This window comes from Arvicola amphibius, chromosome 14, assembly GCF_903992535.2.
Source record: "Arvicola amphibius chromosome 14, mArvAmp1.2, whole genome shotgun sequence".
Classification (NCBI taxonomy): Eukaryota; Metazoa; Chordata; class Mammalia; order Rodentia; family Cricetidae; genus Arvicola; species Arvicola amphibius.
Window position 1 is genome coordinate 29,386,117 of NC_052060.1, and position 72,089 is coordinate 29,458,205.

The 72,089-nt window shown below is 38.4% G+C and overlaps 1 pseudogene; it reads left to right on the forward strand.

The window, feature by feature from the left end:
- Positions 1–17,830: 17,830 nt before the first annotated feature.
- On the forward strand, positions 17,831–19,114 carry LOC119801226 (annotated as a pseudogene).
- Positions 19,115–72,089: the final 52,975 nt, after the last annotated feature.

Consider the following 72,089-nt stretch of genomic DNA (forward strand, 5'->3'; position numbering starts at 1 on the left):
GATTTTAGAATTTCTGGGTTTGTAGAATTTGAAAAGCAGTTTTCTTCTATTTAAAGCCACACAGTCAATGGTATTTTGTTACAGAGAGACAAAGGAAATAGTACTCAAAAATTGTCATACTACACTGTCCAGTTCCTTCAAATATCCTTTTTTCTTTTGTGTAGAACACTGCCACAAGCAATGAGTACATTCTAAACACTTTTGTTAAGTTCTGCTTTATTCAAATCCTCTTAACTAGTGTTTCTTTCATGTTGTAGGATCTCTCACCTAATAAACTACATTGTGGTCCCCAATGATTTTTATAGTTGGAAAAGCATTCAAACTTTATTTGATGATCTTAGCAATGTCCCAGTGAATTTGGTCAATTGACTTTAGGAATCCTCTCTATAATTTTTAAAAATATTCTACTCTTTCATTGATAATTTTGTGCATAAATTTTATGCATCAAAGAAAATCCTTCTACTGCTTCCTCCTGCATCTCTTCTAGGATTCTTCCATGGCCCTTCTAACTTTATGTCCCCTCTGCTTCCTTCCTTGATAAACAACTGAGTGTAATTTGCGCTTTGCATGTGTGCATGAGTATAGGGCATCGTCCACTGGAGCATGCGAACTGACTAAGTGTCACGTAACAGAATAAAAGGGACTGTCTCTCCCCAGGAACCATCAGATGCCAGTAGTTCCTAAGCTAGAGGTGGGGCTTCATGAAATCATTCCCTTTCTCTATTACAGTATTGGCTATTTTTTAATTATAATTTTCTTTATTTTTGATAATTCATATTTCTAGAAACTAAAATATGATCATATTCACCACCCTCATTGCCCTCTGTAACTCTTCCCATCTCCTAACTTGTTCCAATCTTAACTTCATGTCTATTTTTTCTTGAAAACCTCAAGGACAATTAACACTCCCCATGTATATATAAGTGTAAAGTTACCCACTGGTGCACAGAAAGAGTATTAGTGGGCACACCCTCAAAAAAGAATGCTTATCATCTCCCACAGTTATCAAGTGTCAATAGTTTATACTAAATGGAGAAAAAAACTCAATATCCCTACTAAGATGTGAAACTGGACAAGGTTGTCCACTCTCTCTACTTCTATTCAATTGAGTACTTGAAATCTTAGCTAAAGCCATGTGACAAGGGGAGGAAATAAAAATAGATACAACCTGAAATGAAAGTACAAGTCTTTTGAAGATGATAAAAACTTTTTATGTAAAACAGCCTTAAGACTATAACCTAAAAACTCTTAGAACTGCCCAGCAAGATATCAGGGTTGAAAATTAGCACATAAAATGAGTATCCTTTCCATATACCAATGACAAACATGTCAACAAAGAAAATATGGAAACAATATCATTCACAATAGCCACAAAAAATAAACAAAATATGTGGGAATAAATTTAACCAAGGAAATAAAATATCTCTATAATGAAAGTGTTAAGACTCCGAAGAAAGAAATTAAGGAAGGCATTAAAAAATGGCTTGATCTTGCGTGTGCCTTCTGCCATCAAACACAGCTGATGCGAGTTCACGAGGGCAATGGCCCTGCCATGCCTAAAAACTTTATTTCCCTACAATCTTCCCCAATCTCTGGCCTTCATAATCCTTAACATTCTCTTGCATGATATTCCCAGAGCCTGGAAAGAGAGGGATAGGATATAGATGTCCTAGTTAGGGCATCTCCATAGTCACGTCTTTGCACTATATCAACCATCATCTGTTGCATAAAGACGTTGCTCCAGTGAGGAGTGAGAGTTGCACTAGTTCATGGGTATAACGAAGGCAGTTTAAAACTATGTCTCTATAGAACATGCATAGCAGTAAGGTTTACAACCTTGCAACACTGTGGACTCTTGGCCAAGTTTCTAGTACCTGGAATGTGTTCCTTCTTGGAAGTGGGTCTTAAATCCAATAAGAATGAGGTTGGTGACTCCAGTTACATTTCTGCAATAGTGGTTGCACCAACCAATGGGCCCATCTTTCCAGAGTAGTCATTATTGTAGCTCACAGAGTTCATAGCTTGGTACAGCCATTGATGGCTTTTCTCCTTAGAACCCTACAAAGCATCCTTGAGCACTATGGGGCCTAATCCTCTGGTTCTTCTCATATAGTGAAGTGTAGGCTATGGATCTGGCGAAGAGGGCATAGGTAAAATCTGCCACTCTCATTGCATCATAAGAGGGCACATGGTATCAACATCATATGACGATTAAGGCAGAACTTGCCTTGTTTCTTCTCTGTGAAGTCACTAGGTTTCCTTCCCTTTCCACCAAATCCTCTGCAAAGATTCTGCATTCACCATATGCAGCTCAAAGTCTAATTACATTATAACTCCTCTGGACATCTTTATGAAGGGAATATTTGCATATCAACTATATTTGTTTATATCCAATCGCTGCATCATATCATTAAGGACTGTTTTGCTTGAATTCCAATATTAATTTATTTTGTTGCTCAGGTTATTTTAGTTTTACCCATGATCTTTTTGCTAGTTTATTTGTAGATGCTTCATTCTTTAAAATTTAACATTATAGTGCTCATTGGTATTTCATGGTCTCATTACTTTCTATAATTTTAACAAAATTCTGCTCAATTTTATCTCCTAGATATATAATATTCTGCCAATTTATATATAAATAAATGAAATAAAATTATTTACTTCTGCTTGAGTGTGTGTATGTGTGTGTATGTGTGTGTGTGTGTGTGTGTGTGTGTGTGTGTGTGAGAGAGAGAGAGAGAGAGAGAGAGAGAGAGAGAGGAGGAAAATGCAGGTACAAATTAACTTCTTTTCATAAGCAATCAGAAAATGGAGCAGGTGTATGATATCATGTTTTGTAGGTCAAGAGACATTAGTATCACATAACAGGATCTAATTTTATTTTTTTGGTATCTGTACAATTTCCCTGTAATTTATTTAATAAACTATCCTTTTAAAAGTTATCACCATAGACATATTTTTTTTAATTATTGTACATGTCTGGGAACTTTTGTTTAGTCATAATGTTTTTTATTTATTAAAATTGCATTGTTTTGGTCTTTATTTTTCTCTTACAATAAGGCTGCCAAATTTCACAACACTCTTGGTTTGGAGAAAGTTAACAAGAATCTCTAACTTCGTGCTACTCCTCAGCTTCTTCTTCCCCTGCTCCTCTACCTCTGTACTAAATGTCTATCTGTATTGGCCATCTTCAAGTTGCTTCTGATCAGTGTTTTACATTTCTCAGTCTGAGAAAAACGTAGGCATTATTTCATCAACTATTCCTTCTGTTTCTGTCTCCTATCTCTTTTAGACTGCTATGGTGATCTCTGAAATTTATCTCTTTTACAAATGTATTTTAATTAAGGTTTTGAGAATTTCACAGTGCCGGTAATATGTTTTCATCACACCCATCCTCTAGATCCCAGCTCCTCCAGTTCTGCTCTTTACTGTTTGCATATTTTTCTAGAAAAACTGTCAGGTATTTTACACACAGTTTTCGGCTCTGTGTATTTCCCTCCCGTCTCACACTGGCTCTGTTGACCTCCTGGAATGTTGATCTCCATCTTGACATTTTGGTGAGGACTCTGCACTCCATGTGAACTCTGATTTACAGTGCCCTGGACCAGAAACACCATCTCCATAAAGACCCGAGTGATCACAGGCTCATCTTCTTTCCTTTCCTTTCCTTTCCTTTCCTTTCCTTTCCTTTCCTTTCCTTTCCTTTCCTTTCCTTTCCTTTCCTTTCCTTTCCTTTCCTTTCCTTTCCTTTCCTTTCCTTTCCTTTCCTTTCTTCTCTTGGCATCATGTGTATGATACCAACTTCCTATGACTACAAAGTATGATTTCCTATATGTGTTTTATTTTCAAATTGCTGATGAAGAAAGGTTAACTTTTAAGCACTTCCTCTTGACACGAAATTGAACTAATTTTCAGAGATTGTATTTATGTTGCTTTCATAGGCAGCTTAAAAATAGCCTCCTTACCTCAGGGGTCATCTAGATGGTGACACTAGACATTAGTTTCAGCTAGAAAGTCCAAACATATTAGTATCAAAATATGTATTTTCTGGGTGGATTTGGGATTAAGTTTAAGAAAGCTAAATTGTGTTTATAGGTGGCATAATTTAGCTGATTAATATGCTACCCTTTAGATGGAATCTCCATTTACTGTCCCATAGTAGTTTTTTCTTGTTATTTTCATTTTTAGAATAAGACAGAATAAATTGTGATACTGTTTCAATTGACCCTTCATTAAATTCTTCTATAGTTATGAAAAAATGTCATTACGATGTTGCAGCACCCATTGGAATATCTTCAGTATCTAAGGAGAGCTGCCATTTCTGCTATGCATGTAAATGTGTAAATTTTCTCTACTTTGCTCAATGTTGATTAAAAAAAAAACTTCTGGAGCTTCAATCTTTCCCTAGTTAAAAAAAAAAAAAAAAAACAACTCTAATCTAGTGTGACTATTCCAAATAAACATCCTTGAAGACAAAATAATCTCTTTTAAACCAAAGACAGCATCCTGAAGCATAATCTCCTGCTAGTACAATTTTAGTGACTATTATCCTTCACAGACAGGGTTTGTCTTAAAATTCTATTTATAAAGTAGTTCAGGAAGCATTGTAAACATTAAGGACACTCTGCTATTTTCTTTGGCATTTGGACAGTGCTGCTTTTTGAAAGCTACTTTTTGGGGGGGGCTTGAGATAATTTTAAGAAATGTACAAAATTTTGCTTTCAAATGCCGTGAGCAGTTATAAATATAACCCTTTTTAGTACATACTTCATCATCTTCCTCCAAGGCTGGGAAGTAAAGCACATCTAAAAAAATTGCAAATAGATGCTCATTTCCCAGAGTGGTAAAAGAAACATAAAATGTAGAAAAGAAATTTATAGTGTTCAGAAGAAAAGCGGGAAAGCTGTCTTCTTGTTGGAGGATGAGGTCAAGTTGACTGCCTTTTGAACTCAATACCTTAATTCTGCTTTCATTAAGGAGCCAAAAATTCTGTTGCATTAGGCTCTCGGGTTTCTTGTCTAGAAAGATCTCAATCAAAGCATCATTGTGTTATTACCACAACACTTCCATCATCACCATCACTATCATCATCAAATCTCTCACCCAAAACATGGAACTCAACAATAATAATAATAAGCCCAAGATGACCACAGAAATCCCACTGAAAAATAAGCCATCCTAAACCTAGAAATAATTTCCTATATTAAAATAATATATTTCCTTTGTTTGCTATGATAATTGTTAAAGTCTCATCGTCATGGTGATTATTAATGATCTATATGTAGCATAATCTTGATCTTGGATGATGATAGCGAGTGAGAGAAGCACTCAGAACAAGTAGACGTTCATATCTGTGAATACCCAAAAGTGCATTTTTGATGGAAGGCCCCTAATTCAGAGGAGCATAAAGAATTTGACGATAGCTTCAAAGGGTATTCAGAACCACACACTTGAAATCCATGATAATAAAATCGGTATTTTCTTAAGAGCCAAGTTTTCGGGGAAACTTTTCACGACTTGGATTTTTACCGAGACCCATTTTGAAACTTGATGACAGGAAATGTGCAGACTAGAGATATGCGAGCTCTCCGGCCCCTCCGTATTGGGAGACTAAAGGTAGTATGGGCTGCTTTCATATTTGGTTGAAATGCTTGGAGAAAGCAAACATTTTTTAAGAGAGCCGCTTATCTCCTACTTCTTTCAACCGTCCTGACTCTCCTGTAATAGTCTGGCTTTTAATCTCTTCCAGCTGACACTCACTACCTCAATCCTCTCTCACCAGCCCCTACTAATCCCCCCAGTCCTGGATGGCTCCGCAGCTCATGCATCAACTCTGTGTGAGGCCCCACTCACTGTGTAATTAAAATGATTGCCACTGTGATTGTGTTGTGTTCTTCGGAGGATCAGGAAGAGTTGATCGGCTGTGTTATTGTGTAGCTAAGAGCTCTGGAATTGTACCTCAGTCAGCCCCAAGACAAGGTCAATTATTTTAAGAGCTGTGGCTTGTTGTTTTTTTTTTTTTTTGTTTTTTTTTTTTCTAAAATAGGGCACGTGTAATCAGTGCATGAACTAAAGAAAATATGAAACGTTAGGGTCACCTCTTCGTGGCCCAGGTAACCAACTTTTTCCAGTTAACTCTGATAGTATTACTGGCTCCTGAGATATTATCTCTCTTGGGCTATTTTAACTGTAGGGAATCTCTCTATATAATATTCTTTTTTTTTTTGAAAACATGACAATACGTATTTTTATTAACATCAAACTGTCATACATATATTCCAACAAATATATTCTAGTAAATATCAGGCTGCATGGAGAGACAATTTAGTTCCAAGTGTAGTCCCCAAAAGAAATTATTTTTCAATTTCCAATTTAAAAAATATAGTCACAGAACCAATGACTACCTTGTCTAGAGAGAATCATTAGCTTTGCAAAGTTTTCTTTTTTTTTCTTTTTTTTATTTTTTATTTTTTTTCCAGTTTATTTATTTTTTATTAAAAATTGCCATCTCCTCCCCTCCTCCTCCCCCTTCCCTCCCCTCCCCTCCACCCACACCCCCACTCCCTCCCTCCTGAGGCCAAACAGCCATCAGGGTTCTCCACAAGGACACGGCAATGAATGTGAACTCTACAGCATGGACGGGCTCACTGTGAGTCTTAACCTTCACCTGGCGATGGATGGAGATAGAGACAGAGCCCCACATTGGAGCACCGGACTGAGCTCCCAAAGTTCTGATGAGGAGCGGATGGAGAGAGATCATGAGAAAGAAAGTCAGAACCATGAGGGACGCGTTCACCCACTGAGACGGCAGGACAGAACTAATGGGAGACCACCAAGTCCACTTGGAATGGGACTGATGGAACATGCGACCAAATCGGACTCTCTGAAAGTGGCTGATGGTGGAGGCTGACCGAGGAGCCAAAGACAATGGCGATGGGCTTGGTCTCTACGACATGGACGGGCTCTGTGTGAGCCTTGTCAGTTCGGTTGCTCACCTTCCTGGACCTGTGGGGAGCTGGGAGGACCTTGGACTCTATATAATATTCTTAACAGATCCAAAAGAACTCAGAGCTTCAGATTTACACAACCTGGAAGCTCATTTGTAGGCACCAAAAAGACAGATCACACTCCTACAGATGCCAAAACGTCTGTTTATCCAGGCTTCTTGAGGGTAGACAGCCATTGAACATACAGTTTTCCAGGATTTGATGATTGAAATTTCCTAGGATATACTGGCTTCTACTTTTAATTGTGTTGCTATCAAATTTGACTGTGAACTCTGTGGTCAGAGCAAAGAATCTCCCAAATGTAACTCTGCTACAAATTAATGCGAAGTATGGAGGGCAGCTTTTTTTGTCCCTTTGACGACAGCAGCAATGGGTCTCTCTCTTGCGCACACTCTCTCTTATTTTATTTTACTTTTGCAGAAAGGTTTAAATTAGAAAAAAAAACAAAAACTCTAAACTAACAAAGTAAAATCCATCTGATTAAGGAGTGCAGTAATGAAGTGAGCATCATCAACCAGATGATGTTTCTATAACTACCCAAATTCCACTTTCTAGAAAATCTCACCAGCATGGGAATGTCATAGGGATGTCAGCTCTTTAGATTTTCTGGTAAGGAGAGAAATAAAAGCAATTTCTAAATTTGAAAGTCCTTGCAGAGGCTCTCCTCTCAATCTGTGCTAATACCTGGGGCTACAATGGGTCTATCCCTTTTCTCATCATGGTGTGTCTGCGGATCGATAGCAGCCAGCACTCAAATAGGTATAAAGCCATAATTATGGTAAATATAATAAAGTATATAAGTGCAAGCACAAACAGTTTAACTCAGGCAATTTTAAACAACTGGTGACGGGAAGAGAGGGGCCTGCGCATGATCAGCAGTTTTGAATGTTTCTAATGTGTCAGGCATGCTCGAAGCAGGTCCTCCTGCCATCTCTAACTTAAGGCGTGGAAACTGAGGCACGACTACCCAACTGGCCTACGTTTCACAGCTTACAAGTGAAGTAACTGTGGGCTTGAATGCAGCCAGTCGGGTTATAGGATTCACATTCCTAGCTACTGAATGGAACTCGGTTTTCATAAACTCCATTTTATTACAGTCTTATTCCATTGCACCTCTTTACCTCTTTCTGCAGTAGACTGGTGTATTTTGGGAACCGGTAGAAACATAATTTGTGAAACCTAAGAAAGCCGTTCCTTGAAAGTGACTTTTCCAGTGATGACACATGAAGGAAGAGGTGTAATTTAAGTTCCTGTGAGAAGATAGGAAGGTAGAGAACAATGAACCCTCTTGTGGCTTTATATGTACTCAAAGTTTTATTATTATTATTATTATTATTATTATTACATTGAGAAGAAGATAGAGATGGAGAAGGAGGGAAGGAGAAAGACAGAGAAAGAAGGAGGGACAGAGGGAGAGAGAGGATGTGAATGAATGTGTGTGTGCGTGTGTGTGTGTATACCATGACATGTGTGTGTATACCATGACCTGTGTGTGTAGACCAGAGGGCAGCTCAGTGGAGTGGGTTCCTTCTACACACTTTCCCATGACTTCAAAGACACAACTCGGGTCTTCATGCTTCTGTGGCTAGGATTTTCCTTGCTCAGCTATCTTGACGGACCCTTTTAAATGCATTTGAATTACTATTAAGGTCAATGTGAAAGCTTTTTCACATTTAATTTGTTATTAATAAAATAAGTAAATGCCCCCAAGAATAGAAAATGTGGTATGTTCCTGGGCATATCTATTCCAAAGGCAATTTGTTTAAGAGAGCACTTATTTGTTTGCTTGGTTAAAAATGCAGGTAAATATACATTATAAATACTCCATAACCTTGTAGGCTTTACTCACTTTGAAAATAGAACTAAAGATTAAGAAATATTGGAAATACAAAAAAGACACAACACTTTCCAATAAGAATTTAATTTAATTTAATTTGACTCTAATGGGGATTATTGATATGAAGGAAATGGAAATGGATTACCAAATTCCCCAGTATTATGGACAATCCTGGAAAAGGCAATCATTTCTACAGATCTGGAATGAAAACACCTCTTTATAATAAGCCCTCCTTTAGTAGCCTCCAATTTTTCAGACCCTTTCCAGGGCCCAACTTACTTGTCAACTCCAGGAAGCAAGACAGTAATGTTTTATAAAAGCAACTGGGATGTCTCACCACAGTAGGAAACCACTTTTAAGCGGACATCAACAAGCCTTGTTTGTGGGAGACCTTACAGAAATGACTGTTTTTCCTACAAGAGATGGGTTGCCTACTGTGGCGATGTCAAGGTCAAAAGTGTGGACCAGGGACTTGAGGTCAGGCTTTGGGAGAACAGCCACAGAGTGTGTTCTCTTTGCTTTTTCCCTGTGCAGAGAACAAAGTGAAGTCATTAAGCAAAACCCTGGAAGGTGAGACGTAGATCAGATGTATCAGCTCTTATAGCTCTTATCTGTATTTTATTTATTAAGGACTATAAACCATGATGATGCAATGAAGGACTCCAGCAAGGAATTCCAATTGTCTGCTCAGTGCTGTTGCAGGGAGGGGCAAGTCTAACTGCTATGGACTGAGAACCTAATGGTTTCAGTATGTCTCTCTATCCCTGGGAAGCTGAGGGAGACTAACAAGTGAGTATCTATCATAAATCCAGATATACATACAAGCAAAAAGCAGCTTTTAAGTAAGGGCAGAACCTTAGGCCAGTAAAAAGGTTGGTCTTATTATTTGGTGGTAATATTAATTAAGTAGTAAAAGTTGTTAAAATTATTTTTGTAAAAAAAATGAAGGTGATCAAATACCTTCTTTTGTGCTTATTTAGATTTGCATGAATATAAAATGTCATTGGTTATTCATCTTTAATACCTAGGGGATTTATAAGCATATTGCTTTAATAAAATTTGGTTCATCTGTATAGTACTCGGCTCAGATATGCATATTTAATTACTCTGAAAGTAATTTACTTGTGCAGATGGTGGTATTAGAGGGTCTTACTTCAATTTAAATTACTTTCAATAGAAAAAAAAGTCCTCCTTGGCTATGATTGCTAAGTAAAAATTTAAGTTTTATAATATGTGGAATACAGCTACCTGTAGCCATCACACTCAATAATGCCACATATTCAAAATAAATATTATTGTAAAATTCTGAAGCTATTCACTGAGAACAGAATTGTAACAAGATAATTCATGATTCTCCCATGCAAACTTCAGGGTGTTTAAAGCTCAGCCTACAGCCAGAGTACAAAATTAAGCTTAGCAAAAGCACGGGGATCTCCTTTGGAGTTAAAGGCAGTGATCAGCACCTCGTAGACCATCAGGGCTTAGCTTACACATATCCAGTCACTTTATCAAAACCACATCTCCCAACCTGGAAGGTTCCGGAAAGAAATGAGGCGATTTCTGAGCCATCTACCCAGGCAGACCTCAGAGAACCCCTAGTCGGCGGGTTCCCTACACAGAGGCTTCAGTTATTTCGTCCTTCTCGTTCTACAAAAGGGCAAAGCTGTCCCTTCCCCCCAGTGAAATTTGGTAGCGTCTAAAATACAGCATTCATCCTGTGGAAAACAAGCCCCCAAATAAACATCATCCTTTTCAAAGGTAAGCCCGTCACAAAGGGAGACAAATAGCTCATAGCATTGTGTATTGATCATCAGAGGGTAGCTGGGTATTAAAAATGGGGGAAATATAAATGCTTTTGAAAAAGATATTGTTTTCTATTATGAGATTGCAAGAAAGTGCCTGTGTCTTTGCTCATTCTTCACTGTGAGTATTTCTTTATTAAAGCACTGTATCTCAGGCAGCACGTGTGGTGTTCTCCACTCTGGTTGCTATGGTAAGTAGTCATGTTTTATTGAAAAGTAAATGGTCGCCACCCACATGAATGGCTCCCAAATGGTCCTTAGCACAAACTCCCTTTCTCTGCCCCTCACTTTTTATGACTAACCCAATTTTTAAAATAAATATGAATTTTAGTCTTCGATTAAGGTGAAAATCTGCCTTCTCTCAAATCTGTCTTTGGAAATGTCTAGGCTCAATGGATTCTTGAATAGGGAGTGCATATTGATAACAGAGATTAAAGGGAAAAAACACACAAATGCATGTCTCCTGGGAAAGTTTAAAATGTCTTGTAAAGACCGTCCATTGTTTGTATATTTTAGTTTATAATTTAATCACAGAGACTGATTTGATAAATCACCTTTACTTTATCAAGTCCCATAACCCCTTAATCTTTGTGATCATACATCTATATTTATATATAAAATAAACATATATAGTAATATTGCAGGGAGCACTGCATTGCAGGATTCATTTTAAATAATGGAATCTGGAGTCTGAATAGAAGGTATGTTAGTGGTGTATGCATATTTAAGAGTTTCTCATAAGTAACCTTTACCATATGAAGCTGTATTCCTGGAACAATATTTCAAGCCAGCTGCACTGTGCATGTATGTATGTGTATATGTATGCATGGATGCATATAACTATCTATCTACCTACCTTTCATGTGTCTTTATATCTATCTAGTCTATCATCTCCCTGTCATCTATCCATATATCTCCAGCCATTTACCTATGATTGTAGTACTTGTCATATGGCATTGGTGACTTAAAGGGAAGTGAGTTAGCATGAGATCATTTTTCATTTTGAGTCATCACTGGTGTGTGTGTGTGTGTTTTCCTTTAAAATACTTTACAGAAACCTGGTATACAAAGACCAAACCACAGCAATAATGTTGGACCAGAAATCCTCCAGCTGGTAAACAGCATCTAGTTTATCTGTCAGACTCAGAAATTTCTGACCCATGTCTTCTTTCTACTCTTTGCCGTCTTCAAATTTGTCTTGAAAATTACTAGGCTCGGTTGTTCACTTGGCCATGTACCCGTGACTTGGGGCACCGAGTGTCCTATCATTTGGTGGTAGCTGAATTGCTATTTTCTCACCAAGACTGAAAACTACTACCATTTCATGAAGGAGAAAAACACAGGGCTGACTGATAAGAAAGATAATGGAGGGTATGAGCAGAGTGGGGACTCTCTTAATTACGCCATTCACAGTCACGCTCCAGTGGATCCTTCTCTCGTCCCACACTGTGAAAACTCCCTGTGACATGGTGGCCACTATAGATGGAGCGGCAGGCGACGCACAGGTGAGGGGCTTGTAGCTTGGACACACACAAGAGGCAACTCTTTTTTATTTTTAAGAAGGAAGGTAAAATAAAGAGTTTGACCAAATGTGACGGAAGTTTTTCCTTCATTTCATCCTTAGTCTTGTTCATTACACAATATTCGGTTGTGAGGCAACTCCCCCTCTTCCATAATTCATTTTATTGATTTTTTATATTAAAGCGATCGAAAGCAATGTGGTATCATTTTCAGGCATAATAGAGCCATAGAAACATGACAGCCAACACCTCACTTGGGGAAATAACATGTAAACACTCTACAAATTAGCCTCTTCTAATGCAGTTAATAAACTAAAATGAACACTTGCAGATGGAATAGAATTAAACAATACATTAAATCTCAGAGCATGAGTTTGCTGTGGCCTTTTCTTTTTATTATAAATGACCATCACTAACATGATTCTAAGTACTCCATTAAGGAAAACTTAGTTGCTAATAGGTGGGGACTAATGAGGCAGTGGAAAGTACAGCTGAAGAGCTTGCTACCTCAACCACAGAAAATCATAGTCTATGCACAACTAAGTACTAGGGTTTGAAAAAAGTAGTTAACCCTTAAACGTGAATAAAGCATATGTTTTGGGGGCAAGTATAGCAGTGATCAACAGAGTTACAATACCGTGGGGAATAAAGGTCCCCTATATTCTGGAGGAGAGGGCTTTAAGACCAACAAAGACAAGAGATACCCTAGACTTTCGATGGAAAATTCTAGAGTTATGAAATGGATCAATGGAAAAAGTGCTAGCTGCATAAGTGTGAAGACCCAAGTTTGGATCTTCAGCACCCAAATAAAAGCAGGCATAATAGTGCTTGCACACCTATGCACGCAAGCACACACAGACACACAGACACACACACATACACACACACACACACACACACACACACACACACACGAAGGGTATTTAAGATGATTGAAAGTACATCTTTGAAAATAAGTCTGAGCAGAACAGGGGAACATTGCCATCACTTCCACGTCTGCCTCTTTATTAGCTGCCTCCAACTGCAGACTTCTATTTCCCCACGGACTTTGATTCTCACACATACCCTATATGGATTTAATGTTTCTTGTTCCATTAGTCACATCTTTAACCCCCACTTCCACGAAAGACACATGGATGCAGTTTTGAATTTTGATAATAAAACTCTCCAGTATCCAATTCCTGACCCTCCGCTGATTTTCAGCTTCATTACCCTCACATTTGCTGACAGGTGGTAGTGGTTTGCCCTGAAATGCCATCAAGGCAAAATAAATGAAAACAAATGCAATTCAAGACACAATGTGATACGTGCCATTAGAGCTATACAAACAGGATGCTATGGGGTCTCCAGCTGTAAAATGCTTTTCTCAGGGACACCGTGGAAGACTGGATCCAACAGACATAATATCAGAACTTAAGTCTAGGAAACCCAAACAGTGTTAATAAGAAGCTGCCTCTGGATATTTAACAGAGAAGCCTACACAAACCAAATGGAATGATCTGAGTCAGAACTCTTTGACTGCTTGAGAATTACACACATTTGTGTGTGTGTGTGTGTGTGTGTGTGTGTGTGTATTTGTGCGTTGTGTGTGTGTGTGTGTATGCTATGAGACTATACTGGGAAATATATCCAGAAGCTTAATACATTTTGTTTGGAAGGATTCATGAAAGTGGAGACAGGTTTTATGCAGAAGCAAGTCAATTATTTTGGTTTGCCTGCTACCTTACTTGCATGTTAAAATACCTAATCAGATTGAAATTAACTACTTCAAGATCTGTGAGTTTTGGGAACATTTTTTCCTTTTTCTATCTACATTTATCAGGAAAAGAAACAGTTTAAACGAAGAAGACACAGCAGCCTATTCTTCTGGACTTCTGGATTTATGCACAGTCCTCAAGTTTTCTAGTCATATGCTGGAATTGAGTGTCTTCATGTTTTTTGTTTTTGTTTGTTTGTTTGTTTTTTGGATTTTCACAGAAGATTCAAATTAAGAAATGATCTTCAGTGCCTCTATTTCTCTGACTCAGCGATGAGACCAGAAGGGTGCAGGGTGTGGAAGAGAGGACCGCTCAGACTTGCTTGATTTGGGTGGATATAAAGAAGAAATGCTCTACTAATAGGAGGGAATTTATACCAGCATTAAAACAGAATGGCCTTACCGTTCAAAGAAGTGGATGGCTGTACAAGGAGCATGAGTTTTATAGGTAGTAGACAACAAATGCAGTGGAAAGTCCGAGCAGGCTAGGTTGGTGCTGCTTGAGTAAAGGTGGGGAGCAGCTGAGGGAAAGCTGGTCCTTATGTAACAGCCCCCTCCCTGTCTAAGACATCCAAAGACAGAGTGGAACTAGGACCGGGGAGTCTAAGTCCCTTCGAAGTGTATGTGAGTAGGAATGGAGATGCTGGGTTCCTTTTGTAATATTTGGTTAGCTTATCACAGACCTAAATCAACTATGGCAGTGATTGAAACTGAATAAACCAAGTGATATTGTACCCCAGCCACATCTGATTGGATGACTGATGGATGCTGTTAGTTGCCACCCACTGGTCCAGTGTGCTCCCTTCATGTTGTGGGCATCCTGGTAGACTGTTGACACACAGAGAGGGAGAGATTTTCTATGAACATATTTTTGGCTGAAGTCTACCTTGTCCTGATTTGTTATTGCGTATAAAACTTGACTGTGTGTAATAAGATGCTCCATTTTAGACTCACATTATCTTGCCCAAGTATTGTTAAATTACCAATGAGTACTATAATTCACCATTAATTACAGAATGGTTCAATCATCAATTAACTTGGAAGAAGTAGGTACCATAGGTTGTTAGTAACCATAGATATTCTTCAGATTGCTCTTTTTCTTGTCTCCCCAATTGAATTTCTAAAACTGAATAAGTAATAACAATGTGGCATTGAAGAATTTTATTCTATACCATTCACAAAAAATAATAAATACAAAAGTGTGATATGAAAAAACTCCAAATTCATGCTGTGAGATTTTTTTTTTCAATTTGACACAAGCCAGGATCATTTGAGAGGAGGGAACTTCAGTTGAGAAAATGCCTCTATTAGTTTGGTCCATTGGCATGTCTGTAGCAAGAAGGTAGCTTCTTGATTAATGATTGCTGTGAGAGATTGTTTTGCCACTCCTAGGCAGGTGATCCTTCATTATATAAGCAAACAAAAAGGCTGAGCAAGCTGTGAGGAGTAAGCAGTATTCCTCCATGACCTCTGCTTCACTTCCTGCTTACAGGCTCCTGCCTTGAGTTTCTGCCCTAACTTCTGTTGATGGTGTGCTGTTGTAGGAGGGCCTCTTATTAGTTCTGGCTTCACAGAATTGAAATAATCACACAGAAACTATATTAATTTCACTTAATTAAATCACTGCTTGGCTCATTAGCTCTAGCTTCTTATTGGCTAACTCTTACATCTTAATTTAACCCATTTCTATTAATCTGTGTATCACCACACGGCTATGGCTTGCCAGCAAGGTAATTTGACCAATTTCTATTAATACCTAAGTTCTGCCCTATCAACAGGCCAAGATTTTTGATGTTATTCTTGAGCCCTCTCTTTTTTGCATTTCCTCAATATTGCTAACACCACTGTCTGGGTCAGCCATGCCAGTTGCTTATTGACTTAAGGGCTCAGTGAAATGTCAGGTCCTAACTCCCTCTTATAGGGGAGGGAGTCATGATGTGGGAGCCCCCTCTGTGTGCTGTGATTACCATTAATGAATAGAGAAACTGCCTTGGCCTGTTGATAGGGCAGAACTTAGGTCGGCAGGGAAAACTGGACTGAATGCTGGGAGGAAGAAGGCAGAGTCAGAGAGACACCATGGAACCACTAGAGTCAGACATGCCGAATATTTGCCAGTAAGCCACTGCCATGTGGCGATATGCAGATTAATAGAAACGGGTTAAATTAATATAAGAGTTAGCCAATAAGAAGCTAGAGCTAACGGTCTGAGCAGTGTTTTAATTAATATAGTTTCTGTGTGGTTATTTTGGTTCTGGGCAGCCAGGAGGAATATGCAGCCTCCATACAACAGAGTTAGGTAGCTTTGATTTGCAGAGTAACTGGTATCAGTTCTTAGAGATTATTACAGGATATCTGTCATCCATTCAGTTCTTTAACTAGGGCCTTAAAAATCAAGTCTTTGGGGTAACAAATAGAAGATGAAGTTCAATAGAAGCTGTCACCAACTAAGGAAAAAGTACATAGCTTCAAAAGCAACTTTAAGAGCCAGTATGTGTATTCGAGATTCTTTTCTCCTATTTTGTTCCTGAATATTCTGGGTCTTCAGCTCCATAAATATTCCACAGTTTGAACAGTTCAGTATCAGAGCTGTCAGAGAATGACACTGGAAAATCAGCACAGCCTGCAGCCAAGCTGGGCTTAGTTCCTGATCAACGAGATAGTGCCCTTAGCAAATGGAACTGACAAGAGGAAATCCTGAAAACATGCTAGGGGTCATATTAAAAATAATTCATTGCTGGGCAGTGGTGACACACACCTTTAATCCCATCACTTGGAAGGCAGAGGCAGGCAGATCTCTGTGAGTTCAAGGCCAGCCTGGTATACAAGAACAAGTTCCAGTACAGACTCTAAAGCTATAGAGAAACCCTGTCTTGAAAAACCAAAACCAAACAAACAAACAGCAAACAACAACAACAACAACAACAACAACAACAACAAATGAGTCAGCCCAACAGCTGTCCAGCAGGACTGATAGAGACATCACGGCATCACTGCATCTTCAGTGCATTTTGTCAACCACTAGATAAGTGAGATGTGTATTTTATAGCTTTGCTAAAGGGGTGGAGAAATTATGTATAGATGTCAGGTAGCCCTCAGCAGACACCAGCAGAAGCGTTTGACTAATATGTGCTTCAGTGGTGGACACGCCCACTGCATTTGATTACTACAAAGACAAAGATGGATCCAGAACTCTTGAATCGGTGTTTTTACAATGGTCATTGCCCAAAGAAGCACATGGTTCAAGAAGTCAAATACAGACAAGTCTAGAGAGGTTTTAACACCAAGGAATTTTCTAAAGATCTAACAAAATAAATAAAAAAATCTTTTTTTTTTCTTTTTGTGGGAGAGGGTAAGTTAAAAAAAATCAGAGGTTTGAGGTTTGGGCTTTTAATGTGACATTTGGTAATATTTCACCAAGATGTGGCATTTCTTTTTATGTTGACACAACTCTGTTCTAATTTCTTCTTTTTTGTGTCATTTTTTTCTTTACCCCTTTTCCTGATTTTATCTTCCCACCCCCTTCCTCCTTCTCCCTTCCCTTCCTCCTTACGCTCACCTTTTCTCTCTCCCATCCCCCTTTCTCCTTTTCTTTCCCTCTTTCTCTCTCCTGTCTTCCTTCCTCTTTTCTTCTACATCTTTCCTTATCATCTTGCTTTTTTTGTTTTCTGATTTTTTGTCATAAGTGCCTTATCTACAGTATGTATCAGATTTCTCAAAAATTCCAATTTTATTAAATGACATCTTAAGTATTAATTTCTTCATGAACTTCATAGTGTCCCTACATATATACTGTGTATGCCCCATACTTATAAGAGGGATTCTGGATATGAACAACAAGGCATGGTTCCTGCAAATTTCTTCCTAGTGTGTATATCTGGCCTCTGGCTTCTAGCCACTTCCCTTGTGCCATGCCCCTGAAACGGCAGTCTGCACTCCTGCCTCAGGCCAAAAAACTCAAATTGGCTCCTGTCCCAAAACTGGAAGACAAGTCGGCCTCTCCCAGTCTGCAGAAGGGAGAAAAAAACAGCAAGAAGCTATTGGACACTTTGATGAAGTACAAAATGAAGCAGAGACTTAATGAACAAGCTAGTGAGGAAAATTTGAAAGTGGAACAAAAATATAACAAACTCTGCCAATGATTTTTTTCAGAAGAGGTCAGAATTGGTGGCCAAAATCCCAAATTTTGGGATAACAACTTGTGTCAACCACCCACCTCACCAGAGTGCTGCTCTGGGAGGAAGACAGAGAGGCTCTGTGTTACTTGACCAGAGTAAAAGTGACAGAATTTGAAGACATTAAATCAGGTTACAGGATAGATTTTTTTCCAGTTTATTTATTTTTTATTAAAAATTGTCTTCTCCTCCCCTCCTCCTCCCCCTTCCCTCCCCTCCCCTCCACCCATACCCCCACTCCCTCCCTCTCCAGGCCAAACAGCCATCAGGGTTCTCTACACTATGTTGAGTCCAAGGTCCTCCCAACTCCCTCCAGGTCCCGGAAGGTGAGCAACCAGACTGACAAGGCTCACACAGAGCCCGTCCATGTCGTAGAGACCAAGCCCATCGCCATTGTCCTTGGCTCCTCGGTCAGCCTCCACCATCAGCCACTTTCAGAGAGTCCGATTTGGTCGCATGTTCCATCAGTCCCATTCCAAGTGGACTTGGTGGTCTCCCATTAGTTCTGTCCTGCCGTCTCAGTGGTTGAACGCATCCCTCATGGTTCTGACTTTCTTCTCATGATCTCTCTCCTTCTTCTCCTCATCAGAACTTTGGATAGATTTTTATTTTGATGAAAATCCTTACTTTGAAAATAAAGTCCTCTCCAAAGAATTTCATCTGCAAGAGAGTGGTGACCCATCTTCAAAGTTCACTGAAATCAAATGGAAATCTGGAAAGGATCTGACAAAACGCTGGAGTCAAATGCAGAAAAAGACCATCAGGGAAGAGCCAGAGAGCCGCTTTACCTGGTATCCTGATCATTCTGATGCAGGTGCAGATGAGTTAAGAGAGGCCATCAAAGATGATATTTGGCCAAACTTACTGCAGTACTATTTGGTTCCTGATATGGACGATGAAGAGGGAGAAGCAGAAGAAGATGATGATGATGAAGGCTTGGAAGATATTGATGAAAGAGATGAAGGTGAAGAAGATGATGATGAAGGGGAAGGAGAGGAGGATGAAGGCAAGGATGACTAGCACAGAAGACTGCTGTATTCCAACCTCTTTTATTATTTTCTTTTTCTTTTTTAATTTTCTCCAGTCCCTGGGAGCAAGTTTCAGTCATTTCCCTCCCCCCTCCAATCCCCCTTTGCTCAGTTTTTGAAGTCTCTCTTCTCAACACCATGGCTTTCAGCTTACTTGTGGGGAAATACCTTGAGCAAAATACGACGGGAAAAGAGTCCCCTCTAGTCCGTTATAAATTAGTTTACATCCATTCTTGTCTCAAATTGTGGATTTATCACCATCACCACTGTAGTCTGCGGGAAAAACAGAAACCTTCCATCCCTTTTGGTTCTGCAGGAGGCTGGGAGGTGCTCGGCCCCTGTGTAGTAGTGCATAGAATTCTAGCTTTTTTCCTTTCTCTGTATATTGAGCTCACAGATTACACTGTGTCTCTAAGTGAATACAGACAGTTAGCATTTACCAACATGTATCTCTCTACTTTCTCCTGTTTAATAAAAAGAAAAAGGGCAGGGGGTATAGAAGGTCAGCAAGGGTGGGTTTGAGGTGTCTGGGAGGGTAAGTGGGCACTGTGACAACATGGCTTCTCCTTTGGCATGTGCAATTGTGATGTTTAACAGACATCCTTGCAGTTTAGGATGACACTTTTAAAATAAAATTCTCTCCTAACAATGACTTGAGCACTGCCAGTCTATGGGAGAATCAGCAGAACCCTTAGAGTTTATTTGGAGTTCACATTCTCTGTTGTAACTCTATTTTTAATTATTTTTAGTTTTAGTGTTTTTGGTTTTCACTGGAAGGAAAAAGATGATCATTGTAAACGTACACTGTAAGTGTACAAGTTGCTTTGTTACGTTAAAACCAATGTGTACACACACACACACACACACACACACACACACACACACACACACACACACACGAACGAGGAATAATCTCCATACAATTGTGGTGGGAAAAATTAGTCTCTACAAAATAACCTGTCTCACTGATTTTTAAACCCAACATATCTTAAGAGCCCCACTCAGACATGTATTCCTAAACTGTTCCCCATTGTCTCATCATGAGAAAACTGACCAAAGCACTCGCTACACGGCTCTAGCTTCTGTGAGCTTCATTAATTCTCATCTCTAAATGTGTGTGCTTCAGGCCTTGCTATTTCTCCAACTCTTCAAATGAACTCTCTGGCTATATGACTGCATTACAATCTATGCTCCTGTGAGTTTAGTTCCACATAGAACTCATCATACTGTCTCACAATGTAGTACATGCAGAGATATTGAAAGGATGCAAGAAACAGGAAAGAAAATGAGGAATTATAAGGTGAGATACACATGAACATGAAGATTTAGGTGGTACACAGATGACTTAGTGGTCAAGAACACATGTTGCTCTTGATGTGAACCAAGCTTTAGTTCACAGCACCCCTATGGTGGCTCATAATTGTCTGTAATTCTGGTTCCATGGGTTCTGTGACCCTCTTCTGGCCTTTCTAGGTGCCATGCACATGTGGTACACAAACATACATGCAGGCAAACTATGCGACAAAACTATATATAAAATAAAAATAAATGTTTTTCTTTCAAAATTAAAGCATCCATTCATTTTTGTCTTCAAACTGATATCTCTTCTTTATTTTATTTTTCTTCATAGTGCTTGTCAGCATCTGATAGTCCATATATTTGTTTATAATATATATTTGTATGTATATTTACTATATGTCTTATTTGCTTCTTAGGATGTCTGAGTCTATCTAGAAAGGCTCCTTGAAGATAGGTGTGGTGCATGTATACACACACAAATACAAGTTTTTAAAGTTATCAAACATTGCTGTTAATATCTAGGATTGTATCTCATAAGTAGTCACTGAATAAATGCTTAGTGAATAAATCTCATTTTGAGGAGATTTATGGTTGGTGTGATATGTAAAATATACTTACGGAGCTAGCCATTATATATATGATTAAGTGAAGATAGTTTATAGATACTAGAAGAAAGTGATTTTGGCTATATGGCTACATCACAACCTATATTCCTGTAATTCTAGTTTCATATAGACGAAATCCAAATAAAGCAAAAATCACTTTCAAATATTTCAAAGATTATTTTTTGAGGGAAGACACTTACTAAAATGTCATTTAGTATGCCAAATAAATGCATTATTTGTTTTAAAAAGTGTAGTATGTGTGTATGTTAGATTAAAAACAAATATAGTAACTGTATTGCAAGTCTTTTTAATATTAATTTTACTTTACTAAAATATATTTATTGTAGAAAATAATGACTTTGTTATGATATTTTCATACACGGACATGATATACTATAACCAAACATTCTACAATTCAGACATTGCTCAATTCAGACTGACGTTTTTGAGAATTTGCAATATTGTTAAACTCCTTAACATTCATAGCATTATACTACCAGGTGATAATAATATAGTCAATGATTTCTGAATGTCTGCTGGGTACAAGGGCCTTTCATACTATAGAGAATAAAAGTCAAAGCTATATATTCCACAGAAGGAGCACAGGTTGCAAAGGAAAGCAATAATGGATAAAAAGGCAATAATACAATGACACCACTGTTCTTTGAGCTGTCACAATGGGGTAGATCTTAGCAGATATAAAGTCAAGGCATGCAGTGACAGAAAGACAAACATGGACCAAAGCATGGCTTGCAGAATGTACACAGAAATATTTGAGCCAAGAACAGTTTGAGATGTATGAGATATAGGCATAGTGGAAAGATGGATCTCTGAAATATGAATAGTTAGGGTGTCTCTGGTACATGTTTGAATTTACTGTGCTCTCTTGTCAATTTTGAGATGTGTACTGTTCCTGCACATTGTTATCATGATTGCTATTGAAAAAGAAGAAAAGTAGAAAGAAGTATTGAGAAGAAGCCAGAGAAAGGAATACCGCAGCTCTCAGGAAATTAGACAAGAGAGTTATTTGGTAAAAATGGTGCCATTCAGATGGAATTTGCAGGGCATCTAAGAAGAAATTAGATAGTAACCAGTTTCAGGGATACAGATGAGTTGAAAGTTCTCTTTTCTGGCATTTAGACTCTGGGATGCTGTGATGACTTTTGGTATAGAGAGATCAAATGCATTCCAAAATCATCAGAAAATTCAAGTTGAGAGACTTGGGGTTCCTATCTGCTGAGGCAGTTCATAGTTGACCAGATAACAGATTATTAAGACAATGACCTGAGAGGCTATCAAGAGATCTGCCTATTGGACACAATGGGAGCTAGACCTTCTTCCCCAGTGGGATGAAAAAGTCTGAGCACCACTGAGATTTACTGCTCACCAGGTCTTGAATGTAAATTAAATTAATGAATACACAATGAAGATGAGTCATTACCATGCTGGAATCAACAATGTTATTTTTCTTTGGCTAAATTAAGTTGCTCTTTTTATAAGGACTCACAACGTGCAGCATGAGTCATGGAATTCTCGTCCTAGGGCCATCCTTCTTGTCAAATTTACCCAGAGCAACGGTACACCTTCCTCTGGCTTCTTCTTAAATATCTCATTACTTTGTCTTATTTCACTACTTGATTCTGATAGCAATACACAATAAGGACGTATGTCTTAAAAATGACAGGGGCAATGAGTTCGAAAAGACCTGTGATAGCAAAGCTGCTAATAGTTCATTGTGCCATCTTCCCAGGGTTTTGATCCCACTCATGATGAGCAGTATAAAACAATAACTCAAACAAATGTACACCAAGCATTGCAAACTGAAACAATAACATAAATATCTTTGTTTAAAATATATTCTAAATATTTTCATAATAATTAAGGTTGCTTTGGGTCATAATCTTTAATTATTGCATAGAATTTTAGTACACAGATAAGTCACCATTTATTTAATCAACCTGCCATCTTCGGCCATTTAAGTTTTATTTGCTTTTCTCATATTGAAATGTAGTGACATGTTGCACATAAATGTGTAATGTATCCGTTATCACTTCCTTGTGATAGCATTGCAGACTAAATGGTTTTAAATCTTTCAGGGGTTTTGAAACAGGTTGTTAAGTTACAGTTCAGCCAAGCATGAAGAGCTTTTTTCCCCCAGAATACATTCCAGCATTAAAAACGCACTTGTTTATGCAAAGAAATAAATACATATGAGACAAAGCAAAGGCACTCTGAAAACTATGGCACAGCATCTTATGTTACCATAATTTACATCTTCATTACTATTAAAGGTGAACATTCAAGACATAAGTCCTGATTTGTGTAATGCAAGTGCCTGTTTGGAATTCCATATTTTATTAATCTCTATGTATTGTTCTTCAAGCAGTAGAGATGGCAAGGCTTTATTTTTTTGTAGATGAATTCTTACTTAGAATTACAAAACAGTGCTGGTGGTATAGCCCAGTATGCTTGATACCCTGGGTTCAATCTCCAGTACCACAAACAAAAACAAACAAATGAAATCACAAAAGTGGATGTCTACCAAGCATGGATGTATTAGAATGTGGATGCTTTTAGACACTTGCTAGCTTGAAATACACAGTGAGTACCTAAACTATGTAGCAAGACTTTGGGTCAAATAAATGAATAAATAAGCAAATGATTAATTGAGTACAAAGACATTGGAAAAACAATTTGAAGGTAAAATAAGCTTTGCAATTTTTATGATCAAACAGGTCTTAATTATTATACTGCAGAGTTTACTGTAAGTTTTTGAAGACACAAATAGCAAATAAAGGATGGTACACTTCATGAGAACGCAAACCAGACGAGCCGGTTCATAATTGCAAAAGCAGAGACTAGGTGTTTAGTGACCATAGCAAATTTCAAAAAGAATTGAGGAAATATGTCTGACACTACACCAAACATGTGCACAGTGGAGACAACAGGATTGGGATAAATGGAATTAATTTTGTTTTTCCTTTGACTTCTGGTCAAGATTATATTTTCATAGGGACTCATGTTTTTAAAATAGTCTAATAGTAGTCTCAATATATATATATATATATATATGTATATTATCAATTTCTATATATAGAATAGTTATATATATAGTATCATGAACTACCAAGTTCTTTAAAGTAAATCTAGCATTAGTACCTCAATCTCATTCTTGCTTAGTCCTTCTAGTCTACTGGTTTATCAACAAAGTTGTTTGGATGTTGGTACTCATGTAGATTTTGACTTCTAGGACTAGGGTATGCAATCAGAACATCAGAACGTAATCCATCCTGCCATAAATTCCTTTTCTGTAATATTTATTTTGCTTCACCCCCAAATGATATTAACCATGCTTAAGTTTTCTTTTCCTTTTACCAATCAGCCCACACACATAGAGCAGAGGAAACAAATATGTGCTGCATAGATAAGATTCTTCTCCATGGTTACTTCTGCATGTTGATGCAACGCAGGTTACATGGTGGAATGCTACTGTCTCATAGGTATAGAGCTCCACTACCATGGTAGCTCTCCCGCAACCAGAGAGGAAGCTATCTCACGTTGCAGCAAGACGGCTTCTTTACATTCTAGAATCTATCTCACTCCCTTAGGGGTCATTTAGATTACTAGTCACCACTAGCTCATTACATTACTAGATCCTGGTTGTAGGAGCTTGATATGGCCCTGGTCCAACAGATAACACAGATCACCGGACTATTTGTTCATCACTTCCAGTTTTCATCTTCCTAGAGGAAAGAACAGGTTTTTCATCTTCCTAGAGGAAAGAACAGGTTTTTCATCTTTTCCATTGGAAAGACAATCCTGCGTGCTTAACATTTCTGGTTTCTCTGGAGATCTGTGGATGCAACGACCTTCTTGTTATGCTCCGAACATTAACATGCCTTTTGCTTAGTCCTTCTGGGTAGATGTTTTTAGCTAGGGCTCTGAACTGGATGCATTATCTCTGTCCTGGAATAACTCTGTAGACCAGGCTGTCCTTGAACTCACAGAGATCCACTTGCCTAAGCCTTGGATTAAAGGTGTGTGCTACCACACCTTGAACTCACAGAGATCTGTCTGTCTCTGCCTCCCAGGCATTGGGATTAAAGGTGTGTGCTGCCACACCTTGAAGTCACAGAGGTCAATCTACCTCTGCCTCCCAAGTGTTGGGATTAAATGTGTGTACCACCACAACAAACTACTTCCTTTTTCTTTCTTTCTCTTTTTTTTAACTGTAAGAACTTTAACTTTTAGCCTGCATGTATTTTTAACTCACTGTAAACCATTTAGAGGTTTTCTTTGTCTTTGAATCTCTCTTTACTGTATATCTCTCTTTATCTGACCACACAAGTCTTTAATTTACTGAGCAATATGGGTAGGATTCAAGCCATGGCTTTGCCAGTTAGATCCATCCCATTCCTTAGCTTTCCAGCCTCATGGCAGAGGTACTTGCTAGAGCCATTTTTATTACCACAACTCTGTGGCGTTTCAAGGTCCCTGCCAGTAAGCAAGCTGCAACAGTGTTAAACAACAATCAAAATCTCCATAGTCAGGACCGCCTGCTTGAAAGAGTCAGAGTTTGCCCTGGCAGAACAACCCAGAAAGCTGGCATTTTAAAATGACACAGCTTTTTTCCTGCTACGACTGAAAACCAAAAAGCATGCAGTTAATTTTCATCAACAGCATTTAAGTGTTTCATAGCCGAACCTCTTAAAAGAGCTGCAGTGTTTTGCAGCTGAAGCTGAGTAAGGAAGCCTCTCTTAGATGAGAGTGCTTGCTTGCCAGACCCAAAAAATAGAGCTTTACTCTATTCTTTCCCAAGCTTTCTCAAGCTTTCTGCAGATTCGGTTATCCACGTGGGCGCCATTCTGTAGTAATGAGCTGCGGGCTGCGTTCCTGCCGCCCGGCTCCTGGCCACCCGGCTAGCTTTACCCGAAATAATTACACAGAAACTGTATTCTTTTAAATACTGTCTGGCCCATTATTTTCAGCCTCTTACTCATATCTTGACTAATGCATATCGAATAATCTGTGTAACACCACAAAGTGGTGTCTTACCAGGAAAGATTCAGCATGTCTGACCTGATAGCTGGCTTCATCGCATCTGGCATCTCTGAGGAGAGGCGTGGCATCTCTGAGCCATCTACCTCACTTCCTTCTTCCTGTTCTGTCTACTCCTCCCACCTCAGGGCTGGCCAATCAAATGGGCCAGGCAGTTTCTTTATTAGCCAATGGGAGTCCTCCATTAATTGGGGAATGGCAGATACCCAAACTCTCTTATACTGTGTACCATCATGTGATTCTAAAATTATTTCAAAATGGAAAGTGTTTAGAAACTGTCTCAAATACAGACCTGGACCAAACAAAGCCTTTCTGGAGGGGAAGTGGTGGGAGAACTATTGGCAGTCTACAAGTTAACACTGCTTTTAAAAATAACTATGCTTTAAAAATGAATCAAACAGTACGCCACACACAGGATGCACTGAGTGCCCCTTCAGAAATCTTTGTTCTTGCTCATTTCTTAGATTAAGGGGAATAAAGTTAGTTTATTAGCAATATTATAATATATACTTTATTGTAATAATATAGCTGATTGGTAAAGTAGATATTTTATTCATGACAGATATTTTTATTTTTTATATATTATAGACTTTACTGGTAAATAAATAATATATCCACTTTGTAATTTAGAGTATTTGGTGATAGACTCTGGCTTTGCAGCAGAGTCTGGATTTGAACTCATAACCTTCCTACCTAAACTTTCCAAATGCTAAATATAGGCATAGATAATATTTGTGTTCTTATTGTGTATAGTATGTTCATCCTTAGCGAATTTATCAATCTTCAGAAAATTTTTTTCAGGTAACAATGAAAGTACTTAAAAATTCCAATAGTAAGCCTGGTGCAATGGCCGATATAGGTAATCCTAGCACTCAGAAGGCTGAGGCAGGAAGAATACCAAAAGTTTAAGATTTATCTGAGTTCCATACATAGAGTGACATCTTGTCAAAGCAAAAAACAAACAATTTCAAAAAATGCTCCCTCAAATTTCAAAACAAATCAACAACCTCAACATATGAATTAAATTATACAAACCTGAGATTTTGACTTGAAGATGAAGTTGGGTATGCTCGTTAGCTTCTAGGTAAACTCCATTTAAATCATTTCAAAACTGTATGTAAGCCTGCAGATTAGTATGATGGCTTTTAAAAAATAAACAGAACGTGATAGGCATGAATTCCTGGTGTAGAAATTCAGTTAACGGTGCCAGTGGCTTTTGTGGGAATATTTGTGTTTAATTTACATAATATGGTCAATTATATAATTTGCATATTTAATAAGTGGATGACTTGGGGCCAGTATCTCTAAGCTTTCTACATTTCTGGAATTATGTAGATGACGTCTACAATGTAAAACCCTAAATAAAGGTCAACATTGTTACCAGTTAAAATATCTGCATCAGGGATGTTTCATCCCATTTTGGAGTGTGATCTGACTGTGATGTCTCTCTTACCTCTGAAGAGGATTTGAAAGAGGCACAACCACGTTTCTCTTATAGATCCAAGTAAATAGCATCAAACAGAACCCCTAAACAAATATTGAGACAGGGCACACACGCAAAACATATTCTGTAAAAAAAAAAAAAATGTGTGGACTTGCCTGTTACTTCTTTTTCTTCTTTTCTTTTTGACACCCAAGTTATCCTTATTTATTTGAAAACTCTTTATTGACTCTAGTCTTTGAAAATACAGTTACTGAGAATAGAAAAAGGGAAAAATAAAAGTATTTGACAAGTAGAAAATGAACAGAAGATGAAGAGTCTGTTGCAGCTGTGCATGAAGAACTTCTGGAAGCTCAGAAATAAGAGAAAACAAGATATGCATACTAATATTTCAAGTATAAAACTGTGGTTTACAAAATTAGAGTGATACTCCTTAGTACTAACTGGGTTTTCCTTAGTACAGATACAGATTTATTTTCTTCCTTTCTGTCAATTAGTCTAAAAATTGTTAGTTGTAAATGTGTATTACCTGTCTCGTTAAAAAACAAAACTTTATCAAGACTACCAATTGCAGACAGGCTCTGAGATGACTTCCAATGACTGTTCACCATCTTCCGGGGTCAGATAAACTGAGCAACTGGTTTATAATGAACAGAGACAATGGCAAGAATGATTAGGTTTTAGCCTCGTGGTTAGGTCAGGAAATTAGTACTCTGTCTTGGGAAATCCACTTCCACTATCCTCTCTGATGATATTTAGCTGCTGACATCTCAGAAGCTGTCTTCTGGGGAGAACACAAGACAAGGAGCTGATGTCACAGTGTAGTGGTCATCAAGGACCCAGCCTCTGACAGTGACCACATGAATGAGTCTGAAAGTCCTCCTCTGATTGAGTCCATAGGTCCTGCCCTCTTGATTAGCACCCTGATTTTATCCTGGTGAGAGACCCTGAACTAAAAAGCAAACAGCTGGGTTGTTCCTGGGATCCTGACTCAAGGAAACTGTGAAATAATTAAATGTGTATCAATGTAAACCATTAAAGTTTGAAATGAGATACACAGAGAGAGACAGAGAGAGGGAAAGAGGGAGAGAGATACGGGAGAGAGCATTGTATGTGCAAATATGTGTGCATGGGAGTCCGGAGACTGCCTCAGGTGCAATCTTCAATAAAGTCATCTACATCCTTTGACAAGACAGTATCTTTCATTGGTCTAGAGCTCACCAATTAGAGTGGATAGGCTGCCAAATGAACCTCAGTAATTTTATCTTTACCTTACTAGTACTTAGATGATACACAATGCCAACATTCCTTGCACTTAGCATGGGTACTAGGGATTGAAAACAGATCTTCGTGCCTATAAGGCTAACACTTTACTGAGTTACCTACCCTGCCCCTGGAGATATTTGCTAAGAACCCATGTTTAGTCTAAACAGTAATTACTAACACTGAACTCTAAGGTCTATGAAAGTCTGAGAAAGCCTACAGATTTCTTCTTTTCAATGTTTATTTGGTTTTCATTTCTAGAGAGTTGATTCAACATCAAATTCTACTTTTAGCTTTCCAGCATATCATAGTTTTGCATTCATAAATTCAATAGTTAAATGTGAAAGAGGCCCATACTTTCCATTAAAGGTCTGGTAGTCTAGCAGAGACAAGTACATAGCAATATAGGCAAAAGTTGGTGATATCTGGCATAAAATCGAAGAACATGAATAATGCCATAAAGTACCATAGGAAGTGTAGAGGAAAGACAAGCTTCCCAGGGTAAATCAGAAAATATCTCCAAAGGGTTAATATAATTGAGCCAGTTCCTGCTAGAGGACACCAGCCTGAAGAGGGAGGGATAGGTCTTGGGGTGATATTGCCTTCAGATAGCATTTAGCAAATATAAAGCCAGAACTGCTATTGATTTCTGCATAGGGATTTCCTCTGAATGGAAACGCTCCCTCCTGGGTGGCAGAGAGCAGTGAGACACGAGGCTTGAGAAGCTTGGGAAACTCACAAGGGTATGGAAAGCCAGTAAATTTCAAGACTCGCCAGACCCATCCCCATCCCCAAGAATGTGAGAGCAGCAGATAACTGAGAAGATTCTCTGCCTTGTGCTGCCTGCTAATTGTTCTGAAGGCAGCAGAGATGCAGCTTTAGGGTAGGATTTCCGTGGATACAGTTGCATCTGAATCATCCAGACCCCTCCACCTAACCTCACACTTATTCTTCTGTGTAATCGCAGTAAACTCATTGGTTCAGAGAGCTAGACTTAAGTCGAGCTGTGTCTTTCTTCTGTGGTCAGTGCTGTATCTGAGATAGACAGATGTTTGTTTGTTTCCCTCAGAAAGTTAGACAATATGAGCCATGCAAGAATTTGGAATATGCAGAAATGATGGGAAATGTTTCTACTTGAGCAAGCCAAATAAGGGAAAGAATTAAAAGTCAAATAAAGGAATTAAGATATTCTATTGTTGGTATTAAAACACCATTACATCTTTTAACTGTGGGAGTAAACTAATTTATGCCATAGAAAGATAACTCTGGCACCGAGTGGAGAATTGGTTTTGGTACCAAATGAGACTAGTTAGGAGGCAATTAAAATAATCCACCATGATAATAGCTCCTCTTGTTTTAAAACCCTCTGTAGAAACTAGTATATTCATTTAATCTTAACAATTATCTCTCTTAATAGAGATAATTTTATCTCACTTATGAGGAAACGGAGGTTCAGATAAATTCAATGACCTTTCATATATTACAGCAACTAAACAGAGTCAATTTGGAGGGCTAAAAAGTGGAAAAGATCAAATGTAAATCCCCGAACTGCAAAATAGAGCAAAACGTCCCAGATGTCAACAACAGTGGTGGGGGCAGATGGATGGCAACAGAAGAAACGCAGCCAGTGAACTTAGAGATAAGATAGTAAAACCTACTGTTTTCCAAACTGAGTTCTCAGAGACTAAAAGTCAATTAAAATATCTTCAAAGATGTGAGGAAATTTCATAAGATAAAATGTGTAACTGGAGCTCCAAAGAGTGATAAGAAAGAAAATGAATTTAAAAAAAAATAGAGCAGAAAGGACATGGCCTAAACTTACCCAAATTTTGTGACAGTTATAAATTTGAGATGTAAAAGTTCAAAGGCTATGGGGCAGAAAACCTCATATGGATGCATTACAATAAAATGGATGAGAAGACAATATAAAATGGAGAGCCATGACAATGGAATGTGTACAGAGAGAAATATTACCCATGAATTACCAACAATAGTCCAGGCAGCACATAGTGATGTGACATTTGTTACAAGTTGATAAAAGTCCTGGGAATGAACTCCCTTATCCTTCATTGTATCTGGGAGGATGTAGACTCAATGTCATGCTGGCTGGCCATCTTACTATGAGGGTGGGAGACCTTGCTACCTGGGAATGAAACACCATAAAGGAAGAGCAGAGAGATAACACTCAATTTCTTGACATGAGGCTTGTGTGCTTAATTTACAGGACTCATTTTTCAAGATTGCATATTTTCAATTTAGTATAAATCACTTTGAGTTGGCTTTCTGTGGACTACAACAAAATGAGCCTTATTCCAAAGAAACCTATCCTTCTATCTTGGAATTTCTCAGAGAGAATTAGCTGCCTGTCTTCTTCTTCTATACTCCTTTAGGAATTCTTCTTGGCACTAATCACATTGTATTTTCTTTTTTAAAACTATCTAATTGGAGAGTAGAGTTCAGCAAAGTTTCTTAACATTCAAAGAACATTGACTGTCACATAGTGAGTCATACAGTACCTAGTCTATGGTGCTACTGGAGCTGATGAAATCTTTTGATCCTTGTGGATAAATCTTCTAGTCACAGGAAATATGCCCCTGAAGGTGATATTGGTAGGCCTGCCCCTTTCTATACCTTATTTTGTTTTGAGACTTCTGAGGAATGAATGGCCCTCTTCCACCACAGACTTACATCATGGCATAGACTGCACAGGCTCAAAGCAACAGAGTCAACCAGTCAATGGCTGGAAAGTCCAAAACTCAGAGCCAAAATAAACTCTCCCCCCTCAGCAGTTGATTTGTACCAGCTATTTATGACTGTAGCAGAAGCTTGGTTAGTACACTATGTTCTTTCAGCTAGACCATTTGAGGAAACTAAATCACCAGGGCTTAGTCACCGATTAGACCAATTAAAATGACTTCAATTGAAAGCAACAAAAATCTCAACTAGAATGAGCTTGCAGGTTGTAGAAAATTTATTGGCTTAGGTCATTAAAAAAAAAGATCTCCATTGGGAGGGTGCTTCAGCATCTTCTGCAGAAAAAGAAGTACTGAAGAACTTGTGAGGTCTCCTCTTAACAGTGAAAGAATATCAGTATAATTACATATAGAGTCTGCACACTGCATGAAACCGCGAGGACAAGAATCCTATACCTATATTATTTCCCAGAGTCCATTGCACACGTAAAGTTACAAAGTCCTAACTATTACTTCAAGGAAAAAATATACAATGGCATCTGATAAAGAAATAATGTTTTCTGTGCTCATGAGTCATAGAACTTTGAGGATCCTAAAGAGCATTGTATTTCCAGTACAAATTATAAAGAGCTTAGTCATCATTTAAAGCGATAAAAGAATAGGTAGTTACTGAAATTGATAAAACCTGTCATGATAGGCAAATATATCAGCATGATAGAGATTAAAGCAAGATCCGAAGGTAGGGGTTACAGGGAGTTGCTTTCAGATGTAGACTTACTATTGAGGGTGATAAAAGGGCATCTTCTCTGCCAAATTAAGTTCTCTATTACTGGGATGTCTTGCCATGCTTGTATAGTGATTTGAGAAAAATGAAGGTAAACATTAACTCAACGCAAAGCTAGACATTTGGGAGTTTTAGTGAAGCCTAAATCATACCTCAAAGCTTTGGTTTTGATATGGTCCTGATCTCATAGGCTTCTTAGGATGTACACAGCTCCTGCTTGCTTAAAATGTGTCCACATACTTCTTATGGTGTTTTCTTCTTGCTTGCTAGTGACTCTGTTCTGTTGTGGGGAATGGCTAAGCTGAAAAATATGAAACAGGGTCAGTTTCCTTCTGTGAGATCTTCCTTGTAAAAAATTACCCAAACACAATAATGCCACGTTATTGACTTAAGCACACTTCCCGGTGACATGCCATAGCTGACCTGTAATTTTTATCCTCTATGATGCTAGCCCTAATAAAATGACACTTGTGAATGTAAATTAAGCTTGCAAAGGGGACAGATTGCGTGATTCTGGTTTCTCTCAGATGCCTGTAGGCTATCACAGGTTCCATATGTGAAGTAATTATGTTCACTGAAGGAAAGAATAAATGCTGTCAAATTGTGTACTGAGAGAGAAAGCAGCTATTATATTTCAGCAGTTGCTAGAGCATTGCCCCCAGACAGTAGCAAGATGCATAAAAAAATAAAAATGATGCCAGTCATATATTACACATCTGCCTTTACATTTGTACCTCCCGTCAAATGTGTATTATACAAAGGCAATAACTCACCAATGAGTGTTTCCACTGTCTTCTTTGGCATGTTGTCCGTGAAGCCATTTTGGAATGGGTGGCATGATAGTTTTTGAAGGAATGATAAATATAGATGCTTCTTTGTTCTGCTCCCTCCGCTGAACATGGAGGTAAACTCTGGGAGATATGCGATATTCAGTCTTGGCTTCTTCCTTGAATTATCACCCCTATGCAAGCCTAGCCATGCCCACAGCTACTTTCTTTATACCTGATGTGAGAAGGTGGAGAGCATTCCTCCATTCTCAAAGCTGGTTTACCACTGAGAACCTGTTCTTTATTTTTGTCTAATGTGAACTTACAGGTAGGACAATAGGCGATAATAATATGGTGTTTGCTGGGCACTATGTAATAGATCAGTTCTCACTCTTAAACTTGGGATCTTACAAAAGAGAACAATAAAGACTGTTTTAAATCTGTGGTGTCAGCCTAGAGCTCACGGGACTTCTCGTGGACATTCTGTCCTTGCTTACTGAAAGTAGTTTTGAGGCACCTGAAGCATCTATTAGGACTTTGATGATGAACTGGAGGGATGTTCTGTCCCTTTCTTGACGTTTATCCCTATCCGAGAAAGGAAGGTCACCTTTGAGGTTAGGGTTGGCCTCTCATCCTTCTGCTGAGTGCTCCTCGAGGAACCTGCTGCACCTTATTGACAAAACAAGCTCCCAAAAGGCTCTGAAATCAAACTAAAGTGCCTCACACTCCACTCCTCTTGGCTGAAGACAAACTAAGACAAAACCTCACAAGCTATTTAGAATTTGAAGTCAGATATTAGGATAAAATACCAAAAATATAGCCAGCCCACATACACCTAACGGTATTAGGTGAGAAGTAGATAGGATTGTTTTCCCTTTACAAAGGAATCCTCATTAAATGAAATAAACATTTCTGAGTGGATGACAAAATGAAATGTGGGGTCTCAAACTGAAAACAAAGTCGATTTTTGATGTAGAATCATTTTTTAAGAAAAATTGACTTTATTATTTTAGATGTTATTATATTAAACTAGTTCCAAGTGACTTATTGTCATGTCCATAAACTAATGAATTTCTTAACCCTCATCATATAAACTTCCATTTGCAGTAGATTGTGATTAACACAGACATACAAATGGCCAAGGTACCGAGATATGAGCTTGTGGAAAGTACGGCCTTAAATGGAACATCTGTGCCTTAGAGGGGGTGGAAACGTTGTAAAAGCCAGAGTGAAGAAATAGAAGGAAGCTATCCTCTGGATACAATTTGTCACACAATTCATAGACACAACTCTGGGTTTATGACAGCAGCACAAATCGGACATGGTAGGTGAAAAAAGAAAGGACATAGAGTTGGGTAAACAGGCAAGGAACATGGATCTGGGAGGAGTTGGTGGAAGGGTAAATATGTTCAAACATGCTGTCAAGTATTCTCAAAGAACTAATAAAATGGAGCTTACCATTTTCAGTGTGACAGTTCTGTTCACTGAGAACAGGATCTACACTCAGCATCCACTGCCAGGAGTCCTTTATAAAGGCAATTCAAAATGAGCACCGGAAATGTCTATCCCATGATAACAGATTTTCCATATTTTAGAGATGGAGAGAGAGAGAGGGGAGAGGGGTGTGAAAGAGACAAAGAGAGAGACAGAGAAACAGAAACACACACACAGAGAGAGAGAGAGAGAGAGAGAGAGAGAAAGAGAGAGAGAGAGAGAGAGAGAGAGAGAGAGAGAGAGAGAGAGAGAGAGAGAAGGAATAAAATTCCTCAGCTTTCTAAAGTTTCAAAGTCTGAGTACAATAAGTGCTCCTACTCTTTCAACTCCTTTTCTCCAGGGCTTTCTCCACCCTTCAAGGCTTCATCTTACAAGATTGTCAAGAAGTCTTTCCAGGTCCCAAATATATTCAGGAAACTCAGGAAATAAATATTTGGAAAATGTTGTAATATTTAAACCATGTACTGTGTTAGTGACCCATAGCATAATAATAAAATACTATCATTTAGGGATTTGTTGTTCTCTGGGTATTATTAATAAATTCTGAAGCCTGTGGGAGGGCTTTGAAAAAAATCTGAACTACTATTTAAACATCTATTCATCGACTCCTGGGTTCGCTGAGAATCGGACTAGACAGTGCTATCATGATGCCGTGTGTGAAGAAACAACTGGGAGGCCCTCTGCTCTCTGAATGTCAAAAGAAACTACCCAGGAAAATCTGCTCTGTCTGAGGACTAAGTAGAAGATGGAATTAAAGCAGAATGTGTGTCTCAGCCCATCAGATACATATTTTACTTCCTGAAGCTCAAAGGGATTCCACAAGCCCCCTGCCATTTGTGTCCAGTGGGTTTCTAAATGTGTCTCCTATTGCTCTGGCAGGCTCAAATAAATAAATGAGGGTCTAGTTGACATATATCTGGTTGTATAATGTTACATACACATGTTACATATATACTATCTCACATAAAGTGATTTCCTGATCTTTAAAGTTTGTAAAGTAGTTATGGAACATAGATACCCTATTCTCTGTATGTGTTACTGGTTGTTAGATTAATTTATTTTAACTTATTATTTTTTTTCTTAGATAGAATCTTACCCTGTAACCCAGGCTAGCCTAATCTTCCAAGGCTTAGTTTTATTGATAGTTGATGAGGTATTCTTCAGTGTATCCATATTTCAAGATTTGATATCATTTGTGATAAAGTTATAAAAATGTTTGTCCACCAATTAAGGCAAAGCAGAATAAAATAACAGAGGGAAGGAGATTGACTCGTTGACATAAAATAGGCTTTACCTCAATGTAACTTTCTCTATACTATTATTCAAGAAAGTTCAGCTTTAATTCAGAGAGAAATCACTGGCTAAGGCTAATAGAAGGGTTGTTATGTGTTTGGTTGTTTCCTTGACTACTTGTGTATTATTATTGTTATTTGTCTGTTGTTGCTTTTTATTGTTTGTTTTTAAAAATCTTTTGCAGGGAGTTTACTCATAAAAAGAAAATAATTTGGGAACATAAGTCTCTTCTTAATATCTGTGCTTCTTTTAATAGCATCATTAATAGAGAATTCATACACTGTACAGCTCACTCATGTAAGATGCACTCAGTGAACTGGAGAGAGACAGCCACTGGCTAAGTGCCTGCCACGATAACTATGATGCGCAGAGCCTACATAGGAAGCTGGCTGTTATGATCAATACTTGTTATCCTGGGACTTGGAAGGCAGAGATAGGTAGACCCTCGGGGATGCCTACATAGACAACTTGGTTAACTACAGACCAATGGATAGTGTGCCTCAATGGAAAAGGTGGATGATAATAATGTGGGATTTCCCTCTGTATGCTGTAATTACCATTAATGAATAAAGAACTGCTTTGAGCCTATAGCAGAGCAGGGTGGGGCAGAGCAGAGATAGGCGGGGAGGATTGGACTGAATGCTGGGAGAATGAAGGGCGGAGTCGGAGATAAGCCATGAAGCCTTCACTGGAGACAGACACACTACAACTTTGCTGGTAGACCATGACCTCGTGGTGATGCACAGATAATGGAGATGGGTTAAATTTAGATATAAGAGTTAGCCAATAAGAAGCTAACGCTAATGGGCCAAGCAGTGATTTAAATTATATAGTTTCTGCGTGGTTATTTCAGGACTGGATGTCTGGGAAACAAACAGGCAGCCTCTTTCAACATCATAATTAACGTGAAATAACACAGCTTGACCTCTGACCCCCCACGAACACCTGGACCCTCAGATATGCACATATATGTAAGAACACAAACAATGTGAAAAGTCCATAGGAAATGAGCTTACTTTGAGTTGCATAACCAATACCACAGTCTATTGTAGAACACTTTCATCATGCTAAAACTATACCCTATCTTCATTAAGCTAATTCTTTTCTTGCCCTCAGTTTCTGGAAGCTGGTAATCAACTTCTTATCACAGTGGATTTAGATCTGCCAGTTCCGTCTATCTCACAATCAGTGGACTCAAATGTGATTCCCTGTGACAGAACTCCTACAATGTATTACTGTTTGATTTGCTTCTTTCAGCTTAGTATGCAAGTGTAGGGGATTTGCATGTTTGCCATTGTACCGGTTCTTCACTTTCTTATAAAATGTCATCTCATTATAAAGATGCCACATTTTATTTGTCCATTTTTCAATTTACAGATACTTAGCTCTTCGCACTTTTGTCTATTTTGAATAACGCTACCAGAAATATTTGGGTACCACTTTTTACTGGGATGACCATTTTAAATTCTCTTCAAATTGCTAAGTCATATGACTGCTGTGACATTTGAAACAACTGCTAAACTAGGTCCTTTATTACTGAAAAACTACCCATCCCACCCCTAGCAATGACTAAGGTTTATGAATTGACACAATCAACACAGCACTTGGTTTATTTTATTTTAATTAAAGAATCCGAATGCTTTCAAAGCGATATCCATTTCCATCTGAGGTACATTTTATCAGCTACCAATTACACTAAGCATTTTGGTGTTTTTTTTTATATTTTTATTGTCCATTTTTATATAATCTTTCGAGACATGTCTATTCAAATCTTAGTAATAATTTCAGTTATTTACGTTTGTATCTTTGGGTTATAAACAGAGTTTACATATCCTGGGTACTACTTTGTGAGTGTATGTCTGAGTATGGTTTGAAAATGATTTCTCAAGTTAAATCAGACCTTGGTTGGCCATTTCCACAAGTTCTGCACCACCATTGCCAAAGCACATTTTTCAGGCGAGACAGATCATAGGTGAAGGATTCTGTGGCTGGCTCAGCATCCATGACTTTGTGTTGAAGCTGACTTTTGGTAGATGACATCAAAATATGTTTATCTTTGTTGTTAGCATTTTCTTCCCTCAGAATTTGTACTTAGGCACATAGCTGTATTAGCCACATTCACCTTACCTGCCATCCAGATCAGCTGCAACTGTAAATAATGGCTTCACATCCTAAGTTTGCTACATAAATTCTTACCAGTTTGTCGAGGTCACCACAACCACATGTTAACTCATCTAGTCAACTGAAAATTCTCCTTTGCCCATTTAACCAAAGTGATTTATACTGCACAACACTTGAATCTATTTAAGTGATACTCTTCATTGGGATAATGAATCCATACAGATCAAAAGCAGAGGGACTAAGGTAATATTCCATCCCTTGATTGTGCATCTTCTGTAGAACACCAATACTTCCATCCATCGACTATATATTGTCAGCACCAGATGGTCATCTCTGCGTGTTAAGGTTGCAACAAAGTCATGAAGCTGCTTTAAGGCAGCTTCAGTTTTTGCTCCAGATGACTATGAGGTTAGGGAAAAACATTTTGCTATGTTATGCATCTACTTTGTGGTGTGACTGGTGATTGTTGTAACAGGAAAACAGAAAGGTACATAAATAACAGGGACGGTGACAGAGGAATGCAAAGATCTTTCACAATTAATTATTTTCCCATCTTCATAGTGACAGTTAAGGTTTTCAGCCACACATAATTTGATTTCATCTTCAAGTCTATGCTATCCATTTTTTTAAGAAAATTATTTCTTTGGGGCTTGGCCATCAACAGTAATTTCAAATAGCTATCAACCAATGTATCTGATCACATTTTAAATGAGAATGGTGATTTATCTAGCTCAAGAAATATCACAGGGAAAATATCTACTAAGTAAAGGTGGCTTTATAAAAGCAGGAACAAGGGTAGGATGATGTGACCCCTAAAGATGGCAGAAGGACACACATCACCTGAGAAGGAAGTCACAGCATAAAAGTCAGGAAACTCTGAGACCACTAAAAGGAAATGTCAACTACTCTTTTACTCTGGTGGATTTGACTTGGCAGTTAAGCAGCATTGAAACAAGAGAAAATTCCATTCCCCTTATTTTGGCTCATCTTTTAAAATCATCTCAATTGATAGTAGATCATCTCAGGTAAAATTGTAAAATGGAAGAAAAAGAAGAAATGACTGTGTATACTGTGGGAAAATCTTTTTGTATACTGTGAAATTATGTCTCTGCCAAGGCACTTACAGATTGGTTTAATAAAGAATTGAACAGCCAATAGCTATGCAGGAGAGGATAGGCATGACTTCTGGGAACAGATAGTAATTCTGGAAAGAAAAGAGGCAGAATACATAAGAGAGACACAGAGAAGATGGATGTACAGTATAGAAGAAAGGTAGTGAGTCATATGACAGAACATAAATTAGTATAATCAGGTTAAGTTATAAGAGGTAGTTGGGAATAAGCCCAAGCTAAGGCAAGCTTTTTTACTATTTTGGAGCTGAGGGTACAAAGAAAGTCCAACACTATACATGTAAGCTTTATTCCTAATGAGGGAGTTGACTTCAGATGTTACTTGAGCCTCAATTGTCTCAAACACTTCTCTCTTCCCTGCCCCACCCAGTCTTCACTTAAGATACCCCATAGCCTGAAAAACTCATTTTCTTGGTGGGGTGGGCTCACTAGGTCACACAGTCTCAGATTTGCATAGAGTCTACCCTCCTGGTCTAGAGTTGTCTCATGTGAGCTCTGCTGATGCTTGGTAGAAAGTTCAATGGGCCAATGATCTTTGTAACAGACACATAGAGTTTTGTTTTTGATTTTTACTGAGTAGTTGGGAAACTTGGGTGTCTACTGTGACCCTCTAACGATGGCACTGCTGGTGCTGGTACTCATAGAGAACCAGTGGCCATGTGAGGGACATAAGGATGTCTGTCACATATCTTCAGCATGTGTTTTTTTTCTTCATGATTTTGATGAAAGCAGAGGTAAGTGGATGAGGTTTCAGGGTTTTGTTAGAGATCCCAAATCCCCCATTTGAGAAAATAGGTTCTATCCATCATCGAGTTCCTCAAATTTAAGAAAGGTTTAGAGTTCTGAAGTTTCAGAAGAAATCCCACCAAATCTCCAATCCATTCCCATCCCCAATTTCATTTACAATAACAATATCAATTGCTCTCCCACATATGGTTCATAAGAAAACATCCTATCATTCAATTTTATGGGTTTTCTCTTGCTGAGTGAGAAATTAGCATAAATACAGTGGCTCAAAGCACACACATATATCAACTTACAGTCTCTGTGGGTAGAGGCATGATTTAGTTAGGTTCTTTGCTTCACGGATTTGCCAGTCTACAATTCAGGTGTTCTGACCTGAATCCTTAGTCTTCATCCATGTGCAGTCTGTTACTGATAGAGGTGATATCTATGCAATGGTGAAACCCAAACAAGCTTGCTCTTAAAAGACTAGCTTAGGATAGAGAGGCTGTGAATTTCAGGGTGACTAAGTCCCTCTTTTAGGGATTTCCACCTGAGTCACAGCTCCCTCAAATAACCTCCTTTTAGATTCATTCTAACTCAAATCTTTTGAGACATCAACTATCTAAAATTTCCATTCCCCTTCTCTGGCTAAAAAAAAGTCCCAATTTCTTCTTGCACACAGGGTACACAGTATGTGTCTACTGGGGTTACTTTGGATATCTACTTCATCATCCCAAAGCCATGTCATATTTTACCTTGTTTTGTCTCTTTTTCTTTGTATTCCAGGATATTTGGAATGGAATATCAGTTACAGCAACCCTTTAAAAACCACATCCACCTGAGAAACACAATCTTTCACTGATTCTAACCATTGATGGTTTAAGAAACTCTACTAAAACCTGCTTTAATTTAGGGACTGAAAGGAGCAGGGTATATTCCTGTACTCACAAGTAAGAAAGCAGAGACAATGAAAAGAAAATCACAGTAAAATTTTAACCGTCCTGCTTGCCTTCTGATAAAAATTAAAAACACACCGTGACCGCCAGCTTATCATGCTTATTATGGCCACTTGTGAATTAAGAGGGCCACAATTAAGATGACAAATATTTAAACAGGAAAATAAAGGGCTAAAATACTCCATCAAGCAAACAATGACTATATGTAATATCATTCGGTTTTTAACTTGTTGGTTGTCATTAATCTGCTGAAGAAGTTTGCATCAGGGTAAGGGTCCAAGTAAATTCTTACTAATTACATCTATTTGTTTTATATTTAAATGGTAAAAATAATTATAAAATATTGTTCTTTTCAGTTCTATTCTAAAAGCTAGAACTATACTTTTGTTTCAAAATAAATCAAATCCATTTATATGCCCACAATGTTGTTTCGTATCCAAGAAAGAAAGATAAGGCATCAAGGTTGTGTGTGTGTATGTTTACATTCATGTTCCCATGTGCATATGTGCACATTGATGCACAGATACATGCATATGCACATGCTTTATGTGCAGAGTATGGAAAAGACAAATTGGTATTCCTTTATTGAAACTCTTTCTTTTGGAAGCAAGAATTCTGCTTAATGTAAATTTCTGTCAATCATGATGTTGGTGTTCTGTACAAAACAAAACTTGACAAATGCAGTCCTTGGAATAGATATACAATCTGTATTTTCATACTTTTTCATTTTGTTTTTAAAGAAAGATTTAGATTTGACTCTAAGAAAACACTTACTTTTCTGAAAAGATAAAAGTACTTGGTTCTTTCAAGTTCAGAACAACAACAAAAATTTGAAACTATTTGCTATGGAAATTCTTGGGGTAGGTAAAGTATTAGACTTCAATGTTCAAAAGAACTGTAAGCAAACATTCTATGGAATTCATTGGAAAAACAATTTTTAATGAAAAAAAGAACAACAGAAAAATCAACACAGTAGCAAAACTGGGAACAAAGAAGATTAGCCGTCGTGCTGTTGTGAGCAATCGTAGTCAAAGGCATAGGTTCTCTTGTGGGAAGATAACATAGTGAGATTTTAACACGAGTAACTACAACTACCTCACTATACTAGTTGGCCTTTAAATATAATTGTCCTTCTCATTTGACCAAATGACATTTACCTCATAAAAGAAGCTATTCATTCACTTTAGAAAACCAATATATGGAAATATGCTAAATTGACATTTAGAATTATCTCAAAACACCTTTATGATGACTTATGCTATTTCCATATGATTTGAATTTGAGATTCCAGAATGTATTTTCAATCCATTTACAATATAGCCAGATATCAGCTGGCTAGTAGGAATAACTGATAATGATATTAGGATTTTTCTTAACTGTCAAATAATTGTTTTTTTTCCCCCATGCCAAAGGCAAATTGAACTTGGTGCCCTTCTTAGGGTTTACCACTCTGTTCTGGGAGGGGCTAGGACAGGAGACTGACATTTTACGTCCCTCAGCACTGTTTTATAGAAGAGGAACTGCTTTTCTGCATTGTTCTGATAATTTGGGAGGTAGCAGAAGTCAAGTCCCAGAGAGCTCTGAGGATGTAGACGATGGATGACCCCCAACACAAGATGACTTCTTATGACACATGAGCAGAAGAACCTCCCTTCTCTCCAGTTCTTACAAATCATACAGAACAAACTGAATGGAATCATTTCCATGAGCTTCAAGCTGTGGACACAGTTCTAAATCTAACATGTACACTTCGTGGCTCTAATTACATCAAACAGGACCCAGAAATTTTTACTTTCTTTTCTCATGGAATCAGGAACAAAACAAAAACATACACAAAAGAACACTAAGTCTTGCTATCAAGTAAAATTCAATTGAAGGTGGATTTCTGCGTTCCTTACTCTTGGAGGTATATTTTACTTGACTCTCATATATAAGACAGTAGTAACTGAATTACTTCTCACTTCCAAACACTTTTGGAAATAGGATATAAGCAAATAATTGAGAGGAGAGAGTACATAATCAATCCCCAGAACCAAAATATATGTTGTATTTGGTTATATCAGCCACGACTCTTTTTTAGTGCCAGTATGAAATCTGGGCTTTAGCCATGAGGACTAGTGAACTTTTTCAATGCACTTTGCCAATCAGAAAAGCTCCCAGGATATATGTTCTGTACATTATGTATAACATATTATGTTATGTACATAATATCCCACATATATTTGTATATGTGCACACATATATATTTATGTATAAATTATGTCTTATATATATGCATACATCTTTAATATGAAAGAATGCCTGCTGTTGCTCATGAAAATAACGCTTAATTTTAGACATTTAATGAGCATGGTCGGGTGATGCATGCTTCAGATTTCCATCGATTCTAATGAGAGCTGAGCTGTGGATGGACTCGCCTCAGTAGGAAGCTCTGCTTTTGGCTTGTGCGAAGGATGAAGAGAAGCCCATAATGGCTTTTGCCTTAAGGTGATTCTCAGGCTAGCTTTTCACTTAAGTAGAAGTCTCCTCTGCCCTCAGGGCTTCCTACAGAATGGTGATGTACAGAGGCTTCCTTAAAGGGAAGGTTATTTTTAGATTTACAAACAAGGGCTTGAAAACAGATACTTTAGCTGAGTCTTTATTTGAAGACAGAAAAGTTGAAAATTGCTTAGCCTGATTCCCAACCCCTTCACTTCACCTCTTATTTGTTGACGCTATTGTTGTTGTTGCTGTTTTAATGAATTTGCTGAAACTTTTTGGGTTCCAAGTCAGCCTTCTTTCATGCACACTGCATGTACCCAGTTGCTTTAGCTTTCACGGTAACATATTATCCAATTTATGATACATAAATTATGTCTTCCTGCCCTTTTGTTGTGAGTTATTTTTATGAGTTATTTAACATTCAATTGGTACAAATTGGAACCATGGAGTGTCCATGAAAAATAACCGTTGCTTCTCCATGGGTATTGATATTAAATTTAGTAATATTAACCACATAATAACAACAGGCACAATCAGCATTACTTTGGACAGAGCATTCCCCCAACAAGACACTGTTAGATTAAACCATTTCCGCAGCGCTAAATACCTGTCATTTTGCTTCCATCACTTTTCAGTGGGTGGTTGATTGGGATTGGTGGGGAGCTTCACCTTTTATGGAAATGTCTGTACGTGTTCAAGAAGTGCACCCTAAATGACTGGCTGAACCCAGTACTCATTTGTCATTAATAGTTGTGTAATCCACCCCACCTCCTGTTTAAGGGAGTGAATGATGGGGGAGAGATGCTTAGGAGTAGGATGCACTTTTTAAAGCTTTTGTTTCAAGAAGATGGATTTACTATTTCAGTTTGTTCTCCTTCCTTGCTCCCCATTCTCAAAATCTAATAAATGATATGAAAAATTTATTGAACAATTGTAAATTGGAAGGAAACTTTTAGGTGAGTATCCCTACCCCCCAGAAAAAGATGAGTTTGGGGGAAGGGAAACAAGGAACAGTTTGAGGAGTGAAATTGGTCAAGAAAAATGTCTTCTCGTCACTGCAAGGCAGTGGCATATACGAATTCTCAATGCTGGAGACAGCACGTACACATTTCCAGACAAAACAGAATTGGTGCACACTCTATGACTCAGAGATAAAAAAATATTTACATAGTTGTGATATTACAAATACTGATTCATTGAGGTTCCATCCACAGATATAAACAGAAGTCTTTCTTATGAGGAAAAACTGAAGATAGATTGTGAGAAATGGTTATGATTGTTGTTATTCCTGGGCCACCTGGAAGACCGCACTTCCGGGTTCCGCCAGCCCAGGTATCCCAGGTGCACATGCGTGAGTTGCTCACCATCTATGTCACCAATGTCTGACATAGCCCCCCTCCCCCCCTTCACCTTCATGTCACTGTCTTTCCCAAGCTTGGTGCACAGATCTTCTTAATAAACTTATATATACATGTGGGTTTGTTTGTGTCCTGTGTTCTCTCCCTTCTCAGGACATTTTAATTGTGAGAGACGGAATTGGAAGGCAATGGATGGACCTGTGAGATGCTCCATACAACTGTTTTTAAAATTTAGGATTAAGAGCTGCCATTGTGTAATAAGAAATGGAGAATATAAATGTATTTTAAGTTGCAAGGTTGACTAGCACAGAAACTAATAATAATAAATTGAGTATTTGGTGGGATTGGGAGAAAGGAAATTCCCATCCATCATGGCCTGAGCTGATGCTTAAAGCAGATAAATCACAAAATGGTGGAATGAGTCTTTTGTTAGAGGAAAAACTGATGACTATGAAATAGAGCTAGAGAAGCCACACTCAAAGTTGGCACTCTGTGGTGTCTAAGGAGGCTGGGGGGATGCGTAGGGATAGCTGAGACTGGGGGATGATTTTGTGTCTCTGTGACGTCTATCCCTGTTTGTCAGCTTCACATTGCCTCCATCACCCTGGCCTATGGGCACATGTGGGGGGCATTTTCTTGATTGCTAATTGATGGAGGATGGGCTCTCCAATGTTGGCCTGTGCTACTCCTGGACAGGAGGCTGTGAGATGTGTACGGTAGGGAGCTGATCAAGCTAGAGGCCAGTAAGCGGCCTTCCCCCATGGTCTTTGTTTTGGTTCTGGTCCAGGTTCCTGCTTTGAATTCCTTGGCTTCTCTCTATAGCGGACCTGCCAGCCAAATAAACCCTTTCTCTGCCAAATTGGTTTGGGTGTTTTGTCACAGCCATAGAGAAGAACGGCAGGCCAGACTCTTCCTTCACCTTCAAGTCGCATGTTTATATTCATTTAATAAGCAAGGAAAAAAGTTTTACTTTAAATCAACTTTCATTCAGCAGAAAATAAAATGATGAAAAATAGGCTAGTCACCATCTTGGGGTGCTCAGTTATCTTGTGTAGACTCCAACACCTAACTTTGTAGGAGACCAGAGGCAGTTTCTTAAATGTGAAGACAGCTTCCACACCTGGATAAAAGTATTATTTACTTGCATTTTAAATAGCACTTTCAATTAATTAACTCACTGTGCACATGTGTGTACAAGTGTGTGCATGCACAAGTGCTGTGGGGTGCAGGTGAAGGTCAGAGGACAGCTTGCAGGAGTCCCAGGGTCCATTTCGGGTCATCAGGCTACAGGGAGGGTACTTTTGTCTGCTGATTCATCTTACCAGCCCAGGAATCATAACCTTTTTCACCTTTCTGGTTTTTTTGTGATTGAGTGAAAACTTTTACATCTTTTGGTTTGAGAAACTGCAGAACAGGTGCACGGGATTTGTGAGAACTCCAGCTGAAAATATAGTTCTTATTAGAAACTTCTGAGAAAACACTTGTTTGATTATGGGCATGCCCATTAGGACAGTTACAAATAGCTACCAATAAAATTTGGGGGAGGAGGGAAATGTATTGCGTTTTAAGTAATGTTATGCAAGTTCTTTCATCTATTGTTTTCTCTCTTTCATAAACACAAATTTAGACTTCATCATTTGGAAATGAAAATAAATCTCAATACTTCACACGTACTTTGTATGTTTTTATGTGTTAATTTTTGACAAACATGTTTGCTTATTTATGAAGAGCAAAATTTGCTTGGTTTTGTAGCACTGTATACATAATAGTCTACAACTATTCTCCTGCTCCTGGGCCAAAGAGTCTATCAACACCACAATTCACAGCTAATGTGGAAGATAACACCCAGCTAGGCACATCTCACAACAGCTAGGAGCTAAACACTATATTGTGTTTTGTAAAAACAACCAAGTCTGCACATTTAAGTATTTCCAATAGTAGGCTTGTGGCTCTTTGAGGCTTTGGGGGGATCTTTTTAAATGTGTGGGTTCCCCTTATCAATTCATAATGATTTTTGAAGATACGTATTCTTCTCTGTGAACTATTTTGGAGAAATGAACCCTTTAAATGGCGTTGTAGTTAAGGGACCCTTTCACCCAATAGCAGATGTCACACCACAGTCTAGACTCTTACTTGCCCTGTGTGCCTGAAGATAAAATCACACACAAATACCTTCTTGCCTTTCATTCTTCTTCAAGGTAACTGTGAAGACAAATGTCATGCATGGGAATACTGGATCCCACCAAACTCGTTATGGACAAAGCCGTGTGCAGGAGCAGTACTGTAAAGCAAAATGTGCAGCTGAATTAGCACAGAAGATTACTAGGATCTGGGAAGGACTCGGTGGGTAGGCAGCTTCTGTATTTTATCTGGCCCTGCAATCTGCGAGCTGATTACAAACACATGTCCCTTTAATTTTCAATGATATTTGTTGTTATGACTACCGGTTGAGTAGCTCAAATGCATTCCATAATCTGGAGACCGAGAGCAATTCTCCAAGACACACAACTGTGAGGCTACTTAACAGGAGCAGTGTTGTGGCGATTCCTTGTGGGAGATAAGCAGCAATCAGTCAGAACATCTCAGAGCAAAAGCAAGCGTCTGTCTCTATAGAGTTAGAGCTGTACTGCTTTGATTATCTCTTTTTCTAGGTTATAATGATGATTGAAATATTTGACTGGCAGGGGAGCCATTTTAAACTTGTAAAGACATTTCAGAATTTTGGACATTCCAAATGTCTGTATTTGAGTTATGAACATTTGGGCCAATAGCTTATGTAATGCAGTGATTTCCTCCAAGAGAAAACATTCCCTCTTGAAGGGAGACTTCATTAAGATACAGAATGTTGTTCTAAAGCAGTGGTTTTCAACCTTCCCAATGCTGAAATCCTTGAATGTGGTTCCTCATGTTGTGGAGACCCCCACCATAAATTTATTTCATTGCTACTTCATAACTATAATTTTGCTGTTGTTGTGAATCACCTGCTATGCAGGATATCTGATATATGATTGCTGTGAATGGGTCATTCGATCCCCAGGGGTTTGCAACCCACAGAATGAGAATCACTATTCTAAAGGGAGGTGAAACAATTCATTATGCAGCTATATATTTTAAAACTTAGGAAGTTCCGGGCAGTGGTGGAAGTGGAGGTAGAGGCAGGTGGATCTCTGAGTTCGAGGCCAGCCTCGTCTACAGAGTGAGTTCCAGGACTGTTACATAGAGAAACCATGTTTTGAAAAACCAAAAAGCAAACAAACAAAAGCAGAACAAAGAAACAAAAAACCCTTGGGAAATAAAGAACTCAAAATTCAGAAATTTCAGAAATCCCTAAAACTTTCCAGTTTACCAGGCACCTCCCTCGTCAAGCTTCTACCAGCAGATAAGTTTGCTGGATGACCAGGCAAACAGACATCCTCTAACTTCCCGTTGCCTGAAAGCTGTGTAGTATGTACAAGGTTCCAGTGTTTGTGGGATGATGGACTTTTGGTGATGCATCTGTCCCATGTCATTTATGCTCTTGTATGTAACCCATCAACAATGCTCCTGTAAGTAATCCCAGTAAAACCCATTAGCTCACCGACTTGGGCAGATAAGGAGATAGTTCATGTCTCCCCAGCTATAGCACCACATAATAGCTTCATAGTATATCATGGAAAAAAATTCAACTACATTATAAAAAAAATCACTATTTTGTGGATATATTAATAAATAAAATACTCATAAATACAATTTAAAAAGAAGTGAGTCTCAAATTGTCCATTTGTCACATTAAAACCAGAGGGGAATTGTAAGAATTTCTTTTTGTGTTGAAAGTTCATATTGAGTTAATAGTCAAAATAATGATGAGGGGTTTCTAGCTATAGTTCACACTAGAGTTGTTAGTTTATCACTTGTGGCGGCTGTTATTTGAGCCTTGACTCTCGAACGACTAACATTGACATATGATACAGCAAAAAGACTTGTGAGAAATTCTATAATCTTGTATTCAAAGAAGTCACCCTTCACTTCTTTGTGTATATGTGCCTGGGAAGGGTACACATGCATGAGTGCAGTGTTCATGGGGCTGGAGCTATAGGCAGTTGGTAGCTAATTGGTGGGTACTGAGAAATGGACTCAAGTCCACCGCAAGAGCAGTGCCCACTCTAAACCGCTGACCCATTTCTCCATCCACTCCCATAACCCCCCAATACTATTGCTGAATGCCCAAATGAAGTGCCCGTGTTGTGGCTCCGCCTCACTTGACAGTCTGTCTGCTTTCCTCACCTCAGCAAAAGAGCTTTGTTTTCAAAGTTGACATTATAATGGGAAATTATATTTACCCTTAAAACTCTATTATTTTTATGAAGATATAAACACTAACATCATGGTCACATGACATCTTCATCTGTTTCCCAGCTCCACTGTAATGTCTGCGAGTCAGGGTAGCTAAAATAGTAGAGCAACGCTGTGTTGGAATTCTAGTTGCTACAGACGCCAGAGTAAGGAGACAGCAGGAAGAGGAAGGAGACTTCACTGTTAGCATGAACGTAGACTGCAATGGAACGATCGAATTTGATATCTCATAAAATAGGTGACTATTTCCACTTGGTGAAGAAACATGGGGCATAAGTTTACTCTAAAAATGGGTCTAGGTGTAATATATCTGTGGGGAAGTGTTTGCATGAATTTGCATGCACATAGGTGTGTACTTACGTGTGAGTTCATTGTGTTAGGTCATAAGCAAACAAAACTGGATGTGAGTCCTGCCTTTTTCTCCCAGGCTCTTTCTGACTTGTTTCTCACCCTCCGTCAGTAAAATCAACATCCTCCCCTGTTCTTTTAAACCACATCCTCTCTGCATGCACTTAATATTGTCTATTTGCTCATCCATATTTTCTATTTTCTTTAAATCATGATTTTTTTCCCCATTCTTTCCAACAACTTTCTAACATTTCATTTCTGGAAATATTTTCTATTTCCTTGTCCTTTTTTTTTAACCATGTCTAGGGGATTTCAATTTTTGCAAAGTATGAAAAATGGTGGATAATAAAAACAGGAAAGGAAATCACCAGAAGCGTGGGAGAGATACACCTTGCGTCAGCATTATTTGGAGGCCAGTGAGGAAGGAGGACGGTCAAAGGAAAAGGAATTGGCTAAGAGAGAGATGGAGACCCAAAAGAGGGGGAACTGAGTATTCAATGTGCAGGAATCAGGCTCCAGGAAGGATTCGTAATGTAGAGGGAAAAAAAGGGTCCTGCCTCATTCCATCCCTTGTCTCTCCCTGAATGGCCCCTTGCAGAAATAAAGCCACCAGGACCCCCAGGTCCGTTTTAGTGAACAATGAAACCTAAACAAACAAATACAACAAAAATCAAGCAAGCAAACACACCGAAACCCTCTATGGCTCCAAAATATTTATGAGGTTGCTACATCAATCACACTAATTACCCTGTAATTGCCAAGAACTGAAATTAATGTGATTTTTGTGGAAATCCACAATCTATCTCAGGACTAATTTCTGTCAATGGATGTACTCGAAGAAAATCCTCAGTTTAGAGAGCATATTTTATTCCTAGAGGACTTGACAAAATGACACGGGGAGGGGAGAACTGTAAGATGCAATTGGGTGCTTCAGTGCTAAACCTGTTAGGCAGCCAAGTCAGTCTATTCAATACTGCCGGATTATGAGACAGGTACAGCTATAATGGCTGCACTGCGAATCTGCGGCTCTGAATCATCAGACCTCTCCGCTAAACCTGAGAAAACCCTCAAGATGGCAGAAGGAAAAGTTCAATGCTCTCCGTATCTTCATAATATGCCCCCAGCCATACATAGCAGTGCAATAAAATTGAGTTATTTTTTTGTTTAGATAGCAGGTGTAAATGTGGAAGGCAAAGGCTTTTGCTCCTGATCTGATCCAGCATACAGAAACTAAATGTGTTGTTCCTGGAGCCCAATCGGAATGTGACACCCTCCACCTCTGTGGCCATGGACTTGCTTAAGATTTTAAATTTCACTTTACTTTCACGGTGCGACTATTTCTCTTCCCGAGTGTCGCTCTGATAGTATGGAAGCCCGGATGGAGCTAGAACTCTAGTTTGTGTTTCAGACCCTTTCGGAGAAGCTGAAAACAAGGGACCATATCTGAAACATTCAATTTGAGCCTGGGAAACACTGTTTACATAGTCCACAGTCAAGGCAGCTGCTTCAGCGATTTAAATAGTCTAATTGCACATTCTGTTCTGCTGTGTAATAGTCGCAGTGAGTTTACTAGTGAATCTCAAATTGAATGTACCCACTTCTATATAAATATTACAGGTAACCTGTCAATAGCTACTACCAATTATATTTGAACTATAATTTGGTCTTTATTGGAGCTGTGGTAGTTGAAAAGAACACTTTTCTTCACAATGCTGAACCTTTCTCCACCACCACCCCCCCCCCAAAGATGAAAAAAAATACAGTTGTCGGCATAATGTCTTGGCATTCATGATGCCAGCCTGTCTTTACTAGTGTCAGATGTGAAAATAAATAGATATTAAACTGTCAGTCAATGAAATTGCAAAGTCAAGAAGAGCTCCAGCTGCGGTCCTGTGTGTGCTGTTTGATGGACACAGGTGTTTAAGTGTTATAAATTCAACAGGGCCGGGGAACAAGAGAAACATTTTCTAGCAGTTCTAGCTGCTAAAACATCCGAGATGAACTTTGCCTTGTCTCAGGACTTCACTGGAGCCTCTGAGGCCTGAGAAAATGCCACACGTTCTCCCGTGGTTTTCAGTGCTCCAATGTGAGAACGTGGCCTTGATTTCTTCAGGTGCATTCTGCAGTCATGTGTGTATGCAAGGCCTCCAAGGCCAAACAAAGGGTACCCAGCTCCACTTGCCTTGAAAACCTATTTGTGACAGATACCAGGCATGTGACTAGGGTATTTATTATTTGTAAGATACTTTAAACGTATCGTCAACCACTAATAAATATAATCCCTGTTGAAAATTAACAATCACCCTCAATATGCTGAGACCAGCTCTTAGCTTCTACTTGGTACGTACCAGAACGATTATAATAAATTCACACGTGGCACCTATCACTGGTTATACTTTCTCATTATTATTGTTATTATGATTGGCTCTTTGATGTGAGAAGTCTTGGCCTCCTGGTGATACAAACTTCTCAGTTCTCAAAGAACTTGTCATTAATTCATTGTCAATAAATTTGTTTTTCAATACATCTCATTGCATTACCCTACAAAGAAAGTGGCTGCCTAATGACATCATAAGTAATGCCCTACACTTGGATACTAATTGCAGTATAAGGAGAACTGTTCCCTGACCCATTGAGACACTTAAGCTGCATTTTTGCCATTTCATACAGTAGGCTTCTCAACTGGCTAGTTGACATGTCCTCACTGATGAAACAGAAATGTTTCTAAGGGCTGATAAAGCATCATTTATGATTAAATTAAATTATAGTTAGAAAGCTCCAGGTAAAAGTTTTTTTCTGCCAATTCCTCTACACTACCTTTTTGTTATCATTTACTTCTGGGAGAAAGAAAGAACACATAGTTGTACTAAAAATCACAGTGGTTAATTTAAAAAAAAAAGTGGGATTCAATAAGAACACATCTTGCCAGATCAGACAAAAAAAATTTTATCTTCAAACAGATACTAAAGTTCATATATTTCTGAATTTGGGAATGGGTCATGTTTGTGGTGACTTTTAATAGAAAACAAGATGAATGTTGATGATCTACCGAACACCCAAAAAGCTGAACATGCCAGAGCTCCACAGGCAAACCTTATTATCCTGCTAATGAGAATAAAAAGCATGCAGAACTCTCTTTTATCCTCAAGGGTCTATGTTGTTGTGGTATCACTTCGTCACTGGTGATTCTAGGCAATAGTGCATGTTTCCTTCTCCTTACCACCGTCTCTGGTAGCTTGCAGCAGATGGTCCCCGTTTTTTTTCACCTTTGCATCCTCTTACAAAGTTCTTGCCACTTCCATCCAGAGACAAAGTCTATTGCCCTTTTCATTGAGAATGGCTGTGACTGACTCTGACCAATAGAGTGGGACAGTGGTGACAACGTGCCATCCCTCGTTCGGTGTAAAAGAATTCTTCCATTTCTCATTTCCTCTCTGGAGCCTCTGTTAGGATGTCATATGAGTAAAGCAGGGACAGGGGTCACTATCAGCACAGTGACAGTCGGACAACCTTCAATAGCTGATCAATGACCGATCAACCACCGAGAGAAAAATGCCTGTCTAAATCCAACTCAGTGCTGAAAACTCACCCAGCTGTTTGTGACCTAAATTACTATCCCATGTTGATGAATCCAAGAAAATGTTAAAAAACACAGCACACACTAACTGATAATTCTTTTTAAACTCTGCACCGTATAATTCTGGTCTTCCATTCATCATGACTACTAAGCAGTGTCTGCTCGGGCCAATTTGAATGACCTAATGTCATTCTTTGCCTCTGTCTCTTCTCTGCAGTACTGCTGTGGATTCCCCTTTCCCTGCACACTGGCAGGATGACCTTATTCCTGCTTCTCTCCTGACATTTATGGATGCTACTTTTAGTTTTCCTTAAATGTTAGAGTTCCTTTGGGATCCAATTTTGGTCATTTTCTCTACCTCTCTTTGTTACCCTGGGGTTATTTCATTTGTTTGGATGTTCTCAACTTAGACACGTACTGATGATATCTAAATATGCCTCTGGTACTCCTGTCAGATACATGAAACATCTTAATAATGGTGCCTCGCAAGTACGTGGGTCTTAACAAACCTTTGAATTTGACCACATTTCACCCCTTCCCCAGGCATTTCATGACTCTCACTATAATGCACCTAGGAAACTCAGAGCTGTTCTTGCTTTCCTCTTCCTTTCTGTATCTCCTCTGTCACCTGTGCTTAGTTTAAGGCCACAAAGTTCAGACAACTGTGAAGGGTTACCAGTCTCAGTCTAGAATGCCTAACCATCCGTTAAAGAAGTCCTCCCGGGACAACACCCCCTTTAAGGTATCAGTTACAGGTACAGTGTAAAACCTTCAATAGGTACCCTAGAATGATATACTTGAACATCTTAGTCTCCCAATTTAAGAGCTCTCTGAACTTGGGGATTGCTGTTGCTTCTTGGAGTATCAGTTTCGTCGCACATGCAATGTAATCCTAAAACATTATGACTGTTGAAACACATACTTTATCCTGAGTTCTTATCAAAAGAACTTGTTCATTGGAATATTTCATATCAGTTTCGTGGTTTAACTTTATATTATTCTCTAAATACTTTACTTGTCAACTCTTCTCATCAATATATGCATGTACTCTTGGCCTTGAATTTCCAAATGTATTGGCCACGTTTATTCAGAATAACTTTCCTAATAATTGTTTTTATCTTTACTAAGCTTATGATACTTTTAATATCTCAATCATGAGGTTGTGTGGTTTAATGTATGCTATAGTTTAATTAGTATTTTTTTGTTGTTTATTTTGTTGGTAGCACTTAAACACGGTCTATTTGATTAAATTTATCATATTTGTTTCCTTATGACTTCCTTTGCATAGACTTTTCAATGTTTCCAGAATAGCTTTTTGAAACTATGGCCTAAACTCTAGCTTTTTCAGCTTCTCCAGGTGTTTCTGTTCTGTTTCCTGTGACTTTCTAAAGCCCTAGGTTTGTGGAGAGTGGGCCAGATATCCAATCAAAGGAACACAATCCACAATCATTTCTGGCACCAGGCACAAACTCTGGACTGTCTTAAACTCACCTTCAGTTTCAGTCAACATTTGGAGTTATGGTTTGTTACAGGAAAAAAGATTCATATTAACATTAGCAAAAGAAAAAAGCACAGGGTACAGTCTGGCAAAGTACCAAGTAGAGACTTTCATAACTTTCTTCATGGAGTCCCACTTTCTTTATGGGATCTTTCCTGAGATCACTATGTGGTAATATACAAAGACTATTGCCAATCCAAAGAATCCCTTTGAACTAGTCTTAAAATTTTCAGTGTGTGTGAGTCATGTAATCATGATCATCTGACACCCACCTGCTTGATCTAAGATTCTGGGCTATTTGATAGTCTCTTGACCAAAGTATCCTGCCCATTGTTGAGCATTCTGGATTAATCGTAATTCCTTCTAATTACTAGCTGTCAGGGACTTACTCTCGCTAAAATCCTGTGACCTTGCACAAAAGCAAACTTGCCAGGCATGACATTACAATGACTTAGAGGTTATTTACTTGAACGATAGGTTAAAATTCACACACTAGTGCATGTTTATTAACTCAAATTATTGATATTTATTTATGTATGTTTTTTGTAGACTACATATTTCTAGAGGTTGAAGAACCAATGCTTGAAGTCAGAAGACTCTGTATTCAGATCCTGGGTTTGTTGCTTACCTACAGTATAACTTCATCACCTTGCCAAACAGTTTTTTTTTTATCTAAAAGTAGGTGAAATTGTACTAATATGACTATAAGATTATTCTAAAGAATTAATTAGATAATACACATAGGATATTTGTTGCAACATCTAGCCAGAGTAATCACTTCATAGTCAGTAAGAAGTTACATGATTATTATCATTTTCTTTAATATCCATGTTTTTAATCAAACACTAATTCTTTTATTAGGAAATAGAAACAAAAATAAGATTTTCTTTCAAATCTTATTAAGCTTAGAAACTATGTCAGGCTTCCCTTTATATCATATTTCAAACATCTTATTTATATTGAAACCATAAGCTACTAACTATACAATTAGATTCTTGTTTATGAAGAGAGACCTATGCTTAGAAAGATATTGTAACCTTCTATGAAGAAAACTATGCTTCCTAAGCATCTCCTTCACTTCAGAAAATTAATCTATTTTTTTAATTTTTTTATTTTTTTGGTTTTTCGAGACAGGGTTTCTCTGCAGCTTTTTTAGAGCCTGTCCTGAAACTCACTCTGTAGACCAGGCTGGCCTCGAACTCACAGAGATCCGCCTGCCTCTGCCTCTCGAGTGCTGGGATTAAAGGCGTGCGCCACCACCGCCTGGCCAGAAAATTAATCTTAAAAGTTAAATTGATGAATTTACAAAAGCAAACCAAAATTTCAGGTTGATTATGAGAACTGAATCCTAAGTTTTGGGTGACTTTCCAAAAAAAAAAAAAAAAGTAAGCTTTTACTTCCAACCAAACTCATAATCCTTTCTAGCAGTTACATCTAGGGCACATCTGAGAAGCAGCTTTGTTTCATAATCAGTTTTCTTTAAAACATTTAAAAACATATGCTGATTTTCAAAGTCTAGAGAAGTTTTAAACACGGAGCCATAAAATTCTGTCTTAGTACTAAGTCTTAAGAGTGCAGGATAAAATGAGAACTCAGCCATGTAAAAGTTCAATTCTTGAGAAAGCTAGGAGAGTCTCTAAAGACAAAGAATAAATGTGAACTCCATCTCTGAAAGCCAATGAGTGGCTGCTGGAGCTGTGTACACCAGGAAGGCGTCACTATTTGTAAACCACAAAGAGCTGTATCTGCCTTTGGAGAGATGGGAGGCCAGATTATGGTCCACTTTAAGGAAGATAGTGGACAGTGAGACACAATTTGAAAGTCAAAGTATTGGAAGGAACTTAGTGCAAAAATGTGAGAAAATGGGTCAAAGGAAGTTATCTGGTGCTAGAAAAGGGAGTGTATCAACAGAGTCAGAATCTGCATTGTTAGACTAGTGTTGCTGGAGGGTGCTTGCTTGTTTCCCAGCTGCCCAGACCAGAAATAATCACTCAGAGACTGAATTAATTACCATACTATTTGGCCAATAACTCTAGCGTATTCCTAGCTAGCTCTTACATCTTATATTAACCCATTTATATTAATCTGTGTATCACCACGTGGTTGTGATCTACTGGTACGGTTCTGTCCAGTATCTAACATCTGTCTTTTGCAGCAGCTACATGGCATCTCTCTGGATCCACCTACTTTCTCCTCCTCTATCTGCTTGCAATTCCCACCTTGCCCTATTCTGCCCTGCAAGAGGCCCAAAGAAGATTCTTTACTAATCAATGGTATTCACAGCATGCAGAGGAGAATCCCATATCAGACTAGGAGTGTGAGAGAAGAAAAATCTCTTACATATATATTTTTACATTCTTGGAGTATAGAAATTTCCAAACTTAAATAAACAAAAATATTTAATTGTTTCCATCTCCTAGCTATTGTATAATAGCAGCACAGCAATGAATAATGGCAAGCCAGTAGATAGGTGGAGTCATATTTCCAGTCTTTAAAGAATCTCCCAAGTGTTACAGTGAGTCATATAATAGACTTTTGAAGATTTTCTATACTGATTTTTTTTCTGTATTGATCTGATGTGGCTTTTTTTCTCTGTATGCTGTGATTACCATTAATGAATAAAGAAAATGCTTTGGACCTATAGCAGGGCAGAACTTAGGTAGGCGGGGAAGACAGAACTGAATGCTGGGAGAAAAAAAGAGTGGAGTCAGAGAGATGCTATGTTGCCCTGCCAGAGACAGATGGCAGAACTTTAGCTGATAAGCTACAGCCATGTGGTGATACACAGATTAATAGAAATGAATTAAATTAATATGTATGAGTTAGCCAGTAAGAAGCTAGAGCTAATGGACCAAGCCGTGATTTAAATAATATAGTTTCTGTGTGATTATTTTGGGACTAAGTGGCCAGGAACCAACAACCAGCCTCAGCCTACATTGATCTTTTTACACTGATTACCAGTGTGGCTTCAGCAACTTGTTATCCCACCAGCCATGACGAAATGTTCCCCTATGCCTACATCATTGTCAGCATGTGTCTTTAGTGGTTTTGCTGATATTAATTAGACCTTCTCACTATTGCAAGATGAAGTCTCATGGTTGTATTAATTTGAATTTTTATAATTGCTGAGGATGATGGGTACTTTTAAAATTATTTCTTAATCATTTTTTATTTCTTCTATTGAAAACACTCTTTTCAGACCCATAGACCACTTATTAACTGTGTCATTTGTTTTCCTATTGATGTTTATAAAATTCTTTATATATTTAGGATATTAATCCTCTATCAGATGTACAGTTGGTGAACATTTTTCCCCACTCTATGGATTTTGTCTTTATTTGATTGTTTTCTAACTGATCAGTGATAATGAAAATGTGGTACGTATACACAATAGAATACTATCCAGCTGTAAAGAGAAATGAAACCATGTCATTTTCAGGTAAATGATTGAAACCAGAGAGAATATACTGAGAAAACCTATATCCAGATAAATAAAGGCCATGAGAGGAAAGGAATAACACCAAGAATTCTTGCCAAAACCTCAAGAAATCATACTATTTTTATATTTGCCTAAAATTATACACAATATGTATAAGTGTGGCTTAAATGAACTTATGCCACCTGTGTTGACTATGGTACAAGAGACAGACTATGTAAGAAGAACCCCAGTATCACGCATGAGAAGCTTCTGATTGTGTTGTTGGTTAGGGTTATACAAGGGATTTCCAAAATCCTATAGATTTCCTTTCAGAAGCTGAAGGCAAATCCCTATTGCTGAAGACACCATAAACTTTAGACACAGAACTTGTAAGATTAAAGTGCTTTCTAAACTGAAAGCCTCCATTTGATCTAACTTTTACAGTATCAGAAAGTTCTATATATGCTAAGGAAGAGAAACAATTGAGAGTCCTATCCAGCTGTGATGTCAATGAACTATAACAATGACCAGCATGACAAGGTATCCCCGAAGGTATAATAGTGGCACTCAATATATTGGCAATCTAATGGGACTTAAGGCTCACTCAGTAGGAGGGAAATCATGTCTGGTATTAGGAAGCTAGCTAACTACCCAGGGATAGTGGGGTCAAGGATATTAGAAAATAACTTGCTATCATTGATTTAGTAGACGATCATGATTCCTAACTCTAGTCTAAAACTCATCCTCATATCCACCAATAAGCATAGCTATCACTCTTTATCAAAGAAACTTCTATACACAGCAAGTGGAGATGATTACAGAAAATCACTGCTGGTAATAATGCCGAGATCTATGGCTTGTGAAGAACCTAGCCTGAATGGATACATATACAACACAGTCCTGTGCCTAAGGCTTAGGGAACATTGATGAAAAGGGCTTGAACAGATTGTAAAAGTCAAAGGATCAGAAAGTCTGCTGTGAGATTGTGTTTTCTAGAACTAGCAGGGAAGCTACATCCATGGTATCTCAACACTATGGCTGCCAAATGACCTGAACATGACAATATCTGTCAATAGACATGTTAATACAGAAGGGGGGACCTACAGGGTTCCACCCTTAGACAAAGAACTACAGACAACTAATGACTGTAGAAAGAGTGAGAATTAGCCTCCCCCTGGGATGAGCCTGATAATGGGTTACTCAGTACAAAGCTGTTACCCCTGATTTCATATTCATACAAGTGACAATAAATGGATTCATCAAGTAGGATTTATATATTCATATGGTATATGTATATGTACATATATATATATATATACACACACACATACATATATATGTAAAGAATAAGAGACAATCAATTTGAGAGTAAGAGGGGTGACATGGGAGGAATTGGAGGGAGGACACATGGGAGATATTTCAGGGGACGGTAGAAAGTGACATAATTATATTTTACTTAAAATTTATAGTAAAATATAAAATAAAATTATCCTCTAACTGATGACACTTCTATGGCATCTGAAGTAAACATATTCAAATACACCGTAAGAGACATGCACTGGAAGCACACAGCATGGGCGTCCTACAGTTCAGATGAGTGTAAGTTCCAATTTCAACCTTGCTAGCAGTTAGAGAAGCAGTGCACTGTAGACAATACACAGCAGAGTGGCACACACCTGTAATAAACTCTTAGACTTCCAGGGACAGAGCCAAGAAGTTTGAAGAGAGTGGATTTAATATGAATTTAAAAATTTGAAGGATATTTAAGTATAAAATACCTTACAAAAAGAAAATGGAGATGTGAAAAGATTAAAATTGAATATCTGGGAAAATGTAGTCAAGTGTGGTGATTTGAATGAGAATGGCTCCCATAGTTGGTGGAACTGTTTGGGGAAGGATTAGGAGGCATGGCCTTGTTGGAGGAGGTGTGTCACTGGGGGGTGGGTTTTGAGGTTTCCAAATCCCATGCCAAGTCCAGGTTTTGATTTCTTGTTCTGCCTTCAACTTGCAGATAAGATGTGGGCTCCCAACTACAAATCCTGCTCCATGCCTGCCTGCCTCCTTTCTTGCTCTATGCCATGATGATCATGAACTCACCCTCTGAAACTATAAGCAAACCTCCATTTAAATGCTTTCTTCTATAAGTTGCCTTGGTCATGGTGTTTTGTCACAGCCATAGAAAAGTAACTAAAGCATCAGGCATATAAATTGGGAGCATGGGAATCATGGGAAAGGGTAGTAGGGAAGGGGGAGGAAGAGAGGGGAGTGGAGAAAAATATATAGCGCAATAAAAACAAAAAAAATTAGGTCACTTTCTCCCTCATGTTCTCGCTCCTTCTGCTCCTCATCAGGACCTTGGGAGCTCAGTCCAGTGCTCCAATGTGGAGCTCAGTCACCTTCCCCATCTGTCGCCAGCTGGAGGTTCCCTCACGGTCCTGACTTTCTTTCTCATGTTCTCCCTCCTTCTGCTCCTCATCAGGACCTTGAGGGAGAAAGTCAGGAACGTGAGGGGTGCGTTCACTCATGGAGACGGTGGGACAGAACTAAAGGGAGATCACCAACTCCAGTTGGAATGGGACTGATGGATCATGCGACCAAATCCGTCTCTCTGAATGTGGCCAACAGCGGGGGCTGACTGAGAAGCAAAGGACATTGGCGCTGGGCTCTGATTCTTCTGCATGGACGGGCTTTGTGGGAGCCTTCTCAGCTTGGTCGATCACCTTCCTGGACCTGGGGCGAGTTGGGAGGACCTTGGACTTAGCATAGAGTGGGGAACCCTGATGGCTCCTTGGCCTTGAGAGGGAGGGTGGGGAGGTATGGGTGGAGGGAAGGGGAGGGAAGAGGGAGAAGGAGGGGAGGGAAGGGAGAGGAGGAGCGGAGGGAGGGGGTAGCAGGAGGGAAGGAGATGGAAATTTTTAAATATAAAAAAAAAATAAACCATGAGAAAAAAAAAGTTAGGTCACCATTGTAAATATGCCCAGCTTGTGAATGAAGACTGTCAAGTGACCATCAGTGAGTGGTTGTCTACAGTCATGTTATTTGGAACATAAGAATCTCCCAGGGCCAGGCGGCAGTGGTGCACACCTTTAATCCCAGCACTCAGGAGGTACAGGCAGGCAGATCTCTGTGAGTTCGAGGCCAGCCTGGTCTACAAGAGCTAATTCAAGGACAAGTTCCAAGAATACAGAGAAACCCTGTCTTGAAAAACCAAACCAACAAAAGAATCTCCCAGGCAGTGGATTGGGCAGGGGCAAGGGGAGGTGGGAGAAGGGAATGGAAGAAGGAAAGGGAGAGGGCAATGCAGTTAGGATGCAAAACAAAGAGACAAGAATCTCCCAGCTGAAAAAAAAAGAATAACTCAATGAAAGATTGGAAGAACATTTTTACATGCTAAAATGGGAATAGATATATAAATAGATATATTTAAAAGAGAAATGAGAAATAGATATATTAAAAGTACTTTTGCCACACAAGGTAACATTCAGTACTTTCCTCATTACTGTGATAATATAGCTGAGGGAAAGAAACTTAAGGGGATAAAGGTTTACTTTAGCTCTTGGTCCGAATATACGGTCCATAATGGTAGGAAAGGTCTAGTGACAGAGTGTAAAATGACTGGTCACATTGTGTTCATAGTTAGGACACACGGGGAGATAAATGTCCTTTTCCTCTTTCATTCTGCCCAGGATGACAGTTCATTGGGTGTGGGCTGCTCATATTCAGGGTAGGATTTCAGTCCTCAGTTAAAAAAGAAAACACCCTGCAGACACATTTCAAGATATATTTCCTAGGTGACTCTAAATATCATCAAACTGACAGCTGGAATTAACCATCACACTCATACTGGGGTCCAGGATTAGCTTGGTTTCAGGTCCTGAGATGGGGAAGGGATGTTGGTGAAAGGAAAAGCTCTGACCCTCAAGTGGATTGCACTCCAGTGGATTTTTTTTTCTACCAGACTTACATGAACAGCTATTTTTGACTTTTAAGAATAAAAATTAAATTAGTTTACATCATAATTTAAGAAACACATTGTAATCATCATAAAAGCTCCCATTGTTCCCCTTTATGCTTCCCCAAATACACATTCCACCCCCTGCAAGACCTGATTCTAGTTCAGCATTTTTGTAGGCTTAGCTAAACATCTAGCCAGACACAGCCTGCTCTTGCGGCATTTATGCCAGCTGGCAGTTACTCAGGGTTACAAAGTTAACAAAAGTAATAGACATGGGTACAATGCTTTATGGACAATATTTCTACCCAAACAATTCATTCATGTCTGGAAGATATGCTTTTATACACTTCCTTGTAGCACGAATAATAAAAACCCAGAAAGAGATATTGGGGTTCAACCTGATGATCAGAAAAGCAGAATCAACCAAGACACTAGAGCCCTCTTACCTCTTTGAAATCCTCAGGCTGAAAGAGAGCGATTTCCTACCTCATCCCACCTTGTATTCCTCTCTAGTGCTGGGATTTGAGGTGTGCACCACCACCGCCTGGCCTCTATGGCTAAGTAATGTGGCTGCTGAGATTAAAGGTGTGAGCAACCACTGCCTGGTCTGTATGACTGACTAGTGTGACTGCTTTGCACTGATCTTCAGGCAAACTTTATTTATTAAAACACAAATAATGTACCACGATACTTCCCATGTCTCAATGTCTCTGTAAAAGGCAGACTTTGATAAGGGCTCTTTTCCCATCTCACTATACCATACTTCTTTCACCTGTGTGTTGGCAAGATGGATCTTTTCAGCCCACATTTCCATTGCATTTTTCCCTACTACACCTTTCTGCCTCCCAGCGTTCAGTTCTGTTTTACCCACCTACCTAAGTTCTGCCCAATCAACTAGGCCAAGGCAGTTTCTTTATTAACCAATGAAAGCAACACACAAACAGAAGGAACTCCTACATCAAAGGTAGAATAAAATCAGGCAGGAACGTCAAACAGAGATACAGGGAAAAAGAAGGGCAGAATGAAAGAGATGAGCCAGGCACCCAAGAAACAAGATGCCAGTAGACTGGTAAAAGCCACAACCATGTGGCAATAAAAAGATTAATAGAGATGAGTTAATTTAAATATAAGAGCTAATAGTAATAAGCCTGAACTATATAGACCAGGTATTTTGTTAGTAATATTAAGGCTCTCAGAGGTTATTTACACGTATTTGCAGGATGGGGCAGCACAAAGAAACCTCCATTTATACCTCTTGCCACTCCATGATGCTAAATGACTCCCCCTCCTGGCACGATAACCCAAATCAAACCCCTTTCCTTCCTAAGGTGACTTTGTTGGGCTACTTTAGCACGGTGACAGAAAAGTAACCTGTGTGATATAATTGAAGTCTAGCTACTAAACAAATAGAAAGAGTGTTCTGCTTCTAATTTAGTAAAGAATGGAAAGGCAGTCTAAAGACCATAGAGAAGAAAAGAATGATCTCTCTCCATCACAAAAGACTTGGAAATTAAGAGGTAAAATATCAGATGAGAGAAATTTATGCAATTATAGCATAATAAGCAGACAAATGCAAGCAAACTGCATTGTGTCTTTAAATGAGATCATCTTCCAATTAGTTCAAACTTAAGCTTAATATTTAAGTTCATGTTACTTGTGTAAAGCACACCTAAAACATGGAAAACAAAAAAATGGAAATTTTCAAATTAAAATTGGATAAAACATCATGGTATTCCATTCATATTAAGATGGTATGAGGGATTTTAAAAGAATAGAAAAGTAGTAAAAAAAAAAAAAAGGACAGTTTTTCTAAAGAAAAAGAAGAATGAAATTTCTAATATCTCATAATATATCCTTGATCTATATGAGAAAACAAATTGATAGAATTACAAAGAAGAAATAATTAATTTTAAATGTTATTGGCCAAATATAATAGTAGCCAATATTGGTGGATTACATGGAAAATTTACTAGTAACTGCATTTAATATCTGACTTGCTTTATTACAAATATATGAATATATGAAAATTGGCATTATTCTCAATGACAAATAAAACATTCATGAAAATTGGCATAATGGATTTCAAAGGAAATCTCAGATAGCAAAAATGTCAATACTATAGACCATGTTCTCTATAACACAATTGAACCATTATGCTAGTGTTCCAACCCATGTCCAAACATCAGTGGAGCAATCAAAAGGACATCTCAAAAAAGTGGAGGGGGGGGGATTAAGTAGACCACCAGTCTCAATCTAAAATGACTAAATAAGTTTTGCCCTTTTCAAAACTGACTGACACAAAATATTATATAGCAAATCTGTATAAAGCTCCCTTAAAGCAGTCCAGGGAGATTTTATCATTACATGTGAGAAAAGAAAAAAGGATGGCTTGAAATCACTGAATCCCAGTTAGAAAGTCAAGTTGAACCAAGGAAATATTTAAAGAAAGTAATACATATAAAGAGATACTGAGGTATAAATAACAAAAGCCAGAGAAAATAAATCGAAGTTCTTATGGCACCAAGGTAGGACTAATATAATTAATCAAATTGAAGGTGAAGAAAAATAATATTTTTAAAGAGAAAGAAACCGAAAGTAGGTACTATTAAATACTTTCATCAAAATATTTTCAGACAAAAGAAAATGTGCCATGTAGCATGATTAATAAAAATCCAGAAACAGATAGTGGGGTTCAAGCTGAAGATCAAAGAAAGCAAAGCAGTCAAGCCCCTAGAGAGTTCTTACCTCTACCAAAGCTGGGTGATTCTGTGATGGAGGAGAGTTATCTGTCTGTGTTTCTTTTATTGGTTAATTAATAAAGAAAACTGCCTTGGCCCTTTAAGAACAGAAAATTAGGTAGGTGGAGTAGACAGAACAGAATTGTGGGAACAAGGAAGTAGAGTTGTGGAGACGCTTCAGGCAGTCTCCATAGGAGTCTCCATGCTGCTCCTCTCCGAGATGGACGCAGGTTAAGATCTCTCCTGGTAAGCCACAACTCGTGGTGCTACCCAGATTACTAAATATGGGTTAAAGGAAGATGTGAGAATTAACCAATAAGAGGCTGAAACTATGGGCCAGGCAGTGTTTTAAAAGAATACAGTTTCCGTGTAATTATTTCGGGTGTAAAGCTAGCCGGCGGCGGGTGGCGGGACGCAGCCCCGCCACTTCACACTACAATTCTGTCCTCAATCTGACTCCAGACTGCAATGCTCTCCACCAAACCTCAGACTGCAATGAGCCATGAGCTCCTGCCTCCTCCTGTCTTTTATTCCTCTCTAGTGCTGGGATTAAAGCCGTGGACCCCCACTGCCAGGCCTCTATGGCTAACTAGTATGGCTGCTGGGATTAAAGGTGAGTGCCACCATTGCCTGGCCTGTATGGCTGACTAGTGTGGGTAGTTTTTGCACTCTGATCTTCAGGAGTGCTTTATTTATTAAAGCACCAATAAAATATCACTATAGGGACATATACACAATGAAATGTTATTTGATTGTACAAAAGAAAAAAATATCAGGAGATTTTTGTGAAAAAATGGATGGATCTTGGATGCATTACATTAAGTGAAGTGACCCAGACTCACTAAGGTAAACCGCATGCTCTCTGTCACATGTGCATCACGGCTCTATTGATTGTATGTATGTGAGTCTGGATGCAGGAGATGAGATGGGAAAGAAGATGGAGAGGGAAAAACAAGTACTGAGAAGCCAGAAGGCTACAGGTGCCCTGAGAGCAGGGAGGAGGTTACTGCAAGGTGGGAGCACACAAGGGAGGATTAGGGAAAGAGCCAGGATGAAAATCAGCAAAAAAACAATTCTGCTTGAAATATCATAATCAAACATTTTACTTTGTACGTTGAAAAAGTTAAATAAATTATGTTAAATAGTATAACTTTGAAATTACAAAATAAAACACTCAGTATTATATCATGAATGTGTAAATAGTCCAAATTGAATTTGAAATGACAAGAAAAAACAATATACACACAGAATGTATACAAAATATACTAATAACATGCTTCCTGGCTATATTTAAGTCTGGTAGATGCAGTATCTTGGGTTCTTTTCCCAGCATGCACATATATATGTATATATATATATATATATATCAACAAAATTGATTTACAAACAAGCTGTGAATATAACCAAAATGTTAAATAATTTTTAACACTAATGTATACACCATTCATACATTCACACATAGCAGTTCCAAATAACTCTACCAATGTATTACAAACAAATCTACTAGTTTTTATGCAAGATTTTCAAAAACATAGGAAAGCAGGAAATATCCCAAAAGCATTTTAAAATCTACTAGAGGAAAATAATATAAAACTTGTTCATTAACTTGGATAAATTCAAGAAAATAATGATTTGGTTTTATACAGTGTTCATTTTCCCACAGTGTGATAATTAAGGAAATTCTATAGGAATACAACACACATTGGGATAAAAAACATTTATCAACATGAGAGAGACAGATGACTCCTTCCTTTATAAAGTGATGTGACTTAAAGTCAACCAGGATCACCCTGGAGTGTGAAAAAAAAAATAGAAGACTTTTAGTTGGTTAGAGGCAGGCTCTCATGGTATCCCAGGCTAGCCCATAGCTCACTAGGTAGCCATAGATGGCCTTTCAACTTTCTCAGCTTCTTGACTACAGCCTGTTTACATGGCACTGGGAATAAACCCCAAGGCAAACTAGACAGGCACTCTACTAACTGAGCTATATCCCCAAACCTGAAGCTCTTCTATTTAAAATTGATAATCATGACAGTGATTTTTAGAAGCATTGCTTGTAATCCATGAGTTCCTAGAGGGTCTCAGTAGCACATGGAAAGAAAGGAGAAAAAAATCCTATTTTTCCACAGACAAAATAATTATTTCACAGTAAACCATAGACAATTTACAAACTATTAGGATCACTAAGATTAGTATGCAGTATTCTGGTCACAAATTCAATGCTTAAAAATGAATCAGGACACATAATGCCAATGCTTGTCATTTCAAAGGGGCCCAGAAATTAAAGTGACTGTAGTAGCAGGTTTCAGAAAACGCTCAACCTCCTCATGGAAAATAATAAGGCTGTGTTGAAAGATAAAGCGAAGACCAAGCATACGAAGTAATTAAATCTGCTCATGGGTGGAGAAGACTCAATGTTCGTAAAACATTTAGTTTCCCCAAATCAATGTGCTAAAAACCAATTTAATATTTAAACTGAGATTTCTCATGGAATTTGACAAGTTAATAACAAAAATCATTTGGAAATGCAAAGGTCGATATTTAAAAAAAATTGTGGGGGGGGGGACTTTATAAGGTGAGAGGGTTGTGCGTAGTATGGAAAGATATGTTGGAACATAATAGCGTCTTTGACAACACACCTGTGTAGCTTGGGGGAGGACACTGCATTAGAAGTAACTCTCCACATCCCAGACATGCACAGGTTAATAGAAGGGGATAAACATACATGTCAATCAATATTGCAAACAGCCTTAATAGATCTCTATTTCGCTTAACTTACAAAAATAAGTTCCGAGGGAATTGAAGGTCTAAATTGGAAACAGAGGAGTGAAAAATAAACCTAAAATACAGGAAGAGAGTTTATGCAGCTTCAGGTAACACGTTGAAGCATAAGCCATTAAAGGAATACATTCTTCAAAATGAATGCTGAAACCGAAGGGACCGCTGAGTTCGGAGCTACCAGACTTGTGGTTCGAATGTCCTGGTATCCACTGCGACATTCAAAGTGGTAACTGGGACATAGGGAGTTAATCTGTGGATACAGGAAGGAGATAGTTTACTGTGACCAAAGACGTCTTATGTGCTATAGCTGTCTCTCTCGGGCAGTTTGTCACAGTGGCAGGGGAGTGACTCACACAACTCTCCAGCTGAGAATTTCCAAACCGTACATTTCTGCCCTCTTTTTTTTTTTTTATTTTTGGCTATTCAATCAACAATACAAACCCGCTAACGAATTATTATTAAGCCTTCCTTCAATTTTATTGGAAAGTATTCAGCATAGTCTGTGTCAAAGGCTTGTGACACATAGTTGGCAGAGCACTAACAAACCTTATTTCCACTGCCTTTTTGATTTTTGTGTTGGCAGCTAACGTCCTCGGGGACATGCATAATGTTCCCGAAGCTTCCATTTCTTTTTTGGAAATGTTTCAGCAATGTAGTTTTGATTCCAGATCCCTGAGTTGTTAGAGTTCAGCATGAGCCTTAAAACATGATGGGAAGCTGTCTTGCTTGTATTTGATGGAAGTGTTATTTTCTATCAAATGCCTGGCACTGTCACATGCTCACGAAACCTGTAAAAGAACAGCACTATCAAAAGACGCAAAAAGAAAGAAAGAGAGAGAGAGAGAGAGAGAGAGAGAGAGAGAGAGAGAGAGAGAAAGAACTCACCCCCAAAATTCCATCCCCATTTGCTGTAATTCTACCTCTTTGAGACTACCTTATTCTCTTTGTTGGTAATAGTCTTAATTGAAAGCTTATTTCAATGGGCAAATCCCCAGCTTGAGTCATCTTTGTTGTCTGATGGGGAAAAACAAATTTTCCCCATCCCTGTTTTCACAAGTGTGTCTAGCTTAAAAAGTGAAGGGAGGGGGGTGGTCCTAGGAGCAACCGTAAACATGCTTATGTGTATGTTCATATGAGTGTTTTCATTTACCATACATGTACATAAAGAGTCTCCAGAGAAGAGCAGGCGCTGCTCCTGCCTTCTTCCTACTGTGAGCTTTTCCTCTGCAATCTTCTTTCCCCAGCAGAACTGCTCCTAATTTATCTTTCCTTTATCTCAAAATTCCTAGGCTGTCAAGCCACGTTACTCTTAAAAGGATTCTGGGAATTGCAGTCAAGCAAAAGATATATTAAAGTATCATTATTCAAACATAAAAATTTAATAAAAATGTTAACTAGGTCTCCCTTAGGTGGGGGTGTTTAGGGCTTGCTTCTTGTTTTGTTTTGAACAGCACAATTACATTGCTTCAGGTAGAGGCCTGGTGAAGCACAGAGCACTTGCTTTTTGAAGAAAATCTAAGTGAAAGAAAGGGGGAAAAAAATTCCTCAAACACTTTATGTGCAGCATTCTTGTGTAATTCTAAATTCTTGATTTTCCACCAGTTTCTAAGGGAAGTTCAGTCATGAATGATGGCGGTTTCTTCTTTAATTGTGACATCTAATCTTTGCGTTCAGCTTTGCCAGTCACATCTCACTGTGTCTCATTGCGTGTGTCCTGACATAATACATCATGGCCAAGGTGATTCAATAGTGTATGACATTTTTTATTTTTTTAAAAAAAGATATTAAATGGTGGCAGAAGATATGCCTGAAACACGTCAATGTGGGCCCAAGGGGCATTGTTCTTCACTAGTGGCTTGTGCTCTCAGAGTCTGGCTGGAAGAATTATTACTGTCCTTTATATATAAACATCCTTATCCAAACAGCGTCCTCTTAGGTCTAATATATGCATCCCTACCATATGAAAGCTACTTGGTTAAGCTTCTTTTCTGTCTATTTGTAGTCTGTTCAGACACACACTCCTCAGCAGGCATCTAGCTCCATGATTCATTGCCTCAGATTTCCTATGGAGCTTACATGATGCTCGCTCAGCCCCATACGGGTTTGTATCCATTATAACCAGAGACAAGTAAGCAGAGCTCAGGAGTCTGAGCATCTATCTCAGAATAGCTTCCTGATGCCTTGCTTTTCTCACAATAAATGAACAATGAACTCTTTACATGCTCACCTCGTATGGCAAAGAGAAATTATAGAAGCTTGGTTGAGTTAAATAAGGGAAGACACATTTAGAGCGAATCCCCTTAAATGAGCGGGTCAATAACTAGTTTACAGAGACCAGGGCACGTGGCTAATGGGAGAAGAAAGAATTATGCTTGTCACAGAGAAGGAAAGATGCTGTCCTGGTTTAGTGCTAAATAATTACATTCATTACACCGAGAATAACTCTGCAAGTGGTCGGTTGCACTGGTTAATTCATTAGCAAAGCTAATCGGCAAACCACAAACAACGAATGGGGGGCAAATATAACCAATTCCAGTAAGAAGGTTGGTAAACAGGATCTTCCCAGATGGGGCCAGGAAAAATGATAGTGCCAAGCTACATATATGACTGTGCATGTTGCCTTATTTTGTCCAGGATTTCAAAGAACATCGTGGCTGAGACAGAGAAAAGGCAATTGTGGGAGCTGAATTTTTTCAGGAGACTTGGGATGTTCAAGTTTCAGTCAATCTAAGGAACCAACAGAAAACACATTCCACAGAGAGATGGTTCACTGTCCTGGCTTTAGTAGGGCCCTAAGTCTAAGGTTCTGTTTAATTAAATATTGCCTGTTTTATGCATTATATATGAACCATGAAACAATACTTAGGAGTGGTAATATAATTTTGATCCATCCAACCAAGAAAACTGTGGAGTGATTTTGCTTGTTCAACAACCACTTGTGGACTGAATGATTCAACTGCAGCTGATGCAAGACTCTGGTGGAATTAGAATGCTTCCCACCCTTTCTCTTTGTGAGTTTCTGTGCATTTGATAGGAGTCAGTATCTGACAAGGGGAGCAGCAGCTTCTGCCGAGGAAACAATCTGTGGTTTGATTGTCATGGGGTACTGTATCTTTTCCAAATGCCTGTTTGGGATATCTATTGTTAGTTTTTATTTTCCCGTATTCATGGAATAAAGCCTTTTTTGGAGAATAAAGGGTTCAGGTGTGCATCTCTGGTAAAGAAGAGATAAATGATCAATGAATGGAAATTAGTGGCTTTTATCCTATTTCCTCATCGAGTAGCATTATGGACTAGAATTCCAAACAGCAACTTAGTTGTTGAATTCTGGATAAATCACTAATTTCACCCATTTCAAATTCTTTCCTAAACATAGTTATTTTTGTGGAAAACTCCTTGAGAAGTCCAGAGATCCCTAGATAGAACTGAGTAAGTATTTTCAGGAAAGCTTTAGACAAATCAAGCGGGAGTCAAGCCAATGTCTCATGTCCTTTTTTCCAACACTCCCTTCACCAGTGAGTGTTCTTTCTCACAAGCATTTCCCATTAGAGAGGCCCATGTGTTGCAACCGAGGAGACATGGATGTGTGACTAGTACCCATACTCAGAATATATGGCCAGTGTTAGATTTATCCCTCTAGAGCGATAGCTAACTATCTACAGTTACAGTGAATATTAGTTGTTATCACTTTAATAACACACAGGCACTATAATTTTGTGTGTAGCATATTAAACATTAGAAACACAGATTTTTTTCCTTTCCTCCACATGCTCATGTTCCACAGGTTTCTGCCAGTTCCTGGCAACCATCAATATTTCTGCTGGCTATAGTTCTGGCCTTTCACAATGCCAGAGAGTGGGAATCATACAGTAGGTATAGCCTTTTTTTTTACTTTGTAATATGAAAAACATGCAATATTTTTACTTAGTAATATGCATTTAATTTTCCTCTGTGGTTTGTAAAAGCTTGATAGGTAATTTCTTATTAATTCTAAATATTGTCTGTCATCTGTAAGTATATCTATCTAAGCCCTGCAGGGCGTCTAGGAAATGAATCTATCTGTGTGGTTAGGAGTTAAGGTACTGTAAATATTTATGTACTCTATGAGCAGGCTTTGTGTAGACAGAAAATCATAAGTCCTTGGAGTTAATATCAAAGAACTGGAATGATGGACGGTGTGGCCAGCATCTATTTCGTTTCATATGAAAATTATAAAACTACTTTCCAAAGTAGCTATTCCAGCTTGCCTTCCCACTAGCAAAGAGCAGAAGTTCATGGTCCCTCATTGTCACCATCACTTTACTTAATGCCAGCGGTGTGGTGTCACCAGGCGTCTAATGGGATCTTGTCTTATTTTGCCTTTGCTGATGACATATGATGTTAAGCATCTGTTCTGACATCTATTTATCAACTGTATATAGTCCTTGGTAAGGGATTTGACCCAGATTTGGGCAATTCTCATTTGATTTGTTGATTTGTAAGCTCCTTGTGGATAGGGAACAAATATTATATATCCTAAGCACCTACTATCATTTTTCATATAAGGACAAATCCAAATGAAAAGAGATATATAACATAGGTGAGAGAGAGCCATAGTTTAAAAGGGTTTATATAAAAAAGCTTTTCTTGCCACTGTAATGAATATGAGGCATTAGGATTAAATTGAAATCAAAACATACATACTTTATTGCTCCATGTAACAACCTCAGAAACAACTTACTTCAAATAAAGTAGGTAAGCTTTCTGTCTGTGACTTAGGTTGGACATATGTGTTTGTCATTCTCCTCAGTTACTGATAAATTAGCCTCAGTAGCATGTGAATCTATGAGATCTATTTGTTTAGAAATGATG